The sequence below is a fragment of the Panthera onca genome, chromosome B2 (genome assembly GCF_046562875.1).
Source record: "Panthera onca isolate mPanOnc1 chromosome B2, mPanOnc1 haplotype 2, whole genome shotgun sequence".
Taxonomy (NCBI): domain Eukaryota; kingdom Metazoa; phylum Chordata; class Mammalia; order Carnivora; family Felidae; genus Panthera; species Panthera onca.
In genome coordinates, this window is record NC_138343.1 from 36052132 (window position 1) to 36123140 (window position 71009).

At 47.8% G+C, this 71009-nt stretch overlaps 1 protein-coding gene, 3 long non-coding RNA genes and 1 pseudogene across 11 annotated transcripts in view; 4 read left to right on the forward strand and 1 right to left on the reverse strand.

The window, feature by feature from the left end:
* The first annotated feature begins 603 nt into the window (after nt 1-603).
* On the forward strand, nt 604-2808 carry LOC145715472 (uncharacterized). Its single transcript, XR_014137670.1, has 2 exons — nt 604-936; nt 2494-2808. It is a non-coding gene; the product is annotated as an uncharacterized LOC145715472 (long non-coding RNA).
* Nucleotides 2809-13605: 10797 nt separating this feature from the next.
* On the forward strand, nt 13606-16792 carry LOC132677676 (uncharacterized). Its single transcript, XR_009609358.3, has 2 exons — nt 13606-13937; nt 16593-16792. It is a non-coding gene; the product is annotated as an uncharacterized LOC132677676 (long non-coding RNA).
* A 6463-nt stretch (nt 16793-23255) lies between these two features.
* On the forward strand, nt 23256-31365 carry LOC132676397 (large ribosomal subunit protein eL27 pseudogene; annotated as a pseudogene).
* Nucleotides 31366-50344: 18979 nt separating this feature from the next.
* LOC132667021 (uncharacterized) lies at nt 50345-68357 on the reverse strand. Of its 7 annotated transcripts, none has more exons than XR_013555614.1 (3): nt 68038-68357; nt 67057-67278; nt 50345-50485 (listed from the first exon to the last, which is right to left on the reverse strand). It is a non-coding gene; the product is annotated as an uncharacterized LOC132667021 (long non-coding RNA). The 7 variants fall into 7 exon arrangements; XR_013555613.1 differs by lacking the exon at nt 68038-68357 and adding an exon at nt 67811-67865; XR_009604945.2 differs by having other exon boundaries at nt 50350-50485; nt 67057-67398.
* Nucleotides 68358-68602: 245 nt separating this feature from the next.
* ZFAND3 (zinc finger AN1-type containing 3) overlaps nt 68603-71009 on the forward strand; it is a 325101-nt gene continuing 322694 nt past the window's right edge. For both annotated transcript variants that reach the window (XM_060615387.2, XM_078446876.1), the window contains exon 1: nt 68603-68796. In XM_060615387.2, coding sequence (XP_060471370.1) covers nt 68726-68796 — 71 coding nt within the window. In that variant the 5' untranslated portion in view covers nt 68603-68725. The remainder of the gene's footprint in view (nt 68797-71009) is intronic.

The following is a 71009-nucleotide window of genomic DNA, read 5'->3' on the forward strand; positions in this document are numbered from 1 at the left end:
GACCTTACAGATGCAGATAAGATTTTAACACTCCCTCGCTTCTACATAATAATAACCAATATCTATGGCGTGCATATGTGTCCTAAGACCTACGCATGCATGATCTCATTACATCCTTCAACAACCCGGTGAGGATCATGTTCTTACCTGCATCTCATTTTACAGGTGAAATGATAGAACTGGCACTGGTGTTAAAATATTCAAACAGGCACAAGAATGGAGGGTGGAAGAGATGGAACAAGATTAGGAAAGTATTAATAAATTGCAGAAACTGGGCGTTGAGTACCTAGGAGTTGTTCACTATTACAATTCTCTCTGTGTTTGCTTGAAATTTTCCATAATTAAAAGTAAATTTATAAAAATGAAGCAGAACTGGCACATAGTTATGTGCTCATTAAGTGTTTATTATCTCATAAGGATTAAATGACATCATGTACGTAAAGAATGTAGTACGATTCCTGTACTGCATAAGAGGTTGGGTGGTTGTCTTTCACTCCTGCTATTATTATTATCATTGCTGTTGTTGCTGTTGTTACTGCCACCTAGGCCAGGCCCCTCCTTCTGGGCCATCGCCCTGCCCTGTCCCTTTACCAACAGCCTCCTACTCCTGGACAAGCCTCATGCCTGGTCTCCACCTGCCAGCTCCCTCCCGGAAGGCGCCGCAGTACCCCGCCACCCGCCCTTCAAATGACCGCCCGGCTGCAAGGTATGAGCGAGTAAGTGCGCCTTGCCTCCCTGTGTCTCCGGGAGCCCCGTGTAGCAGGCGTGGCGGTGGCAGGAACAGCATCTCTCCTCCATCCATTGGGCAAACATTTTTGGAGCCAGACGCCGTGGGGACCTCGGCGCTCGCCAGCTCCGGAAGCTCCGTGCTGCCCTGGGGTGCAGCTGAGCCCAGGGCTAACCGGAAGCAGCCTGAAGGACCTTGACCACTCACAGGTCAGTCCGGTGAGACCGAGAGAGACCCCGGAGGCCGAGGGTGTGCCTGCCCCGCCCCCGACCAGAGGGGAGGCCCCTGCACAGGGAGTGGGGTGGGGGCTCCCCTGTGGGCCCCTCCCAATATCCCAGACGCCCACGGCCCAGGGCGGGCTCCTCAGGCTCTAATTTTAACCCCAAGGAAGGTGCCAATCGTTCTTTTTCAAAGCTGTTTCAAAGTGACTCTGATAAGCAAATTGCTGGCAGCCCTGGCGGGTGATTATTTCTGCATTAATCAGGAGGAAATTATGCCAGTTACTGATTAACTAATTACAGCAATCAGATCGGCTGGGAGAACAGGGCAGGAGGAGGAGGCCAAGGTAAACACAACCTGGGAAAGGTGAAGGAGGCAATTTGGGGTGGGGGCAGAGGGCAGAGACAGGAGGTCTCTTCCTGCCGCCTCTTCTTGCCCAAACCCCCCACTCCAGCTGAGGGCCGCTGAGGCCAGAGCTGGGTGCCCAGCCTGGTGGCGGGAGGCAGGGTCCATCCTCTGGAATCAGTACCTGCTGTGACAGGAGAAGTCATTCCGTGTCTGCTGGAAGACACAGGTTCTGGCCTTCAGGAGGCCCCTTTCTGGTGATGGAGGCTGAGGTTTCTGCACCTACCCCGCTCCCACCTGGCTGAGGGAAAGTCAGGACTTGGCCATTAAACACACAGCCTCAGAACAGGAAAACAAGTGACAAAAGAGGATGAGGTGTGGGAGCCAGGGCTTCAGACCCCAGAACCCAGAAGTCACCTGGTCTGCCTGGTAAAAGGTCATCTGCCTCTGCCTACTGGCTCACCTCCCCCACCCAGAAAAGAGAATGAATCCCAGATTTCCCTCCCAGCAATCAGCCACAGAACTCACCATCCACTTTTGGAGGCTCATGGTAGATCCTTCCAGAATCCTCTGTGCTCATTCCCTGAACTTCCCCCTCCCAAATGCTTCTGCTCATGTGTGACCAAAGTTAGAGCCTGGTTCAACAGTTTTCTGACTTCCACTTGGCTCAGTACAGAAGGTATCATTGGATGAGGTGGTGGTTGTGGATATTAACAGAAGCCAGAGGACGAGGAGGGGCAGACATTTTCTTCTCTGCATGGCCTCTAACTATGGGGCCATAGTTAGACATATGGGGTAGAAGGTTTGATGATTTCTGACCACATAGGACTCTGGGGAGGAGCTGTGGGGTCCCCAGGGAGGCCACTGCTAGCCTCTGAGTGTGTGTGTGTGTGTGTGTGTGTGTGTGTGTGTGTGTGTGGTCCAGTTAAGGTCATCTATAGGCTGAATTTACAGGGCTCCCAGGCTTAGGCTAGAAGAATCTTGCTCCTCTGCATGGGAAGCCTGTCTTTGTTCTCTTCCTACAGTTTAGGATGATTTCTCTTCCTGGGGTGGCAGACCCAGGGAATGGGTGCCAAAGGATGGGAGGGAGGGAGGGCTGCCCAGCCAGAAGCTGTACAGCAGGCTGCCAGGGTGGATATTGACCGACAATGGGGGTGATGGGGTAAGGGTCTCTTCCCCCATTTGGCACCTGTTCTTTTCAGGGTCCTGGAAAACTACATCTGCCAATGTCCCATCTCAACTCCAGAAGGGTGACTCAGGGTCCTGCAGACAGAGAAAGTCCCTTCTTATTAATGAGGAGGGAGGGGCGCCTGGGTGGCTTGGTCGGTTAAGCGTCTGACTTCAGCTCAGGTCATGATCTCACACTCCGTGAGTTCAAGCCCCCAGTCAGGCTCTGTGCTGATAGCTCAGAGCCTGGAGCCTGTTTCAGATTCTGTGTCTCCCTCTCTCTCTGCCCCTCCCCTGTTCATGCTCTGTCTCTCTCCATCTCAAAAATAAATAAACGTTAAAAAAATTTTTTTTTTTAAATGAGGAGGGAACCAGAACTGGCTGCAAAGACTCTGTCCAGACTGGTGAGCCAGGTGTGGAAAAGCCATAGGAGAACACACTGGGAAGAAAGTATGATCACTTAAGGGACATCATGCTTCTGCCCCCTTGTTCCTCCAGCTTCCACATCAGGGCTGGTGAGAGGATAGGCTGGGGTGGACTTGACCTGTCCTGGACCTGGCCACAGGGCTGGGCAAAGGATGTGGGCGGTATGATTCCACCTGAGTGGAGGAGGGCTATAGAGAGGAAGGAAGAGACAAAGATCCTAGCCCCAGCCATCTGATAGTCCATAATTACTGTCATTTATTGAGTGTCTACTGTATACTGACCTATATCATGAGCTCTGATTTTCAGATGGGGAAACACTGGACAGTTAAGTAACTTACCCAGGTATTATTACATGAACTCAGGCCTGCCTGGCTCCTTGTCTATAACCACTCTGCAGTACTGCCACCCACTCCTGTAAAACGGAGAATGATGGTATTGACCTCACAGGTTGATATGAAGATGAAATGAGGTGATGCTTGCAGGGAATCTCTGGCACATTCGTTGAGCACCTCCTATGAAACAAGTACCATCATAAGTAAGTGCCAGAAGATATGAGCAAATGAGTGACAGTCCCTACCCCTGCCCTTGAGGGGCTCCTGGTATAATGGGGAAAGTGGATGCAGAAGGGATGAATCACCAGAGGGCACAGTGTGTGCTCACAAGGAGACTGAAGGCAGCAGAGGTGCAAGGAGAGGGGCGACCACCCAGAGCAAGGAAGGACGATTTCCTGAGTGGCATCTGTAAAGATGAGACAAGGAGAAGAAAGGTCATTGTAGGAAGAGGAACCAGAATATACAGAGTCACAGAGGGAGGGAGTTCACAGGGAAAAGGGGATGGTTCACAGAAAAAAAAAGTGTGGCCATAACAAGGTGCACAGAAGAGGGAAGAGGTTGCAAAGTGTGGCCTAGGCAGATTTGAGAGGGCTCTGAATGCCATGCTAAGAGATTGAGTTTATTCTAAAAGAAACAAAGCAATCAGAGAGGGGTTTTTTTTAACTTTTTTTTTTAAAGTTTATTTATTTATTTTGAGAGAGAGAGAGAGCAAGTGAGAATGAGAAATGGAAGGGGCAGAGAGACAGGGAGAGAATCCCAAGCAGGCTGACAGCTGACAGCGTGGAGCCTGACGTGGGACTTGAACTCACAAACTGTGAGATCTTGACCTGAACCAAAACAAGAGTCAGATGCTCACCTGACTGAGCCACCCAATCAGAGAGGTTTTTAAGAAATATGTAATTGGGGGTGCGCCTGGGTGGCTCAGTCGGTTAAGCGTCCGACTTCAGCTCAGGTCACGATCTCATGGTCCGTGAGTTCAAGCCCCGCCTCGGGCTCTGGGCTGATGGCTCAGAGCCTGGAGCCTGCTTCAGATTCTGTGTGTGTGTATCTCTCTCTCTGCCCCTCCCCCATTCATGCTCTGTCTCTCTCAGTCTCAAAAATAAATAAACGTTAAAAAAAAAAAAAAAAGAAATCTGTTATTGGGATTCTTTGTTACAAAAGCAATAAAGTAATGCATTTTTAATAATAACTCAAATAGGTCAAGCATTAAGTGTAGGATATTTAAAAAACCCTAATATTTGACTACTTTCCATGCCCCAAACCTCTTCCCTAAAGTGATCAATATCAAGTTTCCTTCTCCTGGGCAAAGGCAATCCCCTATATGTATACTCTTCTTCCTAAAAGACTTTTAGGTGGGCAGATGGCCACTGGGAATGAAGACTACATTTCCCAGCCTTCCTTGCAGCTACGTGTGGCAATGAGAATAGGTTCTGGTGAATGGGATGTAACCAAAATTAATACATGAGACTTTGAGGAAGTGATCTTTTAAGTGAAGAAGGCATGCTACTCTTGGTGCCTTCCTCCTTTCAGTTGGTTAGGATGTTGAAATGATGGCTGAAGCTAAAGCAGCCATATTGGGTGATAAGGTGAAGAAATGGAAATGGAGGCCACTCATGGTGGCTAGAAGAAACTTGGAGGACTTCAAGGAATAGAGCTACCACACCAGTCCTAAACCACTTACCTCCAAAACTCTTTTTTTAAAAAAAATTTTTTTTTTTAACGTTTATTTATTTTTGAGACAGAGAGAGAGCATGAACGGGGTGGATCAGAGAGAGAGGGAGACACAGAATCCAAAACAGGCTCCAGGCTCTGAGCTGTCAGCACAGAGCCCGACACGGGGCTCGAACCCACGAACTGCGAGATAGTGACCTGAGCTGAAGTCGGATGCTTAGCCGACTGAGCCCCCCAGGCGCCCCACCTCCAAAACTCTTAAGTGAGAGAGAAGTAAACGTTATCCTGTTTAAAAAACTATTGTTTTGGGGCACCTGGGTGGCTCAGTCGGTTTTGGCACAGGTCATGATCTCATGGTTTATGAGATTGAGCCCCATGTTGGGCTCCATGCTGACAGCAGAGCCTGCTTGGGATTCTCTCTCTCTCCCTCTCTCTCTGTCCCTCCCCCACTTGTGCTCACTCTCTCTCTCAAAACAAATAAATAAACTTAAAAAAAAACTATTGGGACTCCCGGCAGGCTTGGTTGGTTGAGCGTCTGACTCTTGACTTTGGCTCAGGTCATGATCTCACAGTTCATGGGTTCAAACCCCATTGGGCTCTGCACTGACAGCATGGAGCTTGCTTAGGGTTCTCTTTTTCTTCTTTCTGCCCCTCCCCTGCTCACACTCTGCCTCTCTTTCTCTAGAAAGAAAGAAAGAGAAAGAAAGAAAGAAAGAAAGAAAGAAAGAAAGAAAGAAAGAAAGAAAGCAAGCTTAAAAAAAAACCCAAAACTAGGGGTTCCTGGTGGCTCAGTTGGTTAAGCGTCCAGCTTCTGGTTTCTTCTCAGGTCATGATCTCACGGTTTGTGGGATTGAGCCACGGGTCTGGCTCTGCAGTGACAATGCAGAGCCTGACTGGGATTCTCTGTTTCCCTGTCTCTCTGCTCCACAGCCATTCATGCTGTCTCTGTTTCTCTCAAAATAAATAAATAAACTTAAAAAAAAACTATTGCTATGTGGTCTTTTTTTCTATTTTTCACAACTGAACCTGATCCTTATCTGAACCCTCCAAATGCTTTTACTTACCTAACCCCCAAAATACAAACGTATGCAAGTTTTTAAAAATGAAATTCAAACACACACTTTATTCTGCAAATTGATTTTTTCATGTGTGAATTTCCAAGTCAACCTTTAGGTCTCTCTCTCTCTCTCTCTCTCTTTTTTTTAAGAGAGACAGCATGAGCAGGGGAGGAGCAGAGGGAGAATGGGGGAAGAGAGAGAATCTTAAGCAGGCTCCATGCCCAGTGCAGAGCCCAACAAGGTGCTTGATCCCACAACCCTGGGATCATGACCTGAGTTGAAATCAAGAGTCGGATGTTCAACCTACTGAGCCAGCAGCTGCCCCTCCTCTTTTTTGATAGTTGCATGATATTCCCAAATTGGACCATGATTTAGTCAACCATTCTCCTATTGATGGACATTCATTTTTCTAGTTTTTTTTTCCTATCACCAGCACTGTGACAGTAGATATCGTGTATGAGATTCTTGTGGGCATTGTTTTTTCTGTTGGATAAATTCTGCAACAACAGGCTTGGGTCAAAGGGAATGTTCACCAAGGCCAGACCTGCTCCTGAGTCCTGAGCCCTGAAGGCAGAATAGGAGGCTTTATTTGGGTGACTTCACAATCTAGGAAGGATCTCTTCTTTTCCTCCTCCTCCTCCTCCTCCTCCTCCAGTTTCTCTTTCTCCTCTCCCCCAGAGGTTCTCCTTTGATCAAGATACAAGTAGGTGTACCCCACAGGCAGAGAGAAGACTTGACCACATCCGGGGTATGGCCACTTAAACACACTGATAGGGACAAGCTCCTGGAAGCAGGTCACTGCTCCAGAGCAAATCTTGAGAGTGAAAGGGCCCTGGTCCTCTGAAGAGGGAGCAAAGAAGCCTTGAGACTTAGGAAAAGGAGTTCAGAAAGGGATACTCAGGGGTCCACAGACAAAACCCTATGCAAAACCCCAGAAGACCAATGCTCAAGATTCCCAGTTTCTTCCATCATAACTTGCTGTGCAATCTCGGGCCTCTGTGTCCTCAGCTATAAGTGGGGATAACATTTACTCTCTTTTGCCCAGGTTGAGCCTGGGACAGGTCTTCCTAACCCAGGGCTCTGTCTCCCATGCCACCCCCAGCGTACCCCCTTCCACCTTGTTCCCCTACTATCCCCTCTTGCACATGGCCCAGAAGAAGTTGAGTGATGCTCCCTGCCTCAGTTTCCCTCCAGTTCAGTCTGAGACGGTTGTCCTTGTTCTCTGGGCAGGTAGCAGGGATACAGCTCTGGAAAAACAGCTGTGAGTACAGTGGAAGGAGCCCCCGGTAGAGCTCTGGCGCACTGTCAGGGGGCGATTTAGGACGATTGCTTTCCGCCGGGCACATTGTTTCACTGCAGCAAATATTTCCTCAGCGTTGCTACAAGACGTCCATTTGGCAAACCACAGCGGGCCTGCAGGCCCCGCTCTCGGCCAGTAAAGAGGCGGGCGGGCACTGCTGATGACTGGAGTAAATCTGAGCTCACAATTAAAATCTCTTTAGAGATTGCAGCCAAGTGACTGATGGATAGGGCCCCAGCTTCCATCCGTCCCCCTCCAGGCTCCTCCGCCAAGACAGATATCGACAGGGCATCATAAATAGCCTCAAATATCCAGAGCCTCGGAGGCTGGCGGGAGGCATGGTGGAGAAATTCAAGGAAAGGGCTGACGTGGGCCCTGTTCTGCAGGGTCCACATTGGGAGGTCTGTGCAAATCATCTTGGATGAGGAGGGAAGGTGTTTCTATATCCCCTTCTATAAATGAGGAAGCTGAGGCCCAGGCCACACGATGCCAGAATCTCTGGACTTGAAATATGGATCCGTGCAGAACTACGTGTGGGCTCCTAGGGTCACCACACCCTTTGTGTGTTCACACTTACCACCTGACTAGCATTCCCTTCCCCTCCCCCAACACCTATTGTATCAGATGATGTTGGTGCCCCACTGCACTACCCTGTCCTCATCGCCTCAGTGAACACCAGCCTGACCCCCAACTCCCAGAACCCACATCCTTTGCGTGACGGCTCTCTCTGATCACCAGCACCCACTTTGTCAGGAGTGTGGAGGACTCAATACTTTCCAGGGAGGCCCACACCAATGACTGGTGGGAGTCGACAGGAGTATAAATACTCCAGCTCCTTCACCGCTCAGTTGAGACAACTCGAAGATGTGCTCTGCACAGTCTCCCAGAGCCTCTGGAAGGAGGGCGCCCCAGTCGCCCGCAGTGGTAACATGCTCCTTGGTGTCCCCTGTATCGACTCCCCTACTAGTGCAGCCTGGGATCCTCCCGAATTAACTACCTCTACCCCTTCTCTGGTCTTCGGGTCTGCTTCTGGGAGAGCCCAAATCAAGACATCGACTCATCTTTGAATTCGTAGCCCAGCTTGCTGCCCACGCAGGAAGCCTTTCCCACTCCCTACCTGTGCCACATCCAATGCTATCACACACTGACACGGCACCTCTAACATTTTCTGGCACGTGCCGGTGCCCAAACAAGTTTCCCCAGCTAGCTAGGAGCCCCTTGTGGGCAGGAACAGGGCTTGGTAAGTCTCTGCGTGGCACCTGAGCCCTGCGCAGTGCTTGGCACACAGACGGGGCTCAATAGCTGTTTAATGAGTAATTAACTGAATGAATGAGCCAGTGGGTGAATTAAGTGTTCTTGTCAATTAAGGGAATAGGGATGAGGAACGTTTTCTTCCTGTGAAAAAAGAAATAGGCAAGAAAGAGTTCTATGAACCAAGAACAACTTAACTTAGTTCTGTTTTGTTTTAAGCAAGGACTATAAAGCATTTTATCGATCTGCCTTTTAAATTAAGAACAGGAAACGTACAGCCATTCAATAAATAAAACATAATAAAAACACTTCGGTTCCAAAGTATGGCTAATTAAGGGAGACAAACAGAGAGAACAAAGGGGGAACGGAGAAGGGGAAATGAAAGACAGGCCAGAGAGGCCAGGACCGGGTCAGAGACAGCGAGACAGAGGCAGTGAGGCAGAACAAGACTGCCATGGTGGTGAGTCACAGAGACATAGTAAGAAACCTGAAGCCGGACGTCACTCCACAGCTGGGGCTACTCCACAGGCCGGGCTGCCGGAGAGAAGCAGGGGTAGAGGAAAGGCCTCTGTGTAAAGCAGAGCCATGGGTATAGGTCTGCTGCAAAAAGATGCCCAGGTCAGATCTCGAAGGACAGTCCTCTTTCATCGGAGCCCTTGAAAGGAGAATTCTTAGGGCCGGTCAGCACCAACAGGGATATGAGATTCTTTGTGGTTACAGATGAGGCCAAGCTGGACCTCAAAAAGTGAGTCATGGTGGCTGGACACCTACATTAGTTATTCTAATAACTAAGGCAGATTAAGCACTTTCTGCCTTCCAGGCTACATGGGCTAAGTGCTTTATGTGCATAAGTGTATTTAAACATTATAACAATGTATTGTTATATATATTGCCCTTCCCACACTGCAATATATAACATTATAAACATCTCTTATGGGAAAGATACTATTATTATCCCCATTTCACAGATAAGAAAACTGAGGCTCAGAGATGTTAAGTAACTTGTCCAACACATCATATGGAGAGGAAGTGGTAAAACAGCCAGAATCTAACCCCATGTCATCTGATTCCAGAACCTGTGCCTGAACACCTCCCTGCTGCCACTTTGGAGGGGGAAGGAGGGCAGCAGTTGGAGAAAGCACGTGAAGAGAGAGATCTCTTACATACTATAGCCTCTGAGACATCCAGCCCTTACCCCCACCCCCCCTTCTTTCTCTGCTTTCTTCATGCCCATTTGTCTTTTTTCTAACCTGTAATAAGTGTAAGTTGCCCAGTGGCCATTGAGGGTCTAAAAAGCAAAGTACATGGGGGCACCTGGGTGGCTCAGTCAGTTGAACGTCCGACTTTGCTCAGGTCATGATCTCACAGTCTGTGAGTTCGAGCCCCGCATCAGGCTCTGTGCTGACAGCTCAGAGCCTGGAGTCTGCTTTGGATTCTGTGTCTCCCTCCCTCTGCTCCTCCCCCACTCATGCTCTGTCTCTCTCTTTCTCTCTCTCTCTCTCCTTCAAAAATAAATAAAAACATTAGAAAGCAAAGTACGATGGGGGAGGGGAGGTTTACATTTTGGCCTAAGGCTGGACACTGCCAGTTTGAGGTTGATGAGGAATGTGGGCTGGGAATCTAGAAAAATGAGGGCAGTGTCTTCTGTGGGTGCCATCATTCTGTGTCATTTCGTGCCTGTCCATCTGCGTGACCAGGATACTTATACCTGCCTGGCCCAAAGTTATCGAGAACCCCCCAGAGCCTTGAACTTGCCTGTTATGAGCTTGTGCTCTCCCCCAGCACCACTCACCCCCATATAACTTTTCTCAACCCTTCAGATCCTGCTCTGGGTCCTTTGGGGCCTACAAGCTGGGGTATCCCCTTTTCCTCTCCTTCTCCATCTTCTGTCCAGCCCAGAATTAGTTGGTCTCATGCCTAGGAGATCAGAGTTCAGGGCAGAAGGCCAAGAGCTCAAGATACTGCTGTTCTCTTAGAAAAGAAGTCCAGGGAGGGAAAGACCTCCTATACTCAATGACCCCCATGGACCTCATGTATTCCAATCTAAAAAGAATACTTCTGAGTTGTGGAGGGGAATAAAAGAAGTCATGAAGTTTGAAAAGATTTTGTGGTTAAGTGTCTTAATCCCCGACCCCAAACTAACATTAGCCAAAAGTGCAAAACCCCTTACCAGTGCCTGCTTTGGCCCACCCCACACCAAGTGAACTCCGACCTCAGCCTTCACCCAACCTTGGTCCCACTGCTCATTCCTGGTCCAGACCAAGCCAAGCCTCTGTAACCCCCGGGAACCTCACTGACTTCCCCAGTGAATTTTAATTACGTGACAAAAGTAATACCAATATTTATAAGGAAACAAACACAGATACCATAAATAAATACATTACTGACTCATTGAATTAATTAGTGTTTAATTACTTGAAATTACCATCAGTTACTACCAATTACTTGAACAACAAATGCATTCTTTCTTCATTACAGATGGCAATTCCCAGGGTGAAATCCAGGGATCTCAGGCCCCATTGGATCTCACCTAGCCCTTCCCACGCTGCTCCCCTCTTTTACTCACTCATTCACTTCTTCATCACATATGTATTAACCTTTTATGATTTACCGGGCTCTGTTCTAGGTATTAGGGATAGATTAGTGGATGAAAGCAGACAAAATCTCTGTCCTCGTGGAGTTTACAATCCAGTGGGTAAACATAAACAAAAATTATATGGTGTCTTAGAAGGTGATAAGTGGGATACAGAAGAATAAGCAGGAAGAAGGACAGAGTTCTGGGAGTGATATGTAAGTAGTGCAGTCATGAGTGATGATCTAACCATCATCCCTTTGCATCTCCAGACCCACTCTCCACCCTTCCCTACCCTTCACCTAGTGCTGTGCCCCTGGAGGCTGACCCACGTGGACTGCATCACCCAGACCCCCTGCTGTCTGGTGTCTGTTAAGTGTGGCCAATCGGAAGCCCCACAGGAGATCAGAGGGAAGGCGGAAAACATGTGGACTGGCTGCCTCCCTCCAACCTAACTGCCATACCAGCCGCAGTATCCCATCATCTCGCCTTGGGATGGTCATAGCTCTTCACTGTGAATAGCCTAGGGCTCCTGCACTATCCGTGTGGTTTCCCACCCCCCTGCCCATGTCTCTGTAAAACCTCTTCAGAGGATCTGAATTTGAGCGTGCCATCTGTTTTCTGCAGGGACCTGACAGATAGAGATGGCTTCATTGACAAGGTGACATTTGAGCAGAGGTCTGAAGGAGATGAAGGAACAAGCCATGTGCATATCTGGAAGGAAGTTTCCTGGGCACAGGAAACATTTGCAAATGCAAATGCCAGAGACGGGACTGCTTGGCATCTTTGTGGCTGGAGCAGAGCAAGTGAGGGGAGAATAATAGACACAGAGTCAGAGAGAAGGCAGGAGGCCAGGTCAGGTCAGATAGGCACTTAAGACTTTGGCTTTTACTCTGAGTGAAACGGGGACCCACTGCAGCATTCTGAATGGGGAAATGACTTGGTCAACTACATGTTTAGAAGGGCTGCTTTAGTGGCTGTGTTGAGAATAGACTACAGCTGAAGGGGATACCACTTAGGGGACTATTACAGCCAGCCAGGCAAGAGACCATGGTGCCTTGGACCAGGGTTGGGAGTAGGGGAGGCGGTGAGAAACCGTCACGTTCTAGACATATTTTGAGTAGAGCCAACAAGATTTGCTAATGAATTGGACTGAGTTTCTGGCCCAGGCAATTGGTCCGGGCATCCCTTACAAGAATGGAGAAAACATTGGGAGAAGCAGGTTTTGGGGGGCAGATCCAGAGCTCAAGTTGAGACATGTTAAGGAAGGGTGCAGCCTAGATTGTGGGAGCATGGTGTCCCAGGTGCTGGGAAGCAGCTTGCCACCCCCACCCCAAACATAGGCAGCTCCTCTCTCAGTCCCCTAGCTGGCCAAAGACATCCTCCTGTACCCTTTCTGTTGCCTCCTCCCCCTTCCCTGTTACAGGCTCTCCTTTCCTTCTTACTGAAATTCCAAAGGTATCTGGACTTCCCTTTCTCCCTGGCCCAGCCCCTCCTGCTGTCCATTCAACAGCAGAGTGCCCAGGGACGGTCACATTCTGGAGCGCAGACAGAGAAGGAATGAGGAAGCCCAGGAGAAGATTCCTGCCTGGTGCAGCGGAGGAGGAGGGAGGTTGTTTTCCTCTTCCCGCACCTTAGGAAGCTTGTGCCAAAAAATAAATGTGGATTGAGAGTAACCCCAATCTCGGTTGGGTCAGAGCAATCAAAATGTAATTGGGTTTGTGAATAACTAATGTTTACACTGATGTTGTCCTAATAGGACGATGAGACCTGGAGATGTGACTGCTGCCTCTGCTTAGGGAGAAACTTGGGTTTTCACAGAAACTGGGTCAGGCAGCAGGATGGAGAGAGGGAAGCCACTGTCCTGGGCTAGGTGTCCAGGATGGGAGGTCCAGGAGATGCTCTGGACAGACACAAGGAGCCTGCCATTTTGGGAATTGGCCATTTCTTTCTTTCTTTCTTTCCTTCCTTCCTTCCTTCCTTCCTAGTTTATTTATTATTTGGGGGGGGGGGGCAGAGAGAGGGAGAGAGAATCCCAAGCAGGCTCCATGGTGTCAGCGCAGAGCCCAAAGCAGGTCTCAATCTCATGAACCACAAGATCATGACCTGAGCTGAGATCAAGAGTTGGATGCCCAACCGACTGAGCCACCCAGGTGCCCCGGGAAGTGGCAGTTTCTAAGAAAACAGTTTCATCCTGTAATAATGATAATTATGATAGTTATTTAATGTGCCATGTATTGATCACCTACAGTGGTCCAGACACTTTGTTATCCCTACGGTATCCCTACAATTATTCCCTACAGTGAGGTGAATTTTACTATCCTCTCTTTACAGATAAGGCTATTGAGGGACAGGAAAGCATCTTACTGGCTCTGGGCCTCTCATCTGTTGACCTTGAACAGACGAGTTCAAGGTCAAGTCTGTCTAGAGCTAAGCTTTTTTCATGACCCCATTCCATCTCCATATAACCAGGAAAGCCAGACAAGAAGGACTACTTCTTCCAGGAGCCATGAAGGTCAGGAGCAGAGGTAGAAACAGCCATAAAACTCTGATTACCTTGTTTCTCTGAGGCAAGCTAGGGTGGGTAATGAAGCCAGGCTGATAATTATCTTCCTGTTGGTGATAATGGCAGTGATCCTGGTGATAGTGACATCATCTCCATCTGTGGCAGCTCAAGGTGGTGTCACCGGAGATGATGTTAGTCTTACTGGTGGTGGCAGTGCCTGGGGTGGTGGGAGGGACGATACCATGAGTGGGGGTTGGGGTGCTTAGTGGTCTGGTTAGTGCCAGCTTAGCTGTGACAGTTAATGATGTTCGTCACTGTGGTCCTGGAGACGCTGCTGGAGACCTTCTGGGAAGCTGGACTCAGGTTGGCTTTGGTGCCCCACCCCCCACCAGGAGAGCCCCTCAAGCCCCTCCCCCCCTCAGTGAAGGGGACAGGGCTCAGGGCCTCCTGTAGAACTGGCTTTATTGCATTCCCTGTTCTGGACAGTGTAAGCACTGTCCCTGCCTCTCCAGAGGGACAAATGTGATAAATAACCAGGGAGGACAAGTGGGAGGAGGCAGCCCAGCCACCAGAAGTCATAAGTCTCTGTCCAGTCGTGTGGCAGGCTCATTACAGAAAGCTCTGACGCTCTCTCTGCTGCCTGGCCTGGGGCTCAGGAGAGCACCCACTGCAGACTCCCAGTCCCGATGGCTCTGCAGCACAGTGCACCTGAACTTCACAGAGCCTCACTCTCCTCTCCCTGCACACCAGGCCTGGCAGGCCCAACCTGCCCCGTGGCTGCATCCAGAGGCTCAGGCCTATCTTCCCCCAACCCCAAAAATCCAGGGAAGCATTTGAGGGTTTTCCAAATATCTTTGGAAATAGGACAGACAAATATGAGCTGGATGGCAGTACAGTTAGGTGCACTAGATTAACAACATACCCACAGAAGCCTGGGTTCAAATCCCAGCACTGGTACTTACAGAGCACATGACTTTGGCAATTCTCTTACCCTCTCCTCACCTATAAAATGGAAATAATAACACATACCTTGTTTCTTTAGGAGGACTATGTGAGAGGACATACGTAAACTCCTGATTATAACAGGAGTGCTTTCTATGAGCCTGGTACTGGTCTTTACATAAATTATCTCATTTAGTTCACACGTTGACGCTGTGTGGTTAGGTACTAGCCTATCCCTCTTTTATTGATAAGGAAACTGGAGCATAAAGATACTAATTAACTTGCTTAATGACACATTGCTAAGTGAGTGATGGAACTGGCATTTGAACTTGAGTAATTTGACATCAGAGCCTCTTTACCACCAGACTGCCAGATTAGTATACAGCAGGCACTCAACAATGCATATTTATTGAGCAGCTACTATATTAAGGCAGACTCATGGAGTCCTCCCAACTCCAAGACATACATGATGTTTGCATGGAATATTACATTTGATAAACTGCTTTCTCACTTAACCTCAGAAAACCCTGTGAAATAGGTATTGTCTGTACTTCCTTGAGGAGAGAAGAGATCCCCCAAAAGACTAAGTGGCTTAGCTGAGATAACACCTTCAGAAGTGGTGGGGCCAGTGCCCATGTTCAGGGTTTCTGATAAGGACCCTCAAAGTCCCCCACCAAGGCTTTGGGGCTGCCCCTTCTGCCCTCTTCCCTTCCACATGTGGCTTCCGGACTCTCTCATCTTCCACACAACCTTGCCTCACCACTTTCCAAGAGCAACATAGCAACCTGATTACGGAACACTGACAACTGGAGCTACCAGCCCCTCGGTGGTGTGGCTATGACGTCACCCCCTCGGTGGCGTGGCTCTGATATCACCTAAAGGGATAGCCGTTCTCTTCCAGTTGTCTCTGAGCATCAGATACACTCATCTGCAAAAGAATAATTGGCTGAAGTTAAGAGCAGAGTCGGTGCACATCCAGAATATAAAAAAGAAACTACAAGGATGCCTGGGTGACTCAGTCAGTTGAGCAGCTGACCTTTGGTTTCGGCTCAGGTCAAGATCCCAGGGTCATGGAATTAAGCCCTGCTGAGTGTGGAGCCTGCTTGAGATTCTCTCCCTCTCTCCCTCTGCCCCTCTCCCCAGCTTGTTCGCACTCTCTCAAAATTAAAAAATTAAAAAGAAACTACTACAAATCAATAAGAAAAAAGCAGACAGCCCAATAGAAAAATGAGCAAAATATTTATACAGACATTTCACAAAAGAGGCCATACACATGGCCAATAAGCACAAGAAAAGGTGTTCCACATCATTAGGCATCAGGGAAATGCAAATTCAATGAGATACCACCACATCCCACCCACAGACGGGATAAAATTAAAAAGATCGACAAACCAAATGTTGGTGAGAATGTTCATATGTTTCTGGTGGGAGTATGAAATCATACAACGACTTTCCCAAACTGTTTGGCAAAAATCTATAAAATGTATACATCATGACCCAGAGATTCCGCTCCTAGGGATAGACTCAAACTACAAGTACATCTGTGCACTAGATGATAAATAACAGAATGTTCATAGCAGCGCTACTCATAACTGCCTCAACTGGAGGCAACTCCAATCATCAGCAGTAGAAAGGATAAATAAATTGTGCTGTATTTGTGTAATGGAATATTACGTATCCATGAGAATGAGCACACACAACTATATACAATATGGGTGAGCCTCACAGATAGTGTGGGGCAAAAGAAACCAGATACAAAAGCATACATCCTCTATGATTCATTTACACGAAATTCAAAACTGGGAGGAGCTAATCTATGGTGTGAGAAGTCACAAGGGGGTTACTCTTGGCAGGTAGCAGTGACCAGAAGGAGAACTTAGGGGGCTTGGGGGTGGCGGGGCAGGGTTGTTCCATTTCTTTAACCGAGAGCTGTACATTTATGATTTAGCATTGTTTCTGAATGCATGCTTCAGTAAAAAGTTTTTTGTTGTTGTTGTTTTTCTTTCTTTCTTTTTTCTTTTTTACAGTGTGGTGTCTGTGGCTGGAGAACAGAATTCACTCTTCTTTTTTTGACAGGGTTGCCAGACTGATGGCAAGAAAACTGTGCCAGACATAGTGCATCTGGACTTCACTGAGGAATGTGACAAGGCATCTTATGTCCTTGTGAACAAGATGGACAAATGTGGCTGGGTGACCGTGTAATTAAGTGGATTGAACCACTGTCCCCAAAGGGTGCTGATTAAGGAATAAATGTCCACCTGGAGGGAAACTCCTAATGCCTCTGGGCTCTGTCCTTGTCCTGGGAAGTCAAACACTGTTATCCCAGACTGCAATGAAGACATAACAGACAGGCTTATCACATTCACAGACGACACGAAGCCGGGAGGGAGAGGGGACAGGGCATGACAGAAGCAAGATCCAAAATGATTTTGGCAGAATGGCCAAGTGAAGCAAATCTAATAAGATGAAATTGAGTCAAAAAAAAAAAAAAGATGAAATTGAGTCAAGGATCTGCGGAAGGCCCTGTGACTGGGGCTAAAAGCTAACTTTTTAAGTTGAGGGTGTAAACACCCCTAGAACAGGGGCCCTCCTCTGGATCCCGGGGCCCACCCCAGAGCCCGGCACAGACAAAGCACTCAGAAATAGTTGCTAAGTTAATCCTCCACTGGAGGATGGAACCGTGCCCGGCCCCCAGGCCTTGTAGGGGAAACAGTGTACGTGCAGACCTAGGTGTCCTACTCTGGCAGGTGATATGAACAGCCTGTCAGTCAGTTCTGGATCCTTTTAAAGAGATGTAGACAGGGGCGCCTGGGTGGCGCAGTCGGTTAAGTGTCCGACTTCAGCCAGGTCACGATCTCGCGGTCCGTGAGTTCGAGCCCCGCGTCAGGCTCTGGGCTGACAGCTCAGAGCCTGGAGCCTGTTTCAGATTCTGTGTCTCCCTCTCTCTGACCCTCCCCTGTTCATGCTCTGTCTCTCCCTGTCTCAAAAATAAATAAAACATTAAAAAAAAAAAAAAAAGAGATGTAGACAAACTGACACCAGCTCGGATAAGAACCTGGGACCTGTCTTTGAGGAACCATAGAAGACACTGGCCGTATTTAACCAGCAAAATAGAAGCCTGGGAAGAGGGGGAAGAGGGGAGAATGGTCAGGGTCCTCAAAAACCTGCCAGGCTGCCCTGCCCTCTGGGAAATCATAACCCATGGACACAGATGGATTCACCATGGAGCTGATATGGCTGCTGCTTCAGGGCCCCTCACTTATTTTTTTTTTTTTTTTTTTTTTAATTTTTTTTTTTTCAACGTTTTTTATTTATTTTTGGGACAGAGAGAGACAGAGCATGAACGGGGGAGGGGCAGAGAGAGAGGGAGACACAGAATCGGAAACAGGCTCCAGGCTCCGAGCCATCAGCCCAGAGCCTGACGCGGGGCTCGAACTCACGGACCGCGAGATCGTGACCTGGCTGAAGTCGGATGCTTAACCGACTGCGCCACCCAGGCGCCCCAAGGGCCCCTCACTTAAATAGGCCCCTTCCAAGATTCTCAGAGGGGAGTTGACAAAATGTTCACATGATCATATAGCTTTGTAAAATCTGCAAACATAGATATTTTAATCCTAACCTGTTAAAATCCCCTTCTCTTTCCACTTTGACTTCCCCTCCTCACATTTTCCTCCATGTTATGTGGTATCCCAGTGGCTGTGGGCATTTATGGGATCCAGCCCAGGGGAAACTAGGTTAAGTTTGGGTTGGGTGTAGTGGACATTTTTATTTGATTCTCAGTCACTTCCACGTCATAGCTGTGCTATTGCTAGCTGTCCTGGTGCAGGGGTGACATTCAAGAGTATTCCTTCCATCCATTCAGCAATGTAACATAACGGGGCAGAGTCAGAAGGCCAGAGTCCATACGTGTGTGTCCTGTATGCCTGACATTGGAAGTATGTGGCTAATGGAGAAGAAGACAAGTGTGAATATACAGAGTCAAAAACAAAACAGGAAACAAAATGAAACCCTATAGGTCAGTCCTGTGCAAGATGTCATTCATTCTCTACAGCCCTAGGGTTTGGAATAGAAACCAAAGGGCAGGGGATGGGCTTCATTCAACTAGAGAGTTTCCATCATTATTTAGCATTACTGCTTTGGTCTTAAGTGTGGATGGAGTGAGCGCCTTGAAACCAGAAGGTGTTTAGGCGTGGGCTGGAAACCACCTAGCAAGGATGTTGTAGGAGAGAGTTCAAGAATGAGATGGGAAGGCTTGCCTTCTCTGACCTCAAGCGTCCAAAGTTCTAGCCAGTTCATTCAGGAGGCCAATCGCCGGTTAGCACTTTCAAAGGGCAAGCATTGATCCCACAGTGCCTTTTCAATCCGTGGAACATCTCAAAGCAAAATTTTGAGAGATTAATTTTTTAATCTTCCTTTTGTGATAAGGCAAATGTAATATAAAATTTGCCATCTTAACCTTTTTTAAGTGTATAGTTTAGTAGTGTTAACTATATTCACATTATTGTGCAAATGACCTCCAGAACCTCATCTTGCAAAACTGAAACTCAGTGCCCATTAACCATCAACTCCCCCCTCTCCCTGCCAATCACCATTTGCTCCCGGTTGCTAGGAGTTTGACCACACCTGATACCTCACATAAATGAAGTCATATAGTATTTCGGGTTTTTTGTGTCTGTTTAGGGCTTTTATTTTTGCATTATTTAAAATGAGGTACAGAGGCGCCTGGATAGCTCAGTCGGTTCAGCACCTGACTCTTGATTTCAGCTCAGGTCATGATCTGAGCCCCGTAGGTTCAAGCCCTGTGGTGGGCACTGCCCTGACAGTATGGAGCCTGCTTGGGATTTGGTCTCTCTCTTTCTGCCCCTCCCTTCCTCACTCTCTCTCAAAATAAATGAACTTTAAATAAGATAAAATGAGGTATGGTTTACAAACAATAAACTGCATAAATCTTAGATGTAAGGCTCAGGGACTTTTTACCTAGGCATACGTGGATGTCCCAAATCAAGATAAGGCCCTTCAGAGCCACAGAAGACCCCCGAGTACTCTATCCCACCATATCCCCCACCCAAGGCAATCCGTATTCTGACCTCTGCCAAAGTTGATTACAGCAGAATACACGCCAAGCTCGAAACTGAAAAGTCCAAGTTCTCATTCTCTTATTAACAAGTTATTCTGAACCCTGGTTTTCTCAGCTGTGAAACAGGGATGCTACTATCTACAACACAGGGTGCTATAGAAAGGTATCAAATAAAATAGCTTATGACAGTGAGCCCAGAAAAGACTCAGTACATGCTGGTTGACTATGAACGTTCTTCCCTTATAGTGGTGCCATGGCAGGATGAGGCAGGAAGGGTACTGTTCCTTGGGTGTAATGAGGGGGTGGGGAAATCCTCTGTTATGGAGGACTCTGAAGACAAAGGTCTATGGGGGGGAGTAGCACCACTGCCAAGAGACTCTGGTCAAACCTGCTGAGCTGCCAGCCACAGATCTGGGCCCACAAACCCACAAACAGACCCACGTGTGCCCTGCTGGTCTGGCCACACTGGACTCGATAACGGGATGGTGACTGCACTGCTCACTGTGTACCCTGCAGGTCAGTGTTCTCCAAAGTAAGCCGTCACCAGAATTACTAGGAGGCTGATGAAAACAGAGCTCGCTGGGCCCATCCCCAGCGTTTCCGATTTACGGTCTCTAGAATCGGGCTTGACAATGTTCGTTTCCCATGATGCTGATACTGTTGGTCCGGTGGTAAGAACACTGGTGTGGTAGAACCTGCTGATTCCTTGCCCAGGTCCCCTACACCAAAGCAGGCATATCATCTCTCAACTGCTGAGGACGTTGGCTGCGAAGGGACCCCAGCTGCCCCTTCGCTGGAGTATCACCCACTGCAAATGAGAAGCACCTTGTCCTCGAGGTCACCCACCCACTATAGTCCACAGCTAGTGACTGACTGATGAGGAGGTAAAAAGGGCTGGCCCTCCTCTCAAAGGGGGGGACAACTTTGTGGTGTGGTTTTTGCTCCAAAGCCTCCTGAAGATCAGACTAATGTTAGGTGTTAGCAGAGACCACATCCATGCTCAACTCCTGCTATAGACTAAATATTTGTGTTTCCCTCCCCATTCCCCACCCCCACCCCCCACGCCCCCGCATAATTCTTATGTTGAAGCCCTAATCCCCAGTGTGATGGTACTTGGAAGTGGAATTTTGGGGAGGTAATTAGGTTTAGATTAGTTCATGGGGTTGGGACTTTCATTACAGGATTGGTGCCTTTACAAGAAGAGGAAGAGAGACCTTCCTCTCTCTCTTTCTTTCCACGAGCATGCACAGAAGAAAGGCCATGTCAATACACAGTGAGAAGGCAGACGTCTGCAAGCCAAGAAGATGGGTCTAATCAGAAACCAAATCTGTCAGCACCTTGATCTTGGACTTCTCAGCCTCCAAAAGTGTGAGAAATAAATGTCTGCTGTTTAAGTCACCCAATCTTGTGGTATTCTGTAATATATTCTGTGCTCTGTTATACCAGCTCAAGCTAAGACAGCTCCCTCCTCTACAAGGAGTTCCTGAAAAGCAAGCACCCCTTAATGAACCATGTATGTCTGAATCTCTGGCTCAGGCTCTGCTTTCAGACCCAAGACACAGAGCGGGTATTTAACAGTGTTTGTTGAATGAGTGAACAAACATGAGACACACAGGGCTTGGGAAGATGACCACCATCCCCCTCCCAGCCCCTCTCAGACTGCAGGAGCCAAGGTCCATGTGGCCGCCGTTGGTAGGACTCCCCCAGCCGGTAACCCAGCTGGAGTTGCTGCAGTCTCTATCTGCGAGATGCTGCCGACGACTGCCTTGGGCTTCTGGATGGATTAATTAATTACTGCCAGCACCAGCAAGAGAAAGCAGCCAGCCTGACAGCTCAGGGCTGCTGGCAGGGCCTGCAGGGCCCCTCCCAGCCCCTCTTGGCAGGTGAGGTCTTCATTTCCCAGTACTTGGCAGAGTTGGGTCAGGGAATGGGTAGGAATGAATGGGGTCGGGACATAGTCAGGAGACAGAGGACGCAAGGGAAACAAAGGCCTGGAGCATCGCATTTCTTGGGCACCATCCCCCCTCCCATCCAGGGTCTCCTGTGGAGAATTAACCCCATTGTCCAAATAGTGAAACTGAGGCCTAGAGAGGCACACAGATTTACCTGGGGTCACAGGTTTGGGGGGAGGTTTCCGGGCCCTCTGCCTTCCAGTGTGGCTTTGGCCAGCTTTGGAGTGTGGTTGGTAAAGGAGGTGGCAATGGGGACAGGATTTCTGGTAACTTCTCTTCCTTTCTCCTCCCTGCTGTAAACCTTCCCTATCAGCAGGGGCCTTCCTAGCCTGAGACAGATTAGGAAAAGGAGAGACTCAAGCCGAAAAAAATGTGCTGTGTCTACCCCAGGGAGGGGCCAGGGATAATGAGGCGCTTCGTGCCCAGCTCTGCACCTCTACCCCCTATCCCGTCATCCCCTTCCCTGTGGCCAGGACTGAGCTGAGAGTCGTGGGGCTGATAGGAATGACAGCTGCCTCCGTGATTAACCACTATAACCACACACAGAGGAGAGGCGGATGGGGAGTGGGGGCAGGAAGAAGTGAACTGGGGGGCATCACTCTTTAGCTAAATGGGAGGGCCTGGGAGGACCCTCACAGCCAGCTCTGGGTGTGAGATTTCCAGGGCGGGGCTCCCCACTTCTGGGGCAGTGGGCTCTCCCCTTCTGGTGTTTTCTTTGTTGCCACAGCTCCGCCGTGGTAGCAAGCCTGGCATTGGTGTTTATCAGGCAGCCTCTGTGCTGCCCCCTCCTTGAAGGGGAAATGAGAATGCACCTGTCTGCGCCTCAGTTTTCCCATCTCTAAAGTGGGAACAGCAAGCATTCCTACCTCAGCGACGGATGGGAAGACCTAATGTGCTGACACACGCAGAGCAGTTAGGACAGTGCTCGGCATGCAGGAAGTACTGTAAGCATAGCTGTTGCCAAATTTCATCAAATCTAAGCTGTCATGGTTTGGATGCACCATGACTTCATGTACCTCTAAGAAAAATAAAACACTGCTGAAAATAACCAAAATTCACTGCTTGAAAGACATATCCTGATTTCAGAAATGCTAAAATTGTGGGGGAAAATGTGTTTCTTAGAAAGATGAAGTACAGCATTATTCTCCTTCATATTGCTTCCTAACTGAAGCACTTAGCCCCCCGCCAGCTGCACGGCAGGTGCTAAATAAACATTTGTTGAGTGAATGAGTGACAGGCCAGCAGCACCAAGTACGAGGGAGGTGAGGGGCGCCCAGAGCCTCTTGGAAAGCCCCACTCCCCATCTTCTTCCCCACTGGCTCCCAACGCCCTCCCCCCCCCCCCCCCACCGTGGAGACTGCCTGGCCCAAGGTCTTTTCAGTCTCTGCCTGTCCCACTTTGTCCAACTCCAATGACCAAACCCCTCAGCCTGGCATGGCTCCCAACAGGTTAATTGGGTAGACTGGCTGATGGCCCCTCACCCAACACCCACCCACCCGTGGGTACCATATGTGCTCTAGTGCCCTGGACCAAATAAAGCACACCTTCTCTGTGGTACCCTCAAGAGTGACCATTCACGGGAAGGTGCAATTAGATGGACTTCCTGGCTCCTGAGAAATGCTCAGACTACAGAGAAATGCTGGAAAGGGGGGCGGGAAGGGGGGAATGAAGGAAGGGGAACAGCGTGCATGTAGCTCTCTCCCCATTTTCTCTTTTAAAAAAGTTTTAAGAGTGGGCTTTCTTCCTTTCTGCCGTAGGGTCGAGTAGCTGGTGTCGAGATGGGCAAATTCATGAAACCCGGGAAGGTGGTGCCGGTCCTGGCCGGACGCTACTCGGGACGCTAGGCGGCCATCGGGAAGAACATCGATGATGGCACCTCAGACTGTCCCTACAGCCATGCTCTGGTGGCTGGAATTGACCTCTATCCCCGCAAAGTGACAGCTGCCATGGGCAAGAAGAAAATCGCCAAGAGGTCAAAGATCAAGTCTTTTGTGAAAGTTTATAACTACAATCACTTCATGCCCACAAGGTACTCTGGGGATATCCCCTTGGACAAAACTGTTGTCAACAAGGATGTCTTCAGAGACCCTGCTCTTAAATGCAAGGTCTGATGAGAGGCCAAGGTCAACTTTGAGGAGAGGCACAAGACCAGCAAGAACAAATGGTTCTTCCAGAAGCTGCGGTTTTTGTTTTTTTTTTTAAAGCTCTTCAGCTGATTTTAATGCTCATTTTTATTTTTGAGACAGAGAGAGACAGAGCATGAAGAGGGGAGGGTCTGAGAGAGAGGGAGACACAGGATCCGAAACAGGCTCCGGGCTCCGAGCCGTCAGCACAGAGCCCGATGTGGGGCTTGAACCCACGGACCGCGAGATGATGACCTGGGCCGAAGTCGGACGCTCAACCGACTGAGCCACCCAGGCGCCCCCAGAAGCTGCAGTTTTAAATCTGTTTTGTTTCAGTCATCAAAAATACCAAAAAAAAAAAAAAACAAAAAAAAAATTTTTTTTAAGATGTTTATTTTTGAGAGAGAGACAGAGCACGCACCAGGGAGGGGCAGAGAGAGGGGGAGACACAGACTCCAAAGCAGGTTCCAGGCTCTGAGCTGGCAGCACAGAACCCAAAGTGGGGCTCAAACTCACAAACCGCGAGATCATGACCTGAGCCGAAGTCGGACGCTTAACCGACTGAGCCATCCAGGCGCCCCTCTCTCCCCCTTTTCTCCTCTGCAACTCTCTAAAAGGAGATTCAAATCCCAGCTGGCATTAGCAGCATGACCTTGGTCACGCTACTTCTCAGAGGCTCATTTTTTTCCTATCTGTGAAATGGGGATAACAATAGTTCCTTCCTACACTTGGTGAGAGGGCTAAATAAAACAACACATAGAGTGTCAGAGTGTCTGGCTGGCCCCTTCCTTTCCTCTGCCCTTCCCCCTACCCCTCCACTCTCTCACCTGCTCCTTTCTCTCTCCTCCTACCCCTTTCTAGCCCTGCCCTAAGACCTACTCAATGCCAAGACTGATTAGTTTTCCTTCAACCCCTGAGAGCACTTTAAATCCTGCAGGGAGGGAGGTGGGGCTCAGGACTGTGGAAGCCTGAGGCTGGGGGCAGCTGTAGTGGGGAGGGGCGGTCCTCACACTGGGAATTTGCACTCTGGTTATTCCCACAAAGATTTAATTTGTGTCTTAATGGGCCACAGCCTCCTCCGTAAAAGCCCTAAAGTGCCTTTTCTTTTTAAAAAAAATGAAAGTTGCTGATTGTGTCTGGTGCTTCCTGGGGCATGGCGAGGGAGAGGCAAGAGAGAGGGGAGAGGGGAAAAGAGGAAGAGGAGGTGGGAGGGCTTAGGACTGTCAGATTCTGCTTTTCCCCTTTTCCCTCTTGGGTATCAAGGTCCTGGTGGGTGGTGACGGTGGCTGCCCCCGGCTGATCTGGAGAGAGCAGTTAATGGCCTGAAATACTGAACGCTGTTTCCCCGGATTCCGTTCTCCTGGAAGGACAGAGATTGTTGAGGTACAGCCATTCAACTCAATCCAAACAACAACCCCCACTGATCAGAACTCCTACACTGTGAAGGTATGGCTGGGACCCTGGGGGCTTTAGGGGAGGAGGAGAGGGATGGGAGAAAGAGGAGATGTTAAACACTTCACCACTGCTTGGTCGGCCCTTATTGGAGAACTAGTTCCCTCTCCCTCTCCCCTCCCCACCCCCCAACAACACCTGCTCACTATCTCCCTCCAAAACTCACCACAGAGCCCTGAGCTCAGACCTTGGCCTCAACCACCATCGCATCTCTAGTCCTCCCAGAATCGCTCTTACTGCTTGTTGTGTCTTCCTAGCCGACACCCTCCAGCATTGACTTGGGGACTGCTGAGGAACCCAGGGTATGGTGTTTGGGTCTCCCAGCTGAGAAGCACCAGTTTGTAGGATTCCCAAACCATTGACTCTTAAAATCAAGATCTCTCCTTCCAACAAACAACATTCCGGGCCAAGGTGGCCCAGGTGGTTAATTCCAATGGGGAGAGCAGATGTATCTGAGTAATCAATTCAATGCCAATCAAGATAACTTATTACAGATAGATGTGAAAAATAGCAAAGTTCTCAGTTTTCCTTCTGTTGAGGCTTTTTATGTCTTATCTCACCATGCCAACCTCACTCCACTGGGCATAGATGATTGTGCCTATTAGCCAAATGGGGAAACTGAGGCAGGGGGCTAGAAAAACAGGAACCAGTAGGTTATACACACCAGGAATTAGATATTCAACCAAGCCAAGGTGAGCCATCCTTAAGTTCCTCCTCTCCTACCCCCATCTTTTTTTTTTTTTAATTTTTTTTTTAAAACGTTTCTTTATTTTTGAGACAGAGAGAGACAGAGCATGAACGGGGGAGGGGCAGAGAGAGAGGGAGGCACAGAATCGGAAGCAGGCTCCAGGCTCTGAGCCATCAGCCCAGAGCCCGACGCGGGGCTCGAACTCACGGACCGCGAGATCGTGACCTGAGCTGAAGTTGGACACTTAACCGACTGAGCCACCCAGGCGCCCCTCCTACCCCGATCTTCTACCTATAATTTTTTCTATGTCTCCAGCTCAGGTTTAGGATCTTTAAAGTGGGGAGAATTAGAAGTTGTCTTGCCAAATACCCATCCCCCTCCTTCACTGTGGTTCTCTGGAGGCACTTGAACCGGTGATAACAAATGTAGATGCCTGCAGGGGCAAGCCAGGTGGGAAACACAAATGTGCAAATTAGACCAGATCTAGAACTGCAGGGAGTGGAGAGGTCTGTGGCAAAGTAGAGAGTGTGTGGCCTTCCTTATAGCAGTCAAACCCCAATAATTAAAATGAAGAATATGAATCTTCTGGTTAAACAATGTAATTGAATATGCACATTTATCTTTTTAAAGGCAAAAAACAAGATCACAAAAAGAGAATAAAGAGGGGTGCCTGGGTGGTTCAGCTGATTGGCCATTTGACTTCGGCTCAGGCCATGACCTCACAATTCGTGAGTTTGAGCCCCCTAAAAGGGCTCTCTGCTGTCAGGGTGGAGCCCACTTCTGATCCTCTGTCTCCCTCTCTCTCTGTCCCTCCCCCACTCAGGCACGCTCTCTCTCTCTTTCAAACATAAATAAACATTAAAAAAAATAAAAATAAAAAGTCTCTAGTGGGGGGCACCTGGGTGGCTCAGTCGGTGAAGCGTCTGACTCTTGATGTCGGCTCAGGTCATGATCTCATGGTTGTGGGATGGAGCCTGGATTTGGGCTCCATGCTGAGCGTGGAGCCTGCTTGGGAATCTCTCTCTCTCTCTCTCTCTCTCTCTCTCTCTCTCTCAATAAAAGTCTTTAGTAAGAGCAGTTAGACGCTCTGGCCTCCTCTCAGACCTCAGTCAGTTACCCTGTCCCCACCCCAGCAGAAGCCTGGATGTTTATTCCCAGGAGGGGTTGAACCAAAGGACCTCCAGTCTCACGAATAACAGGCCAGCTGGAAGTAAGGTGCTATACAAGTTTCGTAGGGCTGTCATAACACACAATCAAAAATTATTTTCATGGCTGAAAATAATAGAAATGTATTCTTTCACAGTTCTAGAGGTCTGAATTATGTCAAGATGTCAGCAGAGCTGTGCTCCCTGCAAAAGCTCAAGGGCAGAATCCTTCCTTGCCCCTTCTAACTTCCAGTGGCTCTGGGGGTTCCTTAGCTTGTGACCACATAACTCCAAACTCCTCTTCTATCCTCACATGGAAGTCTCCTCTTCTCTGTGTGTCTGTTCTCTGTATGTCACTTACAGGACACCTGTCATTAGATGTAGAGCCCACCTTGATACTCCAGGATGACCTCATCTCAAGATCCTTAGCTTAATTACATCCACAGAGATCCTCTTTCCAAATATGTTCTCATTGGCAGGTTCAAGGAATTACAACTTGGGCACCTTTTAGGGAGCCAAACAACTCACTGCAGGTATTTTACTGGAAGAGATGATAAGTGACAGTCTGTTCTCCGAACAGCGGGACTCCAGCTCTCTTTCCCTACTCAGTTCTAAGCATGCTGGCAGTCAGGTTTATACTCCCTGGAGGAGATTGGAGAACCTCTCCCTGGAGAAACTGACTATCTTAAGAGAAAAGTCTATATGTGCTGACATTGGGCATCTGCCAGTGAAGCAGCTAAGTCCCCACCTGATCACCTACCCATGAGGCCCACTGGGTGGGAAGGACAGCCTTCCCATAGAGCTGTCAGATGATTTCCTAGTAACCCGCTTTTAAGTATGAACAGATAGCAGGGATCATCACATGTGTGCAGAGTCTTCAGTTTAAAAGATGAAGACCAAACAGAAAAGCAGAAAAGAAAGGAAATCTGACAAAATGGAAACCATGCAGGAAGCTGATGAGAACTTACAAAATAAAAAGTAATATAAAACTTATTTCCAGAGAGATGAGAATATGTTGTATCCATGTAATAAGAACAAAATACTATAAAAGGAATCATTCTGAAAAAAAGTGTTCTTAAAAATGAAAAATAATTTAAAAGGATAGCTACTTGGGGTACCTGGGTGACTCGGTCGGTTGAGCATCCGACCTCAGCTTAGGTCATGATCTTGTGGCTAGTGGGTTCAAGCCCCACATTGGACTCTGTGCTGACAGTTCAGAGCCTGAAGCTTGCTCCAGGTTCTGTGTCTCTGTCTCTCTCTGTCCCCCCCGTGCTTGCACTCTCTGTCTCTCTCTCAAAAATAAATAAATAAACATTAAAAAAAAATTGGGTCAGTCACCAACATTTAAAAAAAAGTAAAAATAAAAATAAAAGGACAGCTACTTAACTTCAGTATAAAAGTATAGAAAGAAATAGGGGCACCTGGGTGGCTCAGTCAGCTAAGCGTCCAACTTCAGCTCAGGTCACGATCTCACAGTCTGTGAGTTCAAGCCCTTCGTCAGGCTCTGTGCTAACAGCTCAGAGCCTGGAGCCTGCTTCAGATTCTGCGTCTCCCTCTCTCTCTCTCTGCCCCTCTCCTGCTCATGTTCTGTCTCTCTCTGTCTCAAAAATAAATAAATAAAAGTATTTAATTTTTTTTAAAAAAGTGTAGAAATAAATTTATGGAAATCTCCCACAAAGTACAATAAAAAGACAAAAAGTGGGAAAATGGAAGAGAAAAAATAAGAAAATTCAAAGATCAGTTGAGAAGATCCAACATATGTCTTGTAGGAGTAACAGAAAAGGAAGAAGAAGAAAAAAAAAAAAAAAAACAGAGAATATAGAGGGAAGAAATAAGCAAAGAAGTAATATAAGAAAATTTCTTTCCCAGTACTAAGAGACATGCTTGAGATCATCCAGAACAATGAACAGGAAAGGACCTCTATAAAGCCACATCATTATAAAATTTCAAAACACTAGTGATAAAAAAAGAAATCCTACAAACTTCTAGAGATTAAAAAAACAAAAGTCACCTGGAAAGGGAAAGGAATCATAATGGACTCAGATTTTTCAACCACAGCAGAAGCTAGAAAATAATGAATCAATGCATTTTAAATGCTAAGGGACATGGCTTTCTGTCTAGAATTGCATACCCAGCAATACTATCAACAAAGGGAGGGTAGAATAAAGACATTTCAGACGTTCAAGATCTTAATATGTGTATCTGTATACCCCCTCCAGGAGCCTGGAGACTCCTGACCCTGTTTTTATTTAAAATGTTAATATTTGGCTCATTATTATATTAGGTTCCTATTGCTGTTGTATCAAATCACTGCAAACTTGGTGGCTCAAGACAATACAAATTTATTATTTTACATTTCCTTTGGACAGAGTATGACATCAAGCTCACTGAGCAAAAACCCAGGTGTCAGCAGGACTTTATTTACTTCTGGAGCCTCGGGGGGGAAATCTATATTCTTGCTTTTTCCAGCTTTTACAGGCTACCTATGTTCTGTGGCTCGTAGCCCCATCCCGTCTTCAAAGCCAGTGGGATCTTCATCATATCACAATGCATCACATCATATCACTCTGACTCTGCTCCTGTGATTACATTTTCTTCCACTTTTAAGGACGCTTGTGATGACAATGGTCGCACCTGGACAACCCAGGCTCATCTCACTAACTTAAGGCCAGCTGATTAACAACAGTAATTCCCCCACAACCCTAATTCCCCTTTCCCATATAACTTAACACATTCACGCATTCTGGATAAGGACACAGACCTTGGTGGGTGGAGTGGGAGTGGAGGGGGGCAGCATTTTTCTTCCTATGACAATCATGGATTTTGTTTTGCATTAATTTAGATTTTTTTAGATATTGCATGAAAATATTTCTCTTTACTACTGGGTTTTTTTTACATTTTTTAAAATGTTTATTTAGTTTTGAGAGAGAGAGAGCACAAACAGGGGAAGGGCAGAGAGAGAGGGAGACACAGAATCCGAACCGTCAGCACAGAGCCTGACTCGGGGCTCAAACCCAAGAACCATGAGATCATGACCTAAGCCAAAGTCAGACGCTTACCTGATTGAGCCACCCAGGTGCCAACTGCTGAGGGTTTTTTTGGTGCCCCATAAGTTTGATGCTGAGCTGAGTGAGCATCCTAATCCAGGCTCTATCTATTTGTTCTTCTTTTCCACCCCTTCCAGCCTCAGGCCAAGCCCAGCGAAGCATCCTGGGCCTCAGGATTCCCAAAATCCAGACAAGTTCTGCAGGCCCCTTCTCAGCTATACATTCCTCTGCTCCAGTTTGAGAGATGGGGGCTCATGTTGCCGAGTCAGAGAAGGGAAAGGTTGCTCATTCCTCCTCAGCCCCAGGGAGGAGCTGGGCAGCCACTTCTACGCACCTGATCCCCCCTCGGGGCTGCAGAGCTAGCCAGCCTTATAGCCTGACAGCAAGCAGGGAGGGTGGAGGCTGGAGGTGGGGGGAAGCGGATAGAAGAGATGAAAGAGGGTCCGGGCACTGCCTGAAGGTCAGGGAAGCCAGCGGTGTCTGGGCCACCGCAGTGGGGGTTGCTGGAAAGCTGATGCTGCTCACACCCTGGAGATGCCTCTGGGAGGTGGGGGTCTGATCTTCAGCCATTCTAGCAATGTCACAAAGGACACTGCTGAGTGGGGGGTTGGACTGGCAGGGAAGGAAACGACTGGGAAATGGGGGTCTCCATCCCAGAGGTTGTGGGGGGAAGGGGAGCGGCCAGCAGGAAGACCTTGTGTCACAGAGTGCTCAGAATGCAAAGCAATCTTTGAGAGACACTATGCACTCAAGACCTTAGCTTTGCATAGCTGCATAAAGTCCCCAGGGCCCGTAAAAAACATTCTCATCTGGTTATTGCCACCACCTGAGAGGCAGGCAGAACAATTCCCATTTTGCAGATGAGGGAACTCCATGCAGGAAGCCCCAGCTGTCCTCAAGGCTCAGAGGCCCAGACCTTCCAGGTGCTTCCTCTTCCCCTCCTGGGCCTCTGTTTCTAGGATGGGAAGGGAGAGTGATGAAAGAAACTGGGAGCAGATAAGGTCAGATGAGGAACAAACACCATCACCGCCACCCCCCACAACATGTCTGGCTCCCAGAGTTCCCATGCAGGACAACACCAACCTCAGGTCACCCTCCTTGGAGTCTGCACACCAACCTCAGCTCACCCTCCTTGGAGTCTGCACCAGAGGGAGCAGGTGTAGGAGCTGCTGGGAGATGCTGCTGGCCTCCACTCACAACTGCCTGCCTTTTGCTATCCACATCCACCACAACAGAGGGTCAGACCCTGGGGCCTGGTCTCCTGGGATGAAAGTGGGGCCAGTAGCCTCTCCCTGCCCTGCTTCAGGGCCTCTCACCTTCCCAAAGAAGGAGGAGCCCCCCTTCACAGGCCTGCCAGGCCTGTAGACCCTCCCTTGCTGGCAGGGCACATTGAGGAGGGAACATTGAGAGGGTGGCCTCTCTGAAGGTATCCTGCCTGCTGCCCCTCCCCCACACATACTTCATCTTATGATACCTAGGCACCGCCAGGCATACTGCCCGGACTTGGCAAATATTGACTAATTCTCTTCTCTTCCCATGCCATGGTAAAGACTCCAGGAAGAATTTTCCCCCTCAAATGGGTGTCAGGGTGCAGGCCGGGGTGTTCAGAAAGGTGTGCAACCTTCCTGGGTCCTACCAGCATGGAAAGGCCTGTCTGCACATCCAGCATGGCTTGGTGGGAGGCAGGGAGATGGACAAGGTGCCCTCTTGCCCCTCCATCCCACCCCCCACCACCAACATGCTGCCCTCAGAGGCAGGTGTGACTGGCAGCTGTGGGCTTTCTCGATGAAGTGAGATGACGGAGCAGGTCCTATTCCCTCTCCAACCACCACCCCCCGGGCTGGCTGGGCTCTCTGTACCCAGAAGATAAGAACCAGGTGCAAATTAGGTGGCTGAGTCACAAGGGCATTGAAGTTGGTAAATTTTCCACCAAGAGCACTGAGGAAAGGTCACTAGAATAATAGGTGGAGAGGCAGGCAGGAGATGGGGATATCCAGAGACCAGGCACAGGAAAGAGACAGGGACTGAGAGGCTGGAGAGGAAAGGGCAGGGTAAAGCAGGGGGATGAGGGGAATTCCCCAAGGGGAGAGGGGGAGATGGGAATTGGAGCCTGGCCTGGCCTCCTCAGGACTAAGCACTGCCCTGGGCTCTGGAGAGGGTGAGGCATTTTGCAACTTGAACAGGGGTTTCTCTGAGCCTCTGGCTGCCTGAAGCTCTCATTTCCCAGGGCAGGTGGCCTGGGAGGGTGCTAGAAGGGCTGGCAAGCTGAGGGGTCAGAAGTCCTGGTCTGGGCCTACACAGGCCACATTGCCTGACCCTCCCCTGGGCCTAATCAGAGGCTTAGAGCACAGAGCTGTCAACTTATTACTCAAACGACCTGAGCTGTTGACCCACAGCTAACCACTAATGGTTTGCATATTTTGCATATCATTTGCATTCCCTTAGGGGTCTGTCAAAACCTCTGTGATCACTCCCTAGAGGCCCCGGCCCCTATTTTGCAGGTCTCCATCCCCTATTCCACTGTCCCCTGATGTCCCCCAGGCCCAGGCCCGCACGCTCCCATTTCCCTACTCTGCTGCCTCATCTGAGACCAGATAGAGCAGGTCATGGGTGAGGGCATCTTTAAACGTGAAGAGCACAGCAGGGCCAGCAGGTCCAGCTGGGAGCAGCTGGGGGCACCTTGAAAGGGGGTGACCGAGACCTGTCTGGTGATTAATCCTCCGGCTAATGGAGGCTTCACTGCCACCAGGGCTTTTAAGGAAACTCAGGGAAGCCCTTTAGCACCATCAGAGCTGTCTCTGAGGTCCTCAGTGGGCTCATTAGCAGCCCACAGCCTCGCAATCAGTAGCCCCTCCTCCTAATAGCTGCAGGAGGGAAAGAAAGCCTTGTGGGGCCTCTAAGGCCCAAGGCTCTGAGCAGAGCCGTGGTGACCTCCACTACCCCCCCGCCCAACACACACACATACACTGGCTTACCCAAGTCTCTGGAATGGAGCACAGCTACCCCTGCCTCTCTTCCAAAGCACACAACACAGTGTGTGTATTCACCCAGACCTGTCCTAGACAAGAAAAGCAGGGTCCAGAGAGGCCACCAGAAGCCACTCAGGCCACGGAGAAAGCCACACTGGAGTCAGGTATCCAGCACGGTCCCCACTGCACCCCCAGCCTAACGTCTCCTTGGCTTCCTCCCCCAGCATTAGAGAAGGCAGCCCCTTTTTAAAGGGCTTTAGAGGTCAGGCAGGCCATTGACCTGGTTAGGACCTATCCCAGGCCAGAGGCCAAATGTGACAATCCTGGGAGTTTGCTATCAGCCCAGGATGTTGGATTCTCCCATATTTGAGGCAAGAGCAAATGAGGTGACCCAGTTCACTTTCAGAAGTGGCTGTAAAGCTCCTCATTGCTTGTTGCATGACAGTTTACAGCAAGAGAGGCCTCTCTAGGGGGAAAATCATGTGCAGAGAGTGGCAGTCATAATTCCCTGGTAAAGGCTACCCAGAAGGAAGGCTTGAGCACAGGAGAGTCTTCATTTTCTATTTATTCCACGAATAGGAGCTTCCACCCTGAGTCAGATCCTCTGCTGAGTACAAGAAGGTACAGAAGTAAAAGAGACTTCTCTTTACTCTCAGGCCAAATGAATGAATGATTTGCAGCAAATCCTTTCAATTATTCGGTGACTCAGTTTCCCCAGTTGTAAAATGAAAATCATTCCTGATGATGCTCTAGGAAGAATGAAAAGCCACAGACAACTGAGTCTCAGGGAGCAGTTATGGATGATGGCAGAAATGACAGTAAAATCTATAGCACAGCACTGGCCACACGAGTGCTCAGTAAGCAGTCACCAGTGTTGTTAGGATTATTTTGTTGTGGGTGATGGTTGCTATTGAGATAGCTTTCTGACCTCAGAATTCCGGCTGGAAATTATATACTGCAACCTCCTTTCCCAGCTCCCAACAAATTATAGATAGAGGAAATGGCACTTATTAAGCACCTACTGTGTACCAGATGCTGTGTTGGTCACTTTGCATGTGTTACCTCATGATCACCTCGTGATCACCTAACAGGACAGTCAACAGTTGACATCTTCCCTCTCTCTCATTTTAGAGATGAGGAAATTGGGGCTCAGAGAAGATAGGTACCTTGCTAAAAGTTTCTGCACCCACCATCCAATGTATGGGTAAAGTGGTGGCAGCGGGGTTGGGGTGGGGGTTCCCCATACCACCAAGCAGTTCTCCACAACACCAGTTGGGTATTCTACAATTCAACTCGATTCTGACACTATTTACCTGGAGGCAGCATCAGACCCCACAGGTTAAAGGCTCATTCCCACAAGACCTCTCCACCTCCTAACCCCCCACTTCAGATACTAATCACAAGCCAAGGTCGTTACCTATGTTTTTGGCCAGTTGGCTATAGACTAAAGGTTCCCACAGCCCCCTCCTTTGGGTTTGATTGATTTGCTAGAGTGGCTCATAGAACTCAGGAAACCTGTTTAAATCTCTTGATTACTGCTTTAGTACAAGAATATTAAAGGATATGAATTCACAGGCAAATGTAGAGATGCAGAGGAACAAAGGAACTTCTGTCCTCGTGGAGCTTGGGGCCAGGCATGGTGCATGTGGAAGTTCTACGAATCCCTCCTCTTTGGGGTTTTTATGGAGGCTCCATTATGTAGGCATGATTGCTTAAATCATTGGCCATTGATGATTGATTCAACTTCCAGCCCTTCTCCCCACCTGGGAAATCAGGGGCCGGGACTGAAAGTTCCGACTTTCTATTCAAGGTTGGCTCCCCTGGCAACCAGCCCCCATCCTTAGAAGATTTCCAAACGTTACCGCATTAACACAAACTCAGGTGTGGTGGAAAGAGGCTTGTTACGAATAACAAGACACTCATGTCACATTTATGGCTCTGAAGCCATTTCGGGAACTGAGGACAAGAGACTAAATATTATGACGATGCTCCCGTTGCTCTCACTACTCAGGAAAGTCCAAGCATTGGCCAAGCATTTTGGGAGCTGTGAGCTAGAAACCATGAAAAGACCAAACATTTCTTACAAATCATAATATCGCACTTGCCCAAGGTTACACCGCTCTCTTTTTTTTGAAACAAATAGACTTTAATGTTTATTTGTTTTTTAGAGGGTGGGAGGGGTAGAGAGAGAGGGAGACACAGAATCCAAAGCAGGCTCCAGGCTCCGAGCTGTCAGCACAGAGCCCAATGCAGGGCTTGAACTCACAAACCACGAGATCATGACCTGAGCCAAAGTCAGATGCTTAACCACTGAGCCACCCGGGCACACAGGTTATGCTGCTCTTAATGTGCAGAGCATATCAGGTACAAGAATGTTCATGGAGCTTTATTCACAATGGCCAAAAACTAAAACAACCCAGATAGCTATCAAGAGAATGTTTGAATGAACTGTGGTATCAGCGTACAAGGGAGTACTCTATAGCAATGAAAAATAGCGAGTTACTGCTACAAACAGCAACATGGATGGATCTCACAGACAAAATGTTGAACAAAAGAAGCCAGATACAAAAGTGTATTACTGCATGGTTCTATGTATACAGAGTTCACTAACAAGCAAGCTTAATCTGTGGTGATAGAGATCAGAATAATAGTTACCTCGAGGTGGTAGGGGGTAGGATGGACATAGACCAGGACTACGTCATGAAGGGGGTCTTTCAGGTGCTAGAAACGTTTGCTATCTAGATCTAAGTGATTGATGGTTACAAGGGTGTGTGTGTGTGTGTGTGTGTGTGTGTGTGTGTATTCTCTTTATGTATATATATAGACTCTTCAAGCTATACTCTTAAGATTTTCCTCCACAAAAAAGAAAATGAATAAATAAGGAAATAAATGTGTAACATATTTCATTTAAATTTATTTATTTATTTATTTTGAGAGAGAGAGAGAGAGAGAGAGCAGGAGAGGGACAGAGAGAGAGAGGGAGAGAAAATCCCAAGAAGGCTCCATACACAGTGTGGAGCCCCAGGCAGGGCTTGAACTCACAGCCTGTGAGTTCAGGACCTGAGCTGAAACCAAGAGTCAGAGCACTTAACCAACTGAGCCACCCAGGTGCCCCAGTCATATATATCATTTAAAGAGTCAGGGCCAAGATTGGATAGCTAGAAAACTCTGGCTTTGCATCCTGGAAGAAGGTAGGGATGGAGACACAGACCCTGACTCACTCTCCCTTACTTTGGAGGGAGAGGTCCTGAGTGTCCCCAGGAGGGAGGGGTGTTTGTATTCTGTGCCCCTCCTCTTCCCCCCCCCCCCCACCGGGGGTGGGGTGGGGGAGAAGGTATTTGCCTGGCCAGTTCTCCCTCTATCCCAGGAAGGATAGGGGAAGTGAGAGGATGAAAGGGGAAGGAGGTAGGAAGAAAAGGGAGGAGATTTGGGGGCACACAAGGGGTAGATAGGGGTGCATTTTCTTAAAGCCTCCAGTGTTTATGACTTGGGTGGGATAAGCTCAGTGAGACCTTCTTAGTGTCTCAGGGAGGAGGCATGTTGCTGGCAGGGGCCTAGGAGGCTGGGGAAGATGGAGACATTTCTGTGCATTTTGATGGGTCATGAAGAGCGTTCGCCCTGAGTACCAGATGATATGCCAGTGCATGTCCCAGATGGGGAGAACAGGGAGGCTGGCTCACTGGCAGAAATCCTGGAGGGGCAGACTTCTGCTGGCTTGTGTGCCCTGACCCAGCAGTCCCCACAGAAGCAGGGAGCAGAGTGAGTGCCCACACCCCAGCCTCCAGGCTGGCCCTCAAGCCTGGAGCCGACCCCAGCCTGCCTTCCCTCTGGCTTCTTTCTATCCAACCACCAACTGTCTTTTCTTCAGCTTCTTTGTTTCTGATCCCCCCCTCCCTACACCTCTCTTCCAGTTTCCCTGTCCCTGTTTCTCCATCTCCATCTCCCACCTCTCTTTGCAGCACCCCTCTGCCCCACCCCCATTCCCCAGGCATGTGGCTCCTCTCTAGCCCAATATAAATAATAGAAATTAATTTGTCAGCCAGCACACGCAGTCCAGCCGGCGCAGCAGCGAGCTGAGAAGGAAAGCTGGTTGAAATAATTATTCTTGACTTAAGAAATCGTTCTTTTTATTCCTGAAGGCTAATGGAGTGAAAGCAGCGCCTGGCTGGGCTGTGCTAACGGTGGACAGCATGGGCCCAGCCAAAGAGAGCAGCCTCTCTGGCCTCTGCTGTAATGAGCTGAGCCCACACATACCCCAGCCTGCTCGGCTCCTTGGTAGGCAAAGCTTTGAGAGGCATTCTCTAAGTTAACCAAGTCACTCTCATGGTTTGGGGACAGGATTTGTCATTGGGAGCACTCCCTCTAGCCCATGATTCTCTCCTGGGCTCAGATGCCCCTCAGAGGAAACACTCCCCCAGCTCAGGGGGGAGGCAGGTGGGAAGAGGAAGCCACTGCCCAAAGGGGAAAGAACTCAGCATTCACCAAGATTCTCCAATGAATCCCGGCACTCTGCTAGACACATGACTCGTGAGCACACATTGACTGCTCACAACCACCCTAGGAATGAGGTCTGATGATTATTCCCATTTGCCCCGAAAACTGAGAGCATAAGCAACTTGTCCAGTATCAAAGGGAAGAATCACCAGTGCCCAAGGGGAGATATGCAAATTGTCTCACCCCAGGTGCTAGCGAGGGTGGAGGGAGAGTGATGGGTGGGGGGATTTGAGGAGTGCATCCATCAGTGCTGGCAGGAAACACAGAGCATACTCAAAGGTTTAATTGAAGGCATAAATGAAGGAACTACTTACAGAGGTGTGGGCAGCTTTAAAGAAATGAATAAGAAATGATGAAGCACCCAGGGCTCCTGGAGGGAAGGGAGGGGGAGCGGGAGGGAGCAGGGGAGGGGCCTAGCAAGAGCTGTAGCTAAGGGAGCTGGCAGACTGGCATTCCCACCACCACCCCACCCCCACCCCCGCCCCCGCCCCAGAAGCTGCAGCCCACAGCTTGGTGGAGGAATGCAGCCTCAGCCCCAAACTGCAGCCTGGCAAAGATGGAGGGGCACTAAATACCCTGGCCTTTCTCTCCTGCAGCTCTCAGATCTACCGCTAGTGCCTCTGGCCTGCCAAGCCCACCTGAAGGCAGAGAGCAGAAACCAAAAGATGCAGAGGTAGAGGTCAGCTTTCTGGGGCACGGAGCAAAGTGCAGGAAGGGCCGAAAGTGGATCTGAAGGGAAGTGGACAACCAGTCTGGGATGGGAAGTTCTCCAGGGGGGGGCTTTCTGGATCCAATAGAGAAGGGGGAGTCTAGAGGGGAGAGGAAGGGAACAACCCTAGAGGTGAGGAGGTACTGAGTTTGGGCATCCTTGGGCTTACACATCAGTTGGGGAGCCAAAAAGACCTGCACAGAACTGGGACCCCAAGAAATGGCTGAATAACCAACTAGGAGAATGGGAATCTGCCTGCAAATGTGGAGGAGGGAGAGGGAGCAGGAGGGGCTAGTTGAGTGATTACCAGGCTCCAAGTACTGACGCGCTTGAAAAGGGGTGAGGGACGGCAGAGTTGGGTGACAGAAGGGGCACCCAGTCTGCATCACAGCATCCATGGAGGAAAACGTGTGGGGAGGAAAGGTACGGGGGGTGTCGTCTAATCCACTGTCCCTCCCTGCATTTTGAGGTGAGGGAATGTGGCCAGAAAAGGCTGTGACTGCCCCCAAGTCCACATGGTGATGGGCTGGGGGTGGGCTGCTGATGTGGAGACAGTGAACATTAGACCTCAGGCCTGGTGGATGGAGTACCCAGCTGGCCTCCCTGCTGCTCATGTGGTCCCTCATCCTCTCCATCTTCCCTCCACACAGCAGCTACCAGGATCTTTCAAAACACAGGCCCGATCGTGTCAGTCACGCCTGAATCCCTTCCATGCTCCCCACTGCACGGGTCAAGTCCAAAGCCCTTTGCTCCTCCATGGCTGAGAGCCCACTGGGACCTCTCTTACCATACCAGTGTCCTCCTACCCCACCCCCACATTGAATCATCAAGTGCCCAGAATGTCTTCCCCCGTACACACATTGTCCCCTCAGCTTAAAGTTGTCTTCCCTCCCGGGGCGCCTGGGTGGCTCAGTCAGTTAAGCATCCAACTTCGGTCAGGTAATGATCTCACTATTCGTGAGTTTGAGCCCCACGTCAGGCTCTGTGCTGACAGCTCGGAGCCTAGAGCCTGCTTCAGATTCTGTGTCTCCCTCTCTCTCTGCCCCTCCCCCACTCGTGCTCTGTCTCTCTCTCTCTCTCTCTCAAAAAATGAATAAATGTTAAAAAAACTAAAAAAAAATTTTTTTTAAATTGTCTTCCATCCCTACTCATATTCCATCTGGCTAATGCCCACTTGGCCTCACTATAGACATTGCTCCCGTCTGTAGCCTTTTCTGCCATTCCCCTGGCTTTCTATTTTATTTTATTTTATTTTATTTTATTTTATTTTATTTTATTTTATTTTATTTTATTTTTAGAGAGGAGAGAGAGCACATGTGATTGGGGAGAGAGGGGCAGAGGGGGAGAGAGACAGAGAGAGAGAGAGAGAGAGAGAGAGAGAATCTCAAGCAGTCTCTGCACTCAGCACAGAGTCTGATGTGGGGCTCGATCCCATGACCCTGGGATCATGACCTGAGCTGAAATCAAAAGTGAGATTCTCAGGGTTCCTGGGTGGCTCGGTCAGTTAAGTGTCAGACTTCAGCTCAGGTCATGATCTTGTGGTTCATAAGTTCGAGCCCCGCATCAGGATCTGTGCTGACAGCTCAGAACCTGGAGCCTGCTTGGTACTTGCCTATGTTCTTATCTTCAACTCACCTTGACTATAAAACCCATGAGCGCAGGGACTTTTTGATTGGCTTGTTCACTGTTATGAGTCATTGCCTAGCGTGGTACACAGTACCTAGTAGGTGCTTTGGATATATGTTATAATCCATACAAGGGATACAATGCCGCTACTTAACAATGAGGACCATGTGATAGGGATTCACGTGGAACCACCCCCAGGATACCCTGTAAAAAGTTCAGAGCAGTGTATGTTTGTGCAAAGTAGAAAACAGAATATATGTGCATCTATGGGTCTGCACGCATCTTCGGAAGGAGACTCAAGAAAAGGATGAAGTGGGTTGTCTCTGAGAACTTAGGAGTGGAACGTGTTTGTGGAGAACCTAGTCATTAAAAATAAAACTGAAACTAAATGGGAAATATCTGATAACTAAGTGGATGGCCTGGAAGCCCTGGACTGTGGAATGTGTGGGTTTGGTTGGAGAACCTTACCACTGCCACCCACACCTCCTGGATGTCTGGGCCCTGGGCCCACCACCAGTCACCTACCGGGGCTACCCCGGTTGTGCCCGGTGCCATCTCAGACCCAGAGAGACTGATGCAGAGCAGCAAGCAGGTGGGTCTCCCCTAAGTGAGGAGGGTCTAGGAGAGATTTCTTAGGAGCTCAAAGGGAAGGCAAGGATGTGGGGTTTGGAATGAATGTCTCTTTGCTTTCTGACCTCCTTTGGCCTCTCCATTTCCACTGAAGACAGGAGAAAAGGGTGGAGAATAAACTCTAACAGGAAGGTGGAAGTTAGATGGCAGAGAGAACTTTCTAGATGGAAAGGCTGAGCTGTTCCTACTTCCAAGCTGGCTGGAGGGCAGGCTTTGTGTCTATTCACCCTTTTTCCCACACAACAGAGGAACTGTAGGCGTTGCTTCCCGTGAACGGGATCAGCTAGCACACCCCACCCCACCCCATCCTGCCACCCACGGCCCAACACCACTGTGTTCAGCCCCACCCTCTGGGCCCTCTTCTCGGCACAAGACTGCCTCCCATCCTGGTCTCTCCAGCCCTACCTTCCACTCTCAGCCCTCCCAACTGGCCAACAAACACAGGGAAATTCTCTGAAAGCCAGAACCATAGCGTGAACTGAACTGAAAGGGTTCAGAACCACCAAGGGTAGCAGGCAGAGGCCTTGGAGGTGGGCAGCTGGGAAGGGGGTGGCATGGAGATAGAAAAGTGGGAAAACTTCCAGCTCTCTTCTCCCTTGGGGTGAGGTGGAAGGAAGGTCAGAGCTGTTAAAGTACCCCCCACACCAGCCCAGTCACCACTTAACAGCCTCCGTCTCATACGCAGTTTCCCGTGCTGAAGTGATGCAGCTTCTGCCCAGCCCACCCCTCTCTGAGACGCCTCCTGGAGCAAGTCCCTCCAGACTCCAGATTCCAGCATCTGACTCCGGTATCCTACTCTGGCCATCAGGCACCCTCACTGGGACAGAAGAGGCTGGGCTTCAGGCACACTCCCCAGTAACTCACCAGGAGACCTTCCCCACGCTGCTCAATTCTCAGGGCTTCTTTCCTCAGTAGTAAAATCCAACAAATCCTGAAGGTTTGAACAAGGTAAAACACCTACAAGGGTTTTGAACACTGTCTCTCCTTTAAAAAAATGTTTTTTAACATTTATTCATTTTTGAGAGACAGAGAGCATGAGGGGGGAGGGGCAGAGAGAGAGGGAGGCAGAGAATCTGAAGCAGGTTCCAGGCTCTGAGCTGTCAGCACAGAGCTGGATGTGGGGTTTGAACTCATGAACTGCATGATCATGACCTGAGCTGAAGTTGGATGCTTAACTGACTGAGCCACCCAGGGGCCCCTAAAATTATTAATTTTTAAAGTTTATTTATTTATTTTGAGAGAGAGAGTGCATGTGCCCATGTGCCTGTGAAAGAGTGGGGGAGGGGCAGAGAGAAAGAGAGAGAGAGAGAGAGAGAGAGAGAGAGAGAGAGAATCCCAAGCAGAATCCCTACACAAGGCTTAATCTCACAAAATGTGAGATCATGACCTGAGCAGAAATCAAGAATCAGATGCATACTGACTGAGCCACCCAGCCACCCTTAAAATCATTTTTATTAAATTGAGATACAGCATATATGCCGTGAAGAACATGAATCTTAAGCATACAGTTCCATGAATCTTTACATATGTATACACTTGTGTAACCACCACCTAGATCAAAATATACATTTCCTCAAGAGGTATATGCCCCTCAAGAGGTATACCAGCACCTCAAGAGGTATACACCCCTTCCCAGCCAGCACCCCTCCGAAGATAGTTGCTACTGTGATTTCTATTGCTGTAAGTTAATTTTTTAAGCAAAGTTTTTCTCTCTCTTTTTTTAAAATTTTTAACACGTATTTATTTATTTTGAGAGAGATAGAGAGAGCGTGCAAGCCGGGGAGAGGCAGAAAGGAGAGACAGAATCCCAAGCAGGCTCTGCACCATTAACGCAGAGCCCCATATGGGGCTCGAACCCACAAACTGCGAGATCAGGACCTGAGCCGAGATCAAGAGTCAACCGCTTAACTGACTGAGCGACCCAGTTAATTTTGCCTCTTACTGAACTTTATATAATTGAATCATACAGTGTGTGATGTTTGTGCACCTGGCTTCTTTCACTCAACATTATATCTGAGATTCATCCATGTTGTTGCATGTGGTTATAGGAATTCTTTTTCATTACTGAGTAGTATCTCCCTCCATAAATGTAAAAATATATAAAACATAAATAACCACTATTTATTCAACTTCACACTGGTGGATATTTATGTTGTTTACAGGTGTTGGCTATTATGAATGGAGCTGCTCTGAACACCCTAGTGCTTCTCTTCTGATGAATCCATTAACATTATTTTGAGACACATACTTGACTTTTAAAATAAGCAACAGTATACCACTTTCCACTTCCTCCCACTGAGCTGGGCAGTGCTGGGATGAGATTAGCAGAGCTCTGCACTGTGGATGAATCTGTGGGAGAAGAAGGCGGCCTCGGGACCCCCTGGACAGACCCCATAAGCCTTCCCAATATAGCCTTGAATCTCATGTTGTCTCTGGCACGGCTGAGCCCCTGGCCAATGTCTGTACCCATTACCTAGGGGCAAGAAAAGCAAAAAAAGTTCTTAAAACCTGTTTGGGTATCTCTAGCATGGGTTTTATGGCACAGATACTGCTTCACAGATGAGAAAGCAAAGATCTGGAGAGGCTGAGTGACCTGGGTTCAAATGTTGGCACGGCCAACAGCTAACTGTGTGGTCTTGGACAAGTGTATTTAAGTTCTCTGAGCCTCCATTTTCTCACGTAGAAAAATAGGAATAATAATATTTACCTCATAGGGTTGTCAGGAGAATTAAATAACAGATGTAAATCACCTAGCATAGTACTTGGCATTTATAATAATGGTTTTTTTTTCTTGTTTACTTTCTGCTCAAGGTCACACAGCTTGTAAGCAGGAAAAAAAAATCAGAATCAGAGCTCTTAAAGGGAAGGGAGAAGAGTGGAACGGAACATTTTTGAATGCTAGACTGGGGGCCTTTGCCATGCTTTTTGTCTGTAATTTCAGTATCCAGCATAATACCTAGCATACTGTTGGCACTCAATAAATGCTTATTGAATGACTGAGTGGAGGAGTAACCAAATAGACCCAGGCATTCACATGAAAATTGCTTTTCAGCCTTGTTTTAGAATGGCTACCAACTGGGATTTACTGGGATGGAGAAACCGTCTGTGTGGGACCACAGGGTTGATGGGTGTCCCTGGCAGGCTCTCAACTCAGCCAGAAAGGGTCCGGTGGCCCAGCAGATAATAAGGTTGGGTTAGAGAGTACATGTCAGGAAGCAGGGAGAAGGGGGCTGTAGAGAAGAGAAAGAGGCATTTGGAGCAGGGGAACCACAGGGGACACATTAAATATGGGGACCCTGGGGGCTCAGCATACAGCTGGCTGGGTCAAGAGGTCAGCCAGGGCACCCAGGAGATAAAGCTGCCAGCTCTGTCCCTCTGTAAGCCCAGAGGCCAGGCAAGCAAGTTTGCAAAGATGTGCAGCAAGGCAGGGAAGCCGTTCAGGGATTCCTGCCCCCACCTCAAGGAGGTGGGGTTTGTTCTCTCGCTCATTCATCCTTTGGGATGACTCACGGCTGAGTTGTCACGAGCGCTGAGGGTTGCGAGCGGAGGGCTGCTGCCTCGCCCATCTGTGCACCGGCAGTCCTAGCAGCCTTGCAACACGAGTGTTCCCAGGCTGGCCACAGGGGGGCGAGGGGGAGCCAGGCCTGGCCTTCAGGCCATCTGAGAGATTCCAGTGCTTCCTTGAGCACTGGACTGGGAGTCAGGCGCCTGGGTGCTAGTCCTTCCTGGGCCTCCTACATACCGGCCACCCTGGGCAAGGGACTTTCTCCCTCTGTGCCCCAGCTAACTTCAAAATGGGCACAATGCTACCTCTCCTGCCTAAATCCAGGATGTCTTGTTTGTTCTTTGGGTTGATGCCTCAGGTTGTGTAAGTCAGGGAAGTTGTCCTCGTTGATACATGTAATTAATCATACTTCCAGTCTTGTTCCCCAGAAAGACTCAGGGAAACTGCTTTCCTTGAGGTTATGACTCACAAAGCCACCGGGGTGCAAACGGGGAATGAGAGAACACGATAGTGCCACGTAGACTGTGCTAAATACTTTGCTTTCCGCCTCTCTGTGAATTCTCACAACTACCATTTGGGCTAGACTTGAGGATGAGGGGCATCTTCTCTGATTCTTTACTTTTGTGGTGAGATATGACTCATGTGCGATAAAGTACCCTAACCTTAATTGCACATACGGTTTGAGGAATCTTTACCTAAATGCACTCCTGTGTCACCACCCAGATCAAGATACAGAGCATTTTTCTAGTGCCCCAGACAGCTCCCTCATGCTTCATTCCAGTCAATACCCACCATGGGTAACCTTTATTCTGACCTTAAAATACTAAGTTTTCCCATTACGTAGATGATGATACCGAGGCTCAGCGATAGGAAGTGACTTGTCCTAGCTCTTTCATGGCTAGAAACAGCACTATTGATGCTTTTGGAGGGAGAGGGCGTTTGGAGAATCTGAACAAGTTTGCAAGTGCTGGAGCCCAGCGGCACATTCAGTGACTGTCCAGCCGGCTCCTACCCTCGACATGGCGGGGAACACCTTTGCTTCCACTGGTGAAGCACCTTTGCTTCCACTGGCTGAGGCTGCAGTCTCCCTCCACCCCTCCTGCTCATCCCCGCTGGCACCAGAGTGCCTCACCTTGACTGCAGGGTCCCCCTGGGAGAACAGAACAAAGTCCAATCCCAGAGGGCTTAAGCCTGTAAGCCTTTACTCGAGAAGTGATTGAGACTTCAAACTAGAGGTGAAATCCAGCAATGTCCTATTAGTAGCTGGTAGTCTCTCTCCATGGCCCAGCACTAGGTCACCTTGGGGTGCTTGAGACTGTCGTGAGGAAATCTTGCCTCTCCCATGTCCTCCCTGTTGCCCCGTCTGGGATTAGGCTGTAAGACTCTGGCCCTTGGGGCTGTCACCCAGGAAGTGACCCCAGTCCTTCCTAAAGCCTTCCTTCCAGTCGACCTCCTTCTCTGAGAAGATGCTCCAGTTAGTAGCATCACAGGTATTTGCCAGCCCCTTACGTGGAGGTTGTCATCCTGTGGGAATGACCCAGAACTTGTGTTTTAATGCATATATTTGTGTCATTCTTGATCCAGAACTCTCCTCATCACCAACCCCTAACATGCTTCACTGCCTCCTTAAAATTTTGTAAACATCTTGCCCTGTGCTCCTGATCGTAAGAAACAGCATGATCTACCAAAAGGAACACTGGCTTCCATATTTCACAGAGATGAGCTTGAGTTTTAGCTCTAGCAATTTCTCTACTGTGTGACATTGGGTAGGTCTTTTCTGCTGCAAGGACTGCTGGTGTGGCCTTTCTTCTTCTATAGTAATAGAGCCTTCAAATTTAGCTCAGCACCTTCAAATTTTAGCTCAGCACATGGCCACCCAGAAGTCATTTCCTAGCCTCTTTTGTACCTGGGTGGCCATGTGACTAAGTTCTGGATATAAGCAGAAATGTCACGCGGCAGGGGTACCCAGGTGGCTCAGTCAGTTGAACGTCTGGACTTTGGCTCAGGTCATGATCTCATGGTTCGTGAGTTTGAGCCCCGTGTTGGGCTCTGTGCTAACAGCTCAGAGCCTGGAGCCTGCTTTGGATTCTGTGTCTCCCTCTCTCTCTACCCCTCCCCTGCTCGCACTGTCTCTGTCTCTCAAAAATAAGTAAACATGAAAAATAAATAAATAAATAGAAACGTCATGTGGCAGCCTGGGGAATCTTCCTTCAAAATCAAGCATCTTTTGCCCTCTTCTTTATTCTCCACTCATCCATCTTCTACCTGGAACAAAGATGTGATGGCTGGAGCTCTAGCCACCGTCTTGGTCCATGATAACAAGGGCTATGTTCTAGGAAGGATGGAGCAATAAGCCCTGAGGATTTGATACAGTAGAGCTGCCTACCAGCCTGGACAGCTCACCTCTGCACTTTCACATAAGCAAGAAACAAACCGTCCTGGGGTCTTTGTGACTTGTAGCAGAACCTATTCCTAACTCGTATACCTTCTGAGCCTCAGTTTCCTGATCTATAAAATGGAGACAACAATGTCTGCCATGAAGGCTGCTCTGAGAAAAATCAAGGAGAGCAACATGTACAAAAAACCTAGCACACAGTAGATACTAATAAAATCTGCCTGCATACCCCACCCCAACGTCTACATTCGGGTCAGCACTGGGCCTCCCCATCACTTGGCGCTGGAGATTTAGAACTAGAAGATGCAGTCACTACCCTCAGGGACTCCCAATCCGCGGGAAGTCAGATGGGTAAGCAGACGCAGTTGCCAGTGATGGGTTGGTGGAATTACCGTCAAAGCACGGAGGTGGAGTGCCAGACACAGGAGGAGGCAGACGCAGGCCGGCTGGAAGGGCAAGGGCCAGGGGAGGCTTTGTGGAGGACGAGATGCTGGAGCTGAATCTCAAAAGTGGAGGAGGAGTTAGCCAAAAGGGAAGACATCCTGGTAGAGGACACCAAATGTGTAAAGGCACGGAGGCGTGGCTGCATGGGCTGTATTTATGGAACTTCAGGAAGCCATTAGGCCTGGAGCCCAAGTGGGAGGAAGCAGCTGCAAGAGACGAAGGCCTGGCCTGCCATCAGCTGTCTCCTTTTTAGCCGCAGGGGCCGAAGTACCTGCTTGACCTTGATTAACGACAGGTGACCGAAGGGGGAAATTGTGTGTGTACTGGAGTAGGAGCGTATCTACAAATACACACGTGCACAGAGAATGAGATTATACACATATGTAAGACCGTGTTTGCCCTACTGGTTGCAAGCAACAAAAACTAATCTAAGAAAGAAAGGGGAAATTTATTATTAGAAAGACAGAGGAAGGGAGCCTGGGTGGCTCAGTCGGTTGAGTGTCTGACTCTTGATTTGGGCTCAGGTCATGATGTCAGGGTCATGGGATCGAGCCCTGCGTCAGACTCAACGTGGAACATGGCACCTGCTTGGGATTTTCTGTCTCCCTCTCTCTCTCTCTGCCCCTCTCCTGCTCATGTTTCTCTCTCTCTCTCTCTTTCTCTTTCTTTCTCTCTCTCAAAGTAAGTAAACTTAAAAAAAAAAAAAGACAAAGAAGTGTCTTATGAAATCTATAGGTATCATCACAGCTGGGCCCCAACATGCAAGCTGTGTCCCAAATGAATTTAGATTACCGGAGCATCCTCAAGTCAGGTTGGACTCAGACTCCTTGGAACTCTCTTTCTCTCTCCCAATTTCAAATGCCTAGGCAGAGCCCCCAACTGTTGAAGCTCAGTGCCGGTGCCATTCCTGATCCAGTCCCAGGGGCCAGTGGACAGGGCCATAGCAAACTAACTTGGCCTTGGGAGACCAGGGACTTCCTGTGAAAGGAAGGAGGGGCAGTTTGAGGAACGATGGAAGATTGGGTAACTAGCCCCACAGGAGTGTGGGAGAGAAGAAGGAGGAATCTAAGAGTCCAAGATGAGATCAAGATGTCTGCATTCTCAATTCAGAATCTTATAACTAATAATAATGGTGTGATAATATCAAGAATAACAAATAATAATGGTAATAATATGAACCATGCCATACCGAGGACTTACTCTATTGCTAGGTGCTAGTCTAAGCATTTTAAGTGTATTAACTCATTAATTCTTCAAAACAGCCCCAGGGTAGATATTATCATTACACCCACTTTACAGATGAGGACACTGAGGCTCATCAGAGTGCTTTATTCACTTAGTCAAGTTTACACATCCAGAAGCCAGGAGTTGAATTCAGGCAGTATGGTGCCAGATTACGCTCTTTTTTTTTTTTTTTAATGTTTATTTCTTTATTTTGAGAGAGAAAAGCAGAGAGAGAGGGAGAGAGAATCAGGCTTCACGCTGTCAGCACAGAGCCTCATGTGAGGCTTGAATCTGTGAACCGTAAGATTATGACCTGAGCAGAAATCAAGAGCCAGACCCTTAACTGACTGAGCCACCCAGGCACCCCTCCAGATTATGCTTTTGTAACCATGGCCCTTTACCTCCTCACCCCCCACAACGCTATGGAGATTCTACTCTGTGTCCCAAGACGTGTGTTTGAGCGTTGGCCCCCAACCCACATGTTTATGCACACACACCCACACACAGCATGACTTGGGTGCGTACCATTCTCTATTTGGCTCCCAGCCCAGGTTCCATTATAGAAGAGTGCCTGGGATAAAATGCTTGGCCTGGCTGCTTAGAGTCTATATCAGTTCTCACATCAGGGCCAATTGTCCCTAGGCCAAATTGTCCCAAATCTTTATGCCTTCTCTTTTCTGCTATCAAACCTGTTCCCATGGAAGTATTTGAAACTCATTTTCACAAACATGCAAACGACTAAAAAGAACTTAAAATACTACCCTGTACTTAGTAGCCCTCAAAACCCAATGCCATGCTTTTTCTCTAATATCATCCATGGCTCCCCATTTATTTTAGAACAAAACGCAAACTCAGACTGTCATTCAAGCCCCTCCGGCACTGAATCTAAACCATCTGTTCAGCCTTATCTCATACTTCATACAACCAAGGTGGTATAAAACAGGCAGTCACCACTGTAAACACTTTAGGTATATTAACTCATTTGATCTTTACAATAACACTATAAGGTAGCTATATGATTATTGTTCCCATTTTATGGATGAGTAAACTAAGGCACAGGGATGTAATAAACAGCTCCTCGGGCAGCTCTGGATCAACTGAGGTCTCTTTTAGAGCCCCATTTTGATTCTCCTCCCCTCCCAACTACCCTCTGCCTTTGTTCCTCAGTCAACTTTTGTATCTGGACTTCTCCTTCTGCCTCCTGTTCTTGTCCTATCTTTCGGTTTCTGTCTGCCTCCCCACCCCTATCTGTTTAGCACACACCCGTGTACACACACATTTGTCATTCCAATTGCTCATCATCCATCAAAGTCAAAAAGGGGAACTTGGCACTGTGACCAAGTGCTGTGCCATCAGTAAAGTGCTAATGCCTCATTCTGGAGGCAGCTGTTGGAGAGGAGGCTGGGGGACATGGACACCTGGGGTTGGGGGAGACAGAGTGGAGGGCAGTGTCCTGGTGGACAGGATCTCCCTTATCCTCTTTGTTCTGAATGGGCTTTGGAGTGAAAGAGTCATGGATTTAACCTCAGCTCCCCAGGAAGGATCTGGAAAGTGATCTGGATTCCTTGCAGTCCACTTCTAATTTCCAACCACCTCTAGAACTTGATAGTGAGACACAGGGTCCATGAAATTCCCATGTTTGCCAGGCAGGCCCTGCCCCTGGCCCCTGAAGATGAGGCTCCATCCAGAGATGGGAGCCCAGGGAGGCTGTAGCCAGAGGGAGCAGGCAGTCAGAGGTCCAGTGAAGCCACGAGTCCGTTCCAAAGAGGGACTCTGTAGAGGAACTGGAGGAGCCAGGGCAACCCCAGTCCTTCCCACCGCACTGGAAGCCCACCCCTTTGCACCTGTCCTCAAGAGGGTAGTGCACACTGTCTCCAGGATGGAGTGATCAAGGAAGCTCTTCTGTACACCTGGAAGGAGCAGAGGCTGAACCTCAAGGTCACTGCCATGCTGATAGACCAATGCAAGGATGTGTGAAGTGCTCACCCTTCCATCTTGTCAGTAGCTTCTTTATCATCTGCATTAGGGTCTCCTAGCATGGCAGAATTAGCTGCCATCCAATCAGTACAAAGGCTTAGCACAAATACATTTGAGTCCAGATCAGCACATTTTGATAAGTCAGTGAGCCTAGCAGCCATGAGTCAAATAAACATCCTATGAACATAAAGCTGGTTGATGGACATTCTCCAGATTATGAACGGACTTTTTGGACTATGGAAATCAGAAATTCTGCCAGGAACAGACTTTGGCAAGAGATAGAAATATAGCAAACACATTTACACAAATCAGATTATGATGAAATCCAAGGATGGGAGGTGGGATTTTAATTCTTTTTATGGTAATGAATCCAGCAGGGAGGTAGGGAGCCTCCCAGGCTCTCGGGCTTCTGGGCTCAGTCTTTGTCCTGTGATTATAAGTCATTTTCTTTGACTTCTTTTCTACGTAAGCTGGACCGGTCTGGCGAGACCTTCCTCTGGACCACATGAAAGCTTTAAGAGATTTATAAATAGAGTTAAAATCCCGGATTGTTCCCCCATAGTTTGGTTCTGTAAAATGAAATAGCTGAAGTGAGGGATGGAACGCACACTGAAGTGAGGATTTGCCCCCATCCCCCCACTTCTCCCAGGGCAAATTCATTGCTATTGCCTTTGGTATCAGAACCTCTGAATGCTGTAGGATAATGCTTCTCTCCCTTTCCAGCTTTCTCCTGACTCAGGCCCCACTGGGCAGCACCCTGGGAAAGGCTCCTGCCAGACCCCAACCTACACCACCTACTATAGTAGTAAGGTACTAGGAAGCTTTTGGGGGAATTCTGATAGCCCAGTCTGTAAAAAGTGCTGGGGCCTACTTCTATTGGAAAATTACCTCCTACTTGGAATTTCCTTCTCTTGGGAATCTCTTCTTGGCAGGACATTTGTCCCTCCATGGAGAATGCCAATCCATTGAGAACCTCTTCACTTGGGGGCATTTTTATCAATGGAGAAATCCTAAAGGAAAACCTTTGGGTTCTGGTCGGGCTGGGTAAACTGGGGGACTGGGGTGATGGAGGGTGGAGTGAGGCTTCTGCATGGAAGAGGTCAGGGTCCTGGTTTTTAGTGCAAAGTTTGGATGGTCATTCATTATTTATGTTACAACAATGTTAGTATGGTTTTTTTTGTTGTTTTTGTTGCTGTTTTAATTTTTTTAATGTTTATCTATTTTTGAGAGAGAGAGAGAGAGAGAGAGAGTGCAAGTGGGGAAGGGACAAAGAGAGAGGGGGACACAGCATCTGAAGCAGGCTCCAGGTTCTGAGCTGTCAGCACAGAGCCTGATGTGGGGCTTGAACTCACAAACTACAAGATCGTGACCTGAGCTGAAGCCAGACACTTAACTGACTGAGCCACCTACACGCCCCATGGTTTTAAGAAACTGTATTGAGAGCAGGGTAGATGAGACTGGCAAGGAGTGAAAGACACATGTGCACCACATAGTCCACCCCTCCCTCAGACTTCCCCCTTTCTCTGGTCCCCCACACCCCTCCTCTAGGGCAGAGCTTCCCAACTACAGGTGATTGTCCACAACAGGAACATTTGACAACGTCTGGTGACATTTCTGGTTAACACAACCAGGGGAGTGGATGCTACTGGCATCTGGTGGTAGACACTAGAGATGCTGTTCAACATCCTACAATGCACGGGACAGTCTCCCACAACAAATAATTATCCAGCCCAGAATGTCCATAGTGCTGAGATTGAGAAACCCTGATCTGGGGCAATGGAGCCCTTTCTGTGGAGGGGTGAGTGGTCCCAGTGATCATGCCCTGGTGCGGGAGCCCTGTGTGGCTCTAGGCTTGGTGGGCAAAGAAAAAGCCATTCTGCCCTGTTCTGCAGCTCCCAAAATTCGAGAGTGATGGGGGCAGTGGAAATGGGGCCACCGGTGGACAGTAATTATGTGGTCCAGGTTGGCTTGGTCTGAGGTGGGAGAAGGAAAAGTGGAGGTGCCATGATGCCCACCCCCCACCTCCCAGCATGGATGAATCTGGATAGTGCAGCCTGTCCCTCCAGAGCAGGGGATGGGGGTGTGTGTGTGGAGGGGTACAACGCTGGCCACGCTGCTATTGTCTGGGCTTCTCTCTCCACAGCTGATCTCAGGGGCAGCATTACTGCAGCCCATTATAGCCCTAACCAGAGACAAACACAGTAGGATTAATTTAATTTTATTTACATTTCAGAGTCATTTAGAGGGAATAAATTGAACCAAAGTTGATTGAAAGTGTCCTACAGGATAGGCCTTGAGCTTCCTCAGGCTGCTAGGCCTTGATGAATGATGGCAGCAGCCTTTGCCAGGAGCACCAGTCTCCCTGGAAGGCTGGGCAGGAGGCGGGGAAGCCATGAGGGGCAGCCCACTCCCAGAAGCCGGAGGGGCCCAGCCCCTTCTCACTTCACTGCCCTCCACTTCTTAAACAATCTGTCTTTTCTCCTCTCCAGTCTTCCTCACTGGCCTAGGACGCCTTCCTTCTGCACACCCGCCCTTTCGTTCAATCGAACTACAACATGCATTAATTGATTCCTGACACTTTCTAAGTTCTGAGGATACAGAAATGGACCAGCCACCTTCATGGACGTTAGAGTCTGGGCTCAATGTCCAGTTTCCCTGCTTAAGCATTTTTTGATCAGGGCAAGTTATTTAACTTCTCTGGGTCTCAGTTTCTTCATCTTTAAAATAAGACCACAGGAGGAAAAACAAAAGTGCTATTTTAAAAAGCTGAGACATTCTTCTGGTTCTTTCATTTGGGAAGATACCTTGATGAGTCCTGGTAAGTGATTTTGGTGGGAAAGAGGAGGTGCCATGGGCCTAGCCTGGGTGGGGAGCCCTGAGGCTAATGGGACTGAATTGCTTTGTATAACAAAGTAGGGGACTTAGGTTAGAGGCCCAGAAAGAGGGAAGGAGAGAAAGACCAGAGAGGTCTGGAGCTGATAGTGCACACTGGTCAAATGCAGGTCACTTTTATTAAAAACACATTCCTCTTCCTGCCTTATCAACTTTAGGTTGGAGCTGAATGCTGCTGCCCTTCTTTTATGGGGCCTGTAGTCTGGAGTTCATCACAGAACCACTTGACCATGAATGCTGGTTACTTCCCTGTCCCAGGGAGGATTTGGGGTTTGTTGTCTTTACTGGGGGCGGGCAATCACCTGGTGGAGGGGGGACCTGGGAGGGATCTTCCAAGAGCCAGAGATTGGCCCATGTAATTCTGGAGTTTGTGATGCCTAACAAGGAGCTTTAGGTTGTTTTCTGCCCTGTGCTGCAATTACTCCCAAATGACTCCAAATCTTCAGTAAAAATCAACACCGTCACGATATGTTACTGGCACTCTGAGAGGGATGAAGAAAGAGGGGTGGTGTCCAATGTAGGGTGGAGTGTTGAAATAGGAAGACAGTAGCCAAGGAGCCCAGGGCAAACATTAAGAGCCAGGTGAGAATAGAAAATGGTGGGTGACTCCCACTGAGTGCCTGGTCTGCGCTAAGAGCAGGTGATATTCCTCTATGGTGACAGAAGTCAGAATGGTGGTCACTTTTGTGGGGAGACTGGCTAGGAGGGGCCTTCTGGGGTGCCAGAGATGTTCACTATCTTGATCTGAGTGGTGGTTATGCAGGTGTGTGTGCGTGTGTGTAAATTAAATTGCACACTTAAGGTTTGCATGCTTTATTTGGTATGTACGTTATACCTCAATAAAAACAAACAGAAGTTAAGGAACAACAGCAATAACTTGATAAAGTTACAGAGCTGCACAACCCTTGCCACAATCTCTGTACCCATTTTGCCCTTATTCTCACTCGGCCCCTGGCCGCCACAATGGCCGCCACAAATCTACTTTCTGCCTTTATGGGTCTGCCTTTTCTGGACATGTCACATTAATGGAGTCATATCATGCATGGACTTTTGGATCTTTCACTGAGCATCATGTTTTTGAGGTCCATTCCTGTTTTTGAGGTTCATTCCTGTTGCAGCATGTAAATGTGCCTCTCTCCTCTTATTGCTGAATGGAATCCAATGTGTGGGTATGCCACTCATTAGTTAATGAATATTTGGGATGTTCCCACTTTTGGGCTATTATGAATAATGTTGCTATGAACGTTTGTCTGCAAGTCTTTCTGTAGACATACATATGTTTTAGTTTCTCTTTGTGGGTACATACCTAGAAGTGGAATTGTGGGATTGTACGGTTAACTTATGGTCCACCTATTAAGGAACTGCCAAACTACTTTTCAGAGTGTCTGTGCCATTTTACATCCCTTCCAGCAATACACATGGGTCTAGATTTCCCACCTCCTCACCAAGACTTGTTACTGTCTTTCTGGTTGTAATCCTACTGGATGTGAAGTGGTTTTGATTTGCATTTCCCTAACGACTAGCAGTGGTCGGCATCTTTCCATGTGCTTATGAGCTACTCAGGTATCTTTGGTGAAATGTGTATTTCAAGTCTTTTGTCCATTTTTAAACTGGATTATTTGTCTTTTTGTTATTGAGTTTCCAGAATTATTTCTAAATTTGGGATACCAACCCTTTGTCAAATGTGTGATTTGCAAATATTGTTTCCCAGTCTGTGACTTTTCATTTTTTTGGTGGTACCCTCCGAAGCACACATTTTGATGGACTTCCCTTGAATGGAACTGAAGTAAACTGCTATTGTGGTTAAGCCGCTGCCGTTCGGATTTTAGGTCATAATCAGAAAAATAATGGAATGCAAGGCTCTCTCCCTTCTCCAGGCAGAATGTCCAATGGGCCATGCAGTGAGAATAGCATGCTGCAAGAGCATGAAAGTGAAAATACGGAATTCTCGGTGGAATGAAGCTTCTTGGGGTAGATGGCAGTCAAGTTAGGAGACAGTCAGGCAGTTCTTCCTTCGGTATCTCATCTGTCAACTGTGTCTTAAGAAGGCGTATGCTCTGTCAGTCTGGCCAAACTTGGTCCCTTCACCAGTTTTTAGAACAAATTCTATCAGTCTCTGTATGTTGTGGAAAAAATTTCAGGGGTAGACTCCACATGTTTTCCTAGAGGAAGAACTCCCACCCACAGTGCACAGTTCCACGAGCTTTCTGTTGCTGGCTGTTCTCCCCAAATTTGCTCTCTGGCTCAGCTGCCGACCCAGAAACCTCTCCCTGCTGCTCTAAGCCTGGCTCCTTTTTTAGGGGTCCTTTTCTGGGATCTGTCTCACTAGGACCTTCATCACAGAGCCGACAGTCAGTCCCAGGTGCCTCCACTAACTTTACTCCTTCCTGCCCATTATGTCCAGGTCCCACTGCATGGTTAATAAACCACTTTGTGGGGCGCCTGGGTGGCTCAGTCGGTTAAGTGGCCGACTTCGGCTCAGGTCATGATCTCGCGGTCCGTGAGTTCGAGCCCTGCGTCAGGCTCTGTGCTGACAGCTCAGAGCCTGGAGCCTGTTTCAGATTCTGTGTCTCCCTCTCTCTCTGACCCTCCCCCATTCATGCTCTGTCTCTCTATGTCTCAAAAATAAATAAATGTTAAAAAAAAAAAATTTTAAAAAAAATAAACCACTTTGTTCTGGCCACTCTACCCAGAATGAGTGTGAGGCATCTTCCACCTGCCAGCCCCTCTGATATTTGAGGGAGATCTCAGATTTCAGAGTATCTTTACTTCTACCTTCCAAATATACCATTACTGAATGCCAGTCATGTAGCATGCTCTGTGCCAAGTGCTCTGACTCTATCATGCCATTTAATCCTTACAGTAGCCTCTGTTAGCAATGAGCCATTGCACAGGGGAGGTAGCCAAGACTCTGAGAAGATAAATAGCTTTTTCTAGGTCCCATAGGTGGTGGAGGAGGAAGCCAGGTCAACCCAGGTCTGTTGGGCTTCAAAGGTCACAATATTCTCTTGGCCTCTACACATTGACCAAGAAGAAGAAGCTTCTCTCTTGTCGTGGTCTTTAGACTCAGTACCATTGTGAATTCCCCTAGGCCCTATCACTCCTTTTAGCCAGCCCCCACGGAGCATTTATTTTAAAAAAATTTCTTTATTTATTTTGAGAGAGCAAACGAGAGAAAGCAGGGGATGAACACAGAGAGAGAAAGAGATAGAGGGAGAGAGTCCCAAGCATGCTCTGCACTCTCAGTACAGAGCCCAATGCAGGGCTTGAACTCATAAACTGTGAGATCATGACCTGATCTGAAACCAAGAGTCAGATGCTTAACTGACTGAGCCACCCAGGCACCCTGCCTCCCTGGAGCATTTAGCTTGAAGTACACTAACCTCAATCCCCCACCCCACTCCATAGCCTGGAAGCTTCCCGAGTCTGAGATTGTGTCACTACAATTGTGTCCTGATTAGAACAGGAGCGCCCCCCTCAAAAGGCAGGCTCAGTGATGCTTCCTTTCTCTGAATACCTCACAACACCCTGCAAAATTTTTTTGAACTTCTTTTTGAGGTGAAACATTCATATGGAAAAGTGCTCAAATCATACATTCACAGTTAATAAATTCACACAAACTGAATGCATCCATGTGGCCAGCACAGAAATCAAGAAATAAAATATTACTAGCCCCCCAGGAGTTTCTTCAGGGCCCCCCTTCCAGCCACTCCTTATGCCTTGCAAGGGTAACCATTCTTCTCTCAACAGCATTGATTAGTTATGTCTGTTTTTGGACTTGATAGAAATGGAATTATGTAGTAGGTGTTTTGTGTCTGACTTCTTTTGTTCAACATGAGTTTTACGTGAATCATTCCTATTGTCATGCGTAGCAGTAGTTTGTTCATTCTTATTCTGAGATTTGGGAGGAGATGGAAATTAAATATATGCACTTTGGGGCACCTGGGTGGCTCAGTTGGTTGAGTGTCTGACTTTGGCTCAGGTCACTGTCTCACAGTTTGTGGGTTCAAGCCCCTCATCAGGCTCTGTGCTGACAGCACAGGGCCTGGAGCCTGCTTCAGATTCTGTGTCTCCCTCTCTGTCTGCCCCCCTCCCCCACTCATGCTGTTTGTCTCTCTCTCTCTCTCTCTCTCTTTCTCAAAAATAAACATTAAATTTTTTTTTAAATACCATGTACTTTGAAATCACAGACATGGTCTCAAATCCTGGCTCTAAAAAGAAGTCCTTGGGCAGCTCATTTAGCCGTGAGAACTTTGGTTTCTTCATCTGCAGGATGAGGAAGATAAAATTTCTCTTGCATGGCAGCTGTAAAGTTTCTGCTAACTACAATAACCAATGGGTGTAGAGCACCCACCACAGTTACTGGCATATGGAGGGTACTCAAAAATGGTAGCATTATTAATCAATGACTTGTTTGCTAAATGATCTCTGAGAAATAGAACCACAATGGTTTTGCACTCCAAGTATCCACATCACACCTGTGCACGCACATGTGCGTGCATACACACACAGAAGTTCACACCTGCGTATGCCCACCTGTACCTGTGTGTACACACATACGCTCCTAACAGCGTGAGTAGTATGCCGATTTTTCCTTCTAGCAGCTCTTTCAAGAAAGACACACCAGATGGGATTGGGTCTGCTCCATGACTGAGCAGCCTCCACATCAGAAACTCATAATCATTGAATCCATCATGTGGTACAGCCCTGGCGAGGGCACGGCTCTTCATCCTGCCCGATGGGCCATGGAGGAATGCATCCTCCTCCGGAGCAGAGAACAGACATAGGCGGGCAGTTGCCAGGCAGTGGAGCCAAGAGAACAGATGGCATCTGCACAGCCTTCTCCTAGCCCCACTCCCTGGCTGCTGGGGAAGGAGCCCAGGCGGCAAGGATCCTGTGGATACCTCCCTCCCTTCACCAGGCTATCCTGCACTCTGCTTCTTAATGGGCTTTGGAGTAACACAGCCCAGGCTGCAATCCTGCCCCGGCTCACCACCTATTAGCTGTGTAACTTCAGGAGGGATGAGTAGCCTCTCTGAGTGCCCTTTACAGAACCCTAACCTTCTAATCTCAATTTTAACCTTGTCTCTCCTCCCTAGCTCCTACTAATCAGAAGGCATTCAGCCTTCCTTAATTAATCACAACGTTAGGAAGAAATCCCTGCATGATTTTATACCAAATATGCACGCACCCCAAACTGTTCCCAGGTACAGCAGACTCTGTGGGTGTCTCATTCATAGTCCCTGGGGCCTTAACACTTCAGAGTGATCCCACTAATTTCGAGTGGCCTGTCCCTGCACCTCTCTGCCTGAGGGCTTTCTCTGAAACCAGGGAAGGCTGCTCTGCCAGAAAAAGATGGGCTGAAGTGCCGAGAGCAGCCATCAACCGCGAACAGAAGCAGATGTATAAATACTCAGTTCCCTCATCCCTCAGCTGGGGTAACTTCAAGGTGTGACTCTGCACGGCACTCACAGGACTAGTCACTGAGCTCTGGTCACTCCCATGGACAGATGGCTTGATGACACACCCTTTATTGGCCACCTTGCCATCCCTACAAGTATTCTTTCCACCTCCTGATCTCTAAGGGTCAGCTTCTGGTGGAGGATCTAGACGAAGACACCAGCCTTAGCCTTTCAGCCCCATCCTGGACAGCTAAACCTCTTGCCCAGTCACAAACGTGTCCCTGAGCCACCAATTCTGCTTCCTCTGACTCCCTAGCCCAATTCTTCCAACTCTGGCTCCTTCCCTAATTTCATCCTAAACATGAATTCTAACCCTTTTTTTCTAACCACTTTCCCCCTTCCTCAAGTAGCCTTAGTTCTTCTCATTGGGTCAGTTCTCGAAGCCCAGCCTGGCCACATGTAGTATCATTCACTCCTAGAAATTACCTCTGCAGACCTGAGCAAGTGACTTGGTGAGAAATTCAGGCCAGTCCCTGTGGGCTGACAGAACTATAGGGCCACAGCTTCTGGTGGCCTTTCTACTTACACATAGAATATCAGGAAGGCTGAGATATATGTCGTGGGTGATTCACCCCAGGGAGCTCAGGCCTGGCCCAGGGGCTGAGCTGACCTATGGAGGCCTTGGCCATTTGCCTCATAGCCCGAGATGAGGCAGAGTTGGGTAGGCTGAGAGGATGGGGTTCTCTCCCTGCTTGCCCCCCATCGCCTGCAATTTCCTGTGTTTTCCCCTATACTTCTCTCATCTTCTTTTTTTAACCTTTAAGTAGCAACCTAGAGGCTTTAACAAAAAAGTGCCATGTTGGCAATTCAAACATTAGCGAGAGGTAATTCACATAGTTCTCCTGCATTTTAGACTCTTCAAAGTCAAAAGCCTAGGTACAGCTAAGAGATAAAGAAACAATTTGCGGTACATATGACAAAAGGCTAATATTATTAAAAATTTTTTTTAAATATTTACTTATTTTGAGAGAGAGAGAGAGAGAGCAAGCAGAGAGAGAAAGGGAGACAGAAAATCCCAAGCAGGCTGTGTGCTGTCAGCATAGAGCCTGACATGGGGCTCAATCTCATGAACTGAGAGATCATGACCTGAGTTGAAATCAAGGGTCAGATGCTTAATGAACTGAGCCACCCAGGTGCCCTCAATATATATATATATATATATATATAAATTACATATATTATATATATTATATATATATATATAATATATATATATACACACACACACACACACACATACACACACTCTGGACCTCATTAATAACCAAAAAATGCAAATTAAAACATCCATTAGGTGCTATTTTTTACCTTTTACTCTGGCAATGATTAAAAAGAGTAATGGTATCCCAAGGCTACTGAGGTGTGGGGGAAACAGCCTTCTCATTCACTGGTGAAGGGATTGTAAATTCGTACAACCTTTCTGGAGGAAAGTTTGGCCATACATAACAAATGGTATTGCAATTCTTTTTCATTTTCTTTTTTTTTTTTTAAATGTTTATTAATTTTGAGACAGAGATAAGAGTGCGTGTCTGAGTGGGAGAGGAGTAGAGAGAGAGACAGAGAGAGAGAGAGAGAGAGAGAGAGAGAGAGAGAGAGATCCCAAGCAGGCTCTGTGCTGTTAGCATGAAGCCCGATGAGGGACTTCATCCCACGAACAGTGAGATCATGACCTGAGCCGAGGTCAAGAGTCAGATGCTTAATCAACTGAGCCACCCAGGTGCCCCTGATTCTTTTTCTAAAAAATGTACCCAAGACACTAAAAGGACAAACAAGCAAATGTTCACTGTAAGATTTTTTATAAATGTGGAAAGCTGGACATTACTGTCCTTTAAGACATTCAGGAAAACTTTTTAATTGTCTGCCTCCACCACTAGAGGATAAGTACCACTAGAGTAGGGAACCTTATCTGTCTCACTCACCACTGTATCCTTAATGCCTAAAACAGTGCCTAACACATAGTAGGTGCTCCAAAAGTATCTGCTGAATGAATAAATGAATGAATGATAGGATAAATTAATCAAAAGGAGATACATTAAATGGTTTATCCATACAACAGAGTGGTCAGTAGCCATTAAAAATAAATGAATAGGGGGCACCTGGGTGGCTCAGTCGGTTAAGCGTCCGACTTCGGCTCAGGTCATGATCTCACGGTCCGTGAGTTCGAGCCCCGCGTCGGGCTCTGTGCTGACAGCTCAGAGCCTGGAGCCTGTTTCAGATTCTGTGTCTCCCTCTCTCTCTGACCCTCCCCTGTTCATGCTCTGTCTCTCTCTGTCTCAAAAATAAATAAACGCTAAAAAAAAAATTAAAAAAAAAAAAAATAAATAAATAAATGAATAATAATAGTGAATGTTTATTGAGCATGTACTGTCAGCTACATACTATGCTATGATTTTCTTCATGGATTATATAATTTAACACTCACAATAAACTTATCACATAGGTAAATACTATCATGCGTAGTCAGGACTTTTCTTCTCATTGAAGCATACTGAAACCTAACCCAAATTAGCTTAGGAAGAAAAAAAAAGGAATTTATTGGTCCATGTAACTGCAAAGTCCAGATAGCACTCCCTGACTAAAGCTAGTTATCTGTACATCTCTGAGGAAGCCTGGGAGCAGAAGTAGGGCCACCAAAAAGAAAATGGGCAGATGATAAGCACAGACCACTACAGATGCCTCCTGTAACAGATGAGGAAACTGAAGCACAGATAGGCTCTGTAACTTCCCTAAAGTCTCAGAGCTGGAAGGTGGTAAAAGCCAGATTCAAATACAGTCATTTTGACTCTGGAGCCCATGATTTATAGTGTGATGGGTTAATATTATGTGCCAGCTTGATTAGGCCATGGAGTGCCCAGCTATCTGGTTAAACATTGAGTGTGCCTGGGAGGGGGTTTTCTGGATGAAATTAACATTTGAATCAGTGGACTGAGTAAAGCAGATTTTCCTCCCCAGTGTAGGCTGGCCCCATCCAACTTGTTAAAGGCGTGAGTAGATCAAAAGGCTGAGCAAGAATTTGCTTTCTGCCTAATGGTCTTTAGCTGAACATCAGTCTTCTCCTGTCTTCAGACTCACACTGGAACTTCTAAGCATTGGCTCCTGGTTCTCAGGAGACCAAACGGCAGTTCTTGGGACTTCTCAGCCTCCATAATTGCATGAGCCAATTCCTTATAATAAAACTCATATATATTATAAACACATGGAAATAAACCTCATATACGTGGTTATGCAGGTGACCCTTGAACAACGTGGGGGGGTTGGTTAGGAACACTGACCACCTCCCCACTGAGTCAAAAATTTTGACTCCCCCAAAACTTAACTACTTGTAGCATACTATTGACTTACCAATAACATAGACAATTGGTTAAAATATATTTTGTATGTTATATGTATTATATACTGTATTCTTACAATAAAGTAAGCTAGAGAAAAGAAAATGCTGTTAAGAAAATCATAAGGAAGAGAGAATTCATTTATAGTTATTTTTAAAAATCCTCATGTAAGTGGACCTGCATAGTTCAAACCTGTGTTGTTCAGGGTCCACTGTACTCTCTCTCTCTCTCTCTCTCTCTCTCCTTCTCTCTGTCTCTGTGTGTCTCTCTCTCTCTATATATAATATATATACACACACACACACACACACACATATATATGTGTATGTATACATGTATATGGTTTCATATATATCTTAACCATCCAGAGAACCCTAATAATTAGCCACAAGACAATACTGCCAAGCTACATGCATGAATATGGAAGATGTCCAGGACGTTTTTCTTATTTATTTATGTATTTATGTATGTATGTATGTATGTATTTATTTTTAATGTTTATTTTTGAGAGAAAGACAGAGAGAGAGAGAGACAGAGAGCAAGTGGGGAAGGGGCAGAGAGGGGGAGACACAGAATCAGAAACAGGCTCCAGGCTCTGAGCTGTCAGCACAGAGCCCGATGTGGGGCTCAAAGTCGTGAACTGGGAGATCATGACCTGAGCCAAAGTTGGACGTTTACCGACTGAGCCACCCAGGTACCCCGTTCATGACATATTTCTAAGTTAAAAATAATCGGCTAGAGTATACTGTGTTACATTATATACTGTGTTATATTATATAACAATATATAAATGAAAAGCCTGGAGGGCTACATAACAAACTGTTAACAAAGGGTCTCTCTAGGAAGTGATATTAGGGAGGGCTTTTGCTTTCTTATTATTTGAAAAATTTTCCTCACAAAGGTCAACTATTTCAGGGAAAAACAGTATTTCCATTCTTGAAAAGAAATTTAAAAGTCAGTAAAATCAAATTTCACACCAAGATGGGTGTGAGCAGCAGGGAAATCAGCAATTGCTTCATGAACATGGGAACATGAGACGTGAAATGGCAGCGTTTTCTCCTCCCCTCCCCTCTCTTCTCCATTGCACTCTTCATTTTATTTAATTTATTTTTAGTTTCCGAGAAGGGCTGAAGATGGTATGCTTGGTTGCTCTTCTTTTCCCCTGGCTCTGAGAGTTTATCCATGCCAAGTGGACCGTAAGTGACTAAAAGAATCAACTGCATATCAGAAAACTCCAGGGCCAGAAGAAACCTTAGAGAGGGTCTAGTTCAGTGACTTAAAAAAAAAAAAGTTGTTTTTTTTTCCCCTTTTGGAAAACCAAACCCAAGTGTGGGAGGAACGCAGAAACCAGAATTCTTGCTGAGAATGTGGTTTGAAAGACAGTCATCTAATCTAACCCTATCATTTTGCAGAAAGGTCTCAGATCTTCTTCTCTTGGCCAGCTATGTCACACATTCCTAAGTCTACACAGGTAACTCGGATTGCATCTTTTCTGGACTTTCAGAGGGCTGGGCAGTCTGAATTAGGCAAACAGGACATGTTGTGACTGGGCATGGTTGCTGCCTCCCGTGCAGGTGAAAAATGCCCCATTTTCTCTTTCTTAGCAGCCCAAGGCCCTTTTCTTTTTTTAGGACTATTAAAACTGGCTCCCATTCTGCCTAGGGGGCCAGAGTGTTATAGGATTCTCTGTTCCCAGGAGTGGGTCAGGGTCAAGGGACATAAGAGAGAGGAACTGAGGAAAATAACTCAGTGGCAAGGCAAGGAGCCTTTGTTAAGCTCACAGAATTAAGGTTGGGATTAGGTCTGAAATCTAGGATTAATTTTTCCAGATCATGTTAGGATTAGGATTAAGACAGAGGCTAGAGTGTAGAATGGACATTGGGGCTAATACCAAGGTAGAATGAATTCTAATGATGGAAGGGTTGGACCTGGGAGTTAGAGTTGTGGGATAAGAATTAGAATCTGAGTTAGAGGACCATCTGTTTTCTCTCAGGTCTCCATGAGTGCCTCCTTTTTGGCTGTCTCTTGCAGGGTTAAGGTCTTTGGACTCAGTATTACTAAGAAAGCAGCCTTTGTGAGCCCATGCCCTTGAGGCATACCTGGCTCTTTCCCATACAACCTCAGTTGCTACTTCAAGAGCTCTGGCTGCTGAAGCATTAATATTATCCTTTACTAGACCCTACTGAGCATGTAGATGGCTCCTTTTAGGCCAATGGTGATTGCAAACTACTCCCAAGAGTCACATCACAGGCTCATCTGGAACGTAATCTACACTAGAAAATAGTCAAGACAATTATGACAAAAGCACTTCTGACAATTACCCCCACACTTTGGTCCCCTAATTTGATGATGCCCTGAAATTTTATGTTCTCTCTGAGCATTCAACCAACTAAGTGGGCATGTTATAGGAACTGGTTCAAGGGCTTTTCCGATAGAAACCTTGGGAACGAAGGGTGAAAAGTTAGCCAGCTAGGAACATAAGAGGGAGCAAATGAACACTGGGTCTCATTCTGTGTGATGAAAAAGCTTGCAGTGAGTTTCAGTGTCTTGTAGGGAAGGTATGTGGTACACATTCCCCCAGGATAGTCTGAATAGGGTGCCAATTCACATATGGGTTTCATGTTATTTTTTGTTGTTGTTGTTCAACAAATATTTATTAATGTCTACCAAATGTGTCCCGGGCATTGTATAAATAATGGTGAACAAGACAGACATGATCTTTGGAGAGAAAACATGAATAAATATTTAATTATAAACTGTGATAAGTTCTACAAAGGAAAAGGGTGCCACAGAAGATAAAAATAGGGTAATATAATTTTAAGTGGGACTAGGGGGTGGTCAATGAAAGCTTCTTTGAGGGAATGCCATTTAATTTTAGGCCCGAAACAGTTTTTTTTTTAATAATTTTTTTTTATTTTTTTGTTATTTATTTTTATTTTTACTTAAAAATTAAAAACATTAAAAAAAATTTTTTTAACGTTTATTTATTTTTGAGAGAGAGAGACAGAGCATGAACAGGGGAGGGGCAGAGAGAGAGGGAGATACAGAACCTGAAGCAGGCTCCAGGCTCCGAGCCATCAGCCCAGAGCCCAACGCGGGGCTTGAACTCACGGACTGCGAGATCATGACCTAGTTGAAGTCGGACGCTTAACCGACTGAACCACCCAGGTGCCCCTAAAAACATTTTTTTAACGTTTATCTATTTTGAGAGAGAGAGAGAGAGAGAGAATGCGAAAGAGCAGGAGAAGGGCAGAGAGAGAGGAGAGAGGATTCCAAGCATGCTCCACACTGTCAGTGTACAGCTGGATGCTGGGCTTGAACCCACAAACTTTGAGACTGTGACCTGGGCCAAAATCAGACGTTCAACCGATTGAGCCACCCAGGCGCCCCTAAAATTTTTTTTAAGCAAATGTGGGGCTTGAACTCATGACCCTGAGATTAATGAGTTGCATGCTCTACCAACTAAGCCAGCCAGGTGCTCCAGGCCTGAAATAGTTTAAATAGGAGTTAGTTTCTTGAACATGTCCACTCTTCTTTATGCTTTTTGATTTTAGGCTGTAATTTACTCCTTTTTTGGTCTGTGTTAGATACATTTTGGAATCTTTGCCAAGAACATAACTGACCTTTGAGAACCACAGGCTACAAGGATGAACCTCTGACAGTCATGTTTGCGTTACAAAACAAAAAGCCTTGACTGGCTCAAAGTGATCCTATCAAGAATAGACAACCTGATATAAGTTTGATCAATAAGGTTCTTTCTATTGAGAACTGGGATTCATAGATAATTAATTAATTTCTGTTGGTTCTTGAGGTGAGGCTAGGCGAGCTCAGATAGTCATGTTCCACTGTATTCCCAGAGAAGCAGTGGAAGCAGGTCTGCAGAGAAGAATGAAGCAGCTCTGTAGAGTGAAAGAGATGGAAGAATGTGTGACCAGAGAGAAAAAGAGATGAGAAACTAGCTACTTGGCTTCTGTTAGTATTTTAGATCCCTCTTCCAGTTCTTCATGAGATCTATTTGCTCTTTGTGCTCTTGGGTTCTTTAAGATTATTTCCTTCAATAAATTATTATTATTAATTCATTAATTTTTTTTAAAAAGTTTATTTTATTTTGAGAGAGAGAAAGAGAGCATGAGCAAGGGAGGGACAGAGAGAGAGGATCCAGAGTGGGTTCGAACCCACAAACCATGAGATCATGACCTGAGCTAAAATCAAGATTTGGAAGCTCAACCACTGAGCCACCCAGGTGCCCCTATTAATCAATTAATTAATTTTTGGCATGAAGTTTCAGTGGGTTTCTGTTCCTTGTAGATACAAGAGGCTTGACTAAGAGTGGCTTCTTATCAAATAAGCTCTTCCATTCAGTAAACATGGATTGAGTTGGCTTCAATCCCATGGTGATTTGTGGATCCTACAAGTCTACAGATAATGTACAAACAGAATGGCATTTATAGAAATAAAATAATATTTGCTAATAAAATTAATCTAGGTGATACCTTCTGAGCATCTTGTATCCCCACTGCGTTGAGAGTACTTAGCAGCTATTTCTATCAGCCAAACCTTTCGGAGTTAGGTTTTGTGGTAGGAGACAAACATGTATATTTCTTGGTCCTATAATGGAGATTATGTGGGCAGAGGAAGGAGGGACTAATTCTGCCTTGTTAGCAAAGGCAAGGCATTGAAGAGATAACATATGCTTGAATGGGCAGGAGTAGTGTCCTGGGCAAGAGAGAGGAAGAGCAGTGGGGCAGAGGGTAACAGGAGGGATAAGGCCTTAGAAAATTTTGTGCACATCTTGGTAGTCAGTCAATGCTTGTTAAAATGAATAACTGGCAAGCAGACAGGTAGGCAAGCAGTTTGTAAGATGACAATCACAGTTTATATTAAATTTTCCTTTTGGTTTTAGGTTTTCTTTTTCCATATATAAAAGACCATCAAAATGCCAATAGAGAGAGAGTCCCACTTAATCTTGGTCTGTTAAACTCAAAAGCTATAAGTCTTTTAAGAATGTGGCAATTTTATGTTAGTTTAAGTGAAGATTTAAGGGCAATGTGAGTCCAATGAAAGCACCTAGCTGTATGGCTGTGTGGCTTCATCCACTCAATGGACTTTTGACATAACTACTTATTGAAGGCTTGTGAAAATGCACAAAGTCGAAACTAAATATTACGAAAATCAGCACTCACTTTTGGAAGTGCATTGGCTGTAAAGAACTTGATTTTTGCAATCATTTGTCTTTATCATCCACAGCATCTTTTAGAAGATGCTCAGCTAAATGTGATCCTTGCTCTTTAGAGGCTAAAAGAAGCGACATAAATGTCAACAAGTCCACAGAGCATGCACAGACATAATGGTAGATATAGAAACAATAACATTTGACAATAAAATTAATCTAGGTAATACCCTCTGAGGGTCTCGTATTCTTGCCGAATCGGGGGTACACAGCTGCCTTTTCTAAGAGCCAGGAAGCCTTCCGGAAGTAGCAGTGACCTTCGAAGTTCGCCAACAAGGGTCTCAGCTGTGGGGGTCACCTCTCCAGTAGATATGGTGGAAGTTTCCTCCGCGTTGACATTTGCCATCTACAATCGCCTTCTGCTCACGATTGGCTGGAACTCAGAATGAGTTCTAGATGAAAGACAAGAAGCGCTAAAGGCTTATTTTTTGGTGGCTCGAACTTCTTTGCTTACATTAATTTTCATCACTGATTCGGCCATAGGTCCCCTCCCCAAACCAAACATGTCCATTCTAGAAAAAAAAGAGGCTCTTTTAGTCTGGGTATCGGGAGTGAACTTGTGTCTCTGAGGCTGGGGGCACCGAAAAGGGAGGAGGAGCTAGGAACTTCACAGAGACACTACCCTCCTGCACCCCGCCCTTCCTGGGGCGGGGGAGGGGAGGGACATTTCCCTTAAGTTCATTACTGCCAAGAAGAGACCAGTTCTCCGGGTGGAACTGGAAGAGTGGGTCGGGTGTGGGGGGACTGGGAAGACAGATTTCTAGGGGATTGGCGGTTAGTGGAGAAATGGACCCTGGCATCGCCCATAGCAGGGAGCAGCAGCCGGTTGGTAGACCTCCCAGCAGCTAAAGACCCCCGCAACCCCGGGAAGAGCGAGACCCACTTCCGGATTTGGAAGCACTCCCTTCTGGCCCCTCCCAGTACCCGGTTACGGGGTCTCCGGGCGCATGCGTAGCACTCGTCCGCCGCTCTGGGACTGGCCCGACTTACCCTAAACAACTAATCTACTCCTCCCCCTCCCGCTCGGGGCGTACCATTCGCGTTTGGGGGGAGGCAACGTGCCCCAGGGTACTCAGAAACCTGCTCCCCTTCTTCAGACAGGGAGAAGGTAAGTTTGCCTCAGATTTTAAAAGTTCCAAGAATATGAAAACCTCAGAGGCCCGTCGCCGGGTGATAGCCCGACGCTCTCGGCTTTGCCCACAGCCCCGTACTCTTCCTTTGAGGGGCTGAACAAAGTGGCACGCCCGGATCCCAGCTGATCAGCTGCTAGGCTTTGGCGGCGGCTCCCCCGGGCGAGACCATTGTGACTCCTTAGGAGGGGTGTGTGAGGAGGGGAGGGGGCGGAGCGGCCATTGTCCGGTCAGCGCAGCCTTCGGGGGAGGGGAGCGTGACGGAGCGAGCGAGGCCCGGGGCTTCACAGCCGCCGCTGCTACGCCAGAGCCGGCGGGGGCCTCAGGTCCTTCCCAGCGCCGCCGCGCGGGACATCGCTCTGGCTGCGAGCGGCGGTGGGAGCTGCCGAGGGCGCCGGGTCTTCCCTCCTCCCCCGCGGTCCTCGGTTCACCCGCACGCCCCTCCTCCTCAGCTACCCTCCCTCTCCGCGCCTCCCCCGGCCCCCCCATCTCTGCAGGCCGAGTGGTGCGGCCCGCCTCCAGCTGACCGGCCTGGAATCCCGGCTCGGAGCCTCGGACTCGCGCCCGCCCGCGCGCCCGCTCCCTCCCCCTCCCCCCGCCCCGAGCCCCCCGACGCCGCCGCCGTAGTCGCCGCCGCCTCCTTCAAGCGGGGCCCAGGCCCAGCCGCCGCCACCGCTGCCGCCGCCGAGCTCCGCCGCCGCCGAGCACCATGGGAGACGCCGGGAGCGAGCGCAGCAAAGCGCCCAGCCTGCCGCCTCGCTGTCCCTGCGGCTTCTGGGGGTAAGTGCCCGGCCGGGTGGGGGTGGGGGCGGGGGCTGGGGGCGCTGGCGCGGGGGCTGCCCGGGCAGGCCTCGGGGCCGGGGGTGGCCGGAACCCTGGGGGCTGGGCCCTAGCCGGGCCTACCGGGAGGGGGCAGGGGCCGAGTCTCGGGGAGGGGCGCTGGGTGGGGAGCTGGAGGTGGGCAGAGAAGGCCCTGGCCCGGGTGCACTGCCACCCTCTGGGACTCTCCTGCCAGAGGTTTGGGCCAACAGGGGCCGCCCGGGCCACTGGTGAGGGGGGGCAGGGCAGCGGAGAGGGATGAGGGGGCGGTGTTGGCACCTCCGGGTGAAGCTGCGGTGCCCCTTCCCTTGGCATGTGGAGGCCAGCCCTCCCTCCCTGCCTTGGTATGAGTTGCTGCCCAGGCACCAGGAGGGTATTTCCTCTGACTTTTTCACCTCCCCCTCCCTCCTTGTCCCCCAGAGACTTGCATCATCACTTCCTAAATTATATCCCAGTGCCCTATTTGCTTTTAGGAAGCTGTTCACACATCACCCATCTTTAAAAATCGAGCCCAGAGCCGAGTCTAGGGTAAAGTTATAAGAATATGGAGGTCTCCCCTTTATTTAAAACACATTTCAGGAGTTCTGTAAAATTTCCTTGTCCAAAAAATAAAAAACAAAAACCCAAAACACCCAACTCAAGTCAACCTGGCTTGGGAACGTGAGAGCCAGTTTGCTCAGTTGGCTCAAATTCATCTCTCTCCATTTTTTTTTTTTTTTTAATGATAAAAATATTTACATTGGCCAGCCTGCGTTATTACTTGACCATCCTGTTAGGGTGAAAAACTGTGAGGTGGGAAATTAACTTTTTCACCTACAGTTACATTTTAAATTCTCCTTGTTAACACTTGGGGTTTTATGGATTACCATCCCTCTTACCTAACAGGTGCCTCCATCCTACCTTATGACTCTTATTGTAGGGGAATTGGGAGACTTTGAAGGACTTTTGTGATTGATCCCTTTTTCCTCTGTTTTCCAAAGACCTAGTATATTTCATAGTGTATAGAGGCAGTAAGGAAATGATTATTTCTGGTGAGAACATTTTGGAAAGATGTATTTAAGTATTTTATTTTTGCTATCCCCCAGATGTTAGGAATGGTTGAAGTACAGGTTAAGTCTGGGATTTTTGGGAGTGAAGAGAAAGAAAGTGGATCTTAATGTAGATTTCTGTGGAATTTGTCAAATTGAAAGGTCGTGACAGAAATAGGTTCTCATTTTGTCCTCTTTTCTGCCTTTTCTTAAAAAAATACCTGGTGGAAAGATGTTAGTCAAAAATAAGTTATGGTATTAGCAAAAGTTTTGAAGATGTGAAAATATTTTAGGTTTATAGTCTTCCTAACAATTGGGTTGTCTGCTAAGTGCTTTCCTGGACAATCTAATTCCCACAGAATCTTAGGAGGTACAACCATTATCCCACTATAGATGAGGAAATTGAGGCTTTGAGAGGTGGATAACTTGCCCCTCGTAAGCAGTGAGTGTAGGGTGGAGCTGGTGAGCTCGTCAGAGTGCTTAGTACCATCACGTTTATGACATCAATCTGCTGCCCTGGAAAAATCTGGTGTCACAAGCCTCTGATTGTAACTCATAAGAAGACATGTGGCTCAAAGAAAGTAGCTGCCAATGGCAACTAATGCCCAGGATGTATCAGAGAGAGGCTTGTTTCCTGGCAACAAGTTTGTCCTTGGGACCATTATCTTGAGCAGAACCCTTATCGAAAGACTTATGTCAAGACATAGAAACTAAGGAAATGGAATAGCCTTTTTACTCTTAGGCTGCAGAGTTCTGAATAATGCCAAGAAAGTTTGATAGTTGCAGGGAGGATTAGTGAAACTGGTATCATACTTGACCTGTAAGCAATCAGTCCTGCTTTTTTGATACTTTCAATCTGGCCCTTTTTAATGAACTGCAGTTTGCCTGATAGGAGTTGTGAGCACAAAACTAATATTTTTATGTTGAAAAGTGTTCTTTTTAATGTGTAATGTTTTAACCTTTTCTAAAGGAGTTTGTAGGTACCTGTGTAGTTTGCATTCTATACCAAAGTGTAATGATACTGCTGCAGAGTTTTATCATGACTGACTCCGAACCGAACATGTATTTCTTACTGTATGGGCCACATTCATACTATGTTCATTAAGTAACCTTGAATATATTCAACGAATAATTGAGTGTCTCTGG